This window comes from Hevea brasiliensis, chromosome 11, assembly GCF_030052815.1.
Source record: "Hevea brasiliensis isolate MT/VB/25A 57/8 chromosome 11, ASM3005281v1, whole genome shotgun sequence".
Taxonomy (NCBI): Eukaryota; Viridiplantae; Streptophyta; class Magnoliopsida; order Malpighiales; family Euphorbiaceae; genus Hevea; species Hevea brasiliensis.
The window spans coordinates 16394093-16457536 of NC_079503.1; the positions used below are offsets into that span (position 1 = coordinate 16394093).

Below are 63444 nucleotides of genomic sequence, written 5' to 3' on the forward strand. Positions count from 1 at the left end.
TTGTTTTAAATTAAAATATTTTTAACAATTTATTTTTGAATCAAAATTCAACTTGATCATATATTGTTTGCTATAAAAATAATTTGACTAACAAATAATTTGAATACGAGCATGCCAAATATTTAGTGTATCAACTATGAGATTTGTACTTTCTAACTTTTAAATCAAATAATTGTGAGAACCGGTTACACTGAATGTAGTTTTACATTACAAAGTTTTTGAAAACTAAAATGCAACAGTTTGAAAATTAAAAATTATTTGGAATTAAAACTAACAATAAATATAGATGACAAATCAACTGCTGAAGTCTTAGAATGATTGGACTGCTGGAGTCATTTGATTGTTATTAATTTGTTTGATTGATTAGACTAGTTGTTTGGCTTAGTTGTTAGGCTAAGTTGTTAGGGCTATAAATATTGCTGCTCATCTGATATTTATAACTCTTGCAAGTAGGGGTGGCCACGGTCTAGTTTTGAACCGGAACCGGTTCGGTCATAACCGGACCAAAACAGGTCAAAATCGAAACCAGCTTCGAACTGGACTGAAACCGTCATTCTGCGGTTTGGTTCAGGTTTATATTTTTTAAGAACCGTGAACCGGCGGTTCTGAACCGGATTGAACCGACGATTTCGAACAGGATTAAACCGGCAATTTAAATATAAAAAAATTCAATAAATATATTACCTCATTCCTAATTCATTTATATATATCATTAATTCTCTACACAATTATTCTCTGTATTTTCTTCAATTTTTAATATTTTTTCAATTTTTCTCAAATTCTCTAAATAATTATTTTCTACACTCATTTTAATTTCCAATACTCTCTTAATTTTCCTACTTTATTATTTTATATACTTAATGAAATTTTCAATACTATCTCAATTACTTTGTTATTACTTTAAATCCTCAATAAAATTTCCAATACCCTCTATTTTATTTTTTTTTCTCTTTTATACTTTTTAATTATCAATTATTATATAATTTTTTAAAAAAGGCAAGTAATAGAACTAAAAATTTTTATTCCTTTAAATCCTAAAAGGATATTTAGGCAAAATTAAGTTCATACACTTTTTGCTAATTTCTTTAAAAAAAATTAATTTCATCTCTAATTTTTTAATCAGGTTCAAGTCTTTGTTTATTAAATTTTTCTTAAAGATAAGTTATTTTCTTTCTTTTTCTTTTCTTATTTTATTTTAATTGAAAGATTTCTAAGAAAAATTAAAATATTTTTACAAATATAACTTAAATTTTGAATCAATAAAATTTTTCTCTAATTTTTTTTTGTCTAAGCTACCCTTAAACCATTCCTAAACCGCTTCCAAATCGTCTTCCAAATTATTTTGAACCGTTCTTTTTCGAACCACCTTTCAAACCGTTTTAAATCTGGGCTCAAACCGGAACCGACGGTTCAGAAACCGTCTTCCAAACCGTCTCCTGGCTGTTTGATTCAGGTTCATAATTTCATTGAACCTAAACCGACAGCTCCTAAACCGTGGTCACTCCTACTTGCAAGTACTTGAAACACTTGGAAGTATGTGGAAACCAGTTTTACATTATGGGAAGTTACCTACCCATTATCTGTAACCTCTCTTAACCTCTCACAACTTCTCCTAACTTTTTCTATCCATTATCTATTAACCATCCATAATTATCTAATAAATTATTTTCAAGTCTTTAATTAATTAAATCAATAAAATAAAATTAATTAAATTAATTTTATGAAAAATTAATTTAATTAATTTTAAACTTAAAAATAATTAAAAAACTCAAAATATTTATTTTAGTGCAACACATATTAATCAAAATATGTTAGTTTCTAAGTTAAGTCATATGAATCGTTGGGTTGACATTCAAATTTTTTACTCATATGAATTTGAATTATTTTGAAGTTTTATATGAATTGAATTGCATTACAGAACTTTTATATTAAATGGACTCAAATCGAATCAATAGATCATGTTAAAATTTATCACTTCTATTCATATATTATGTTTATTAGAATTCAAAGCATGCATTCCATTAGAATTTGCTGTAGCATTTTAATACTAAATGCATAATTAATAAAGTATATTTATTAAAATGACTTATAAGCTTATTAAAGCAAACCTTAAATTATGTATTAAACTTGACTTAAGTTATTTATTTTACCTATACAGGTAGTTATATATTCTACATTTCAAACACTAAACAACAAACTAAGAACAAAATTTTAAAAAGAGCTTAAAGTCAAAGAAAATGTGTTTCTTAAATAGTTTTTGGATTCAATTATTAGTGTAAAGTTGGTTTAAACTACACACTGAAATTGACGAATCGTTTTATTTTATAGGAGACAAGTTAATCAAAAAGATCTGTTATATTAATTTATGGGTTTTCCCTACTGTAAAGAACTTAAATCTCGTTAAAAAGAGTGAGATATCTAGATTCAATCTAATTAATCTTTCTTGATAAAGATATGGTTAAGATTATAGCTGTAAGAAACTCAACGTCAGATAATCAGGATGCTATTGCATGTTTCAAGAACCTCAGCTTTTAGCCACTTAGAACTAGTAGAAGAAAGTAAACACTGGTTTTATTTCATGGTTAATGAATCTAAGATTCAGCTGGATGATGCTTGTATGATCCATTTTTTCGAGCTGGCGACAAACAAGATTCTTGAGTCAAATTTAGATGACTTGGGAATTTATGTTCTGATTTCAAACTTCTTTTCCATAGCTAACAAGTAGGATGAAGCAATTGGGTTGAGGAAGTTCATGAAAAACACAAGAATGAGGAAAGTGCCTGGTTATAGTGTAGTGAAGGTAAATGGGAAGCATCAAGTTTTTCTAATAGAAGACGAGAGCCAGCATCAACATGAAGACATCTCGCAAATATTGGGTAGTCTAGATGAAGAGATGAGAACTATCAAAAGTGTCCCAAAAACTAAGTTGGTGTTTCATAACAGTGAAGAAGATAAAGGAGAAAAAAAAATTGATTGATGATGAGAAGATTGCATACAAGATGAAACAAATCCTAAGCAGAGATCCAATTGGGCATCTAAGTAGAATCAAATGGAATATGAAGCAAAACTTCTCTCTTGTGATTCTCTCCCCTTTCTCTCTAATTCTCTCTTCTTCCTATGTTTTCTTCCTCTTTCTTTTTGAATTCTAACACATTTCATGTAAAATATCCTACATATAATTAGTGATATACTATATAATTACTCTTTATTTAGGGATAACAATACCTCGGGATCGTTTTTCTCTTTTGTCTCTTTAGAGAATTAGGATTAAAGTAGAAGTTTCTACTTCAACCAGCCGATTTCTCTGCGGAAGCCTTTTTTTCTTAAATTTTTATTTTAATTTATTTATATAATATAAATTAAATATATAAATTTTAAACATATTATTAATACTTTAAATATATTTTTTAAATTATAATATTTAAATATTAAATACATAAAAATAAATTAATTTTTAATAATAAATAATAATATTATTGAGATGAATTTCAAGCATTCGAAACTAAACAATATCATGATTGAAATAAACTTAGAGAAAATTAATCAAATTTAAGATAGAATCGAATTATGAATTCCCATCGCTCTCAGAGAAATTATATAATCTCTCCCTCGATAGCTCTTTCCAGCGCCCCTCCCTCAAAACACCAACACCCTCCACCCCCTTCCTCCCCCCTTCTCTCTCTCTCTCTCTCTCTCTCTCTCTCTCTCTCTCTTTCCAGCCCTTGCTTCCCTGCTCTGCTTGTTATTGTCCTTATTCTTCTTCTTCTTCTCCTTCTTTTTCTTCTCCTTCATCATCTTCATCCTACAGTTATTTTGATGCTTGAAAAGGGTATCTCCATAGCCATGAATGCGAGAATCATCGGTTCTGGTAGTCAGGACTTAATTCTCGCACATGGGTATGGAGTAGACCAGTCTCTCTGGGACAAAATCGTCCCAGATTTGGCTGAGCATTTCAGGGTTGTCGTTTTTGACTGGATCTTCTCAGGTGCTGTTAAAGAAGAACATCAACACCTTTTTGATCCTGACAAGTATTCTTCCTACGATGCTTTTGCAGATGATTTGATTTGTCTTATAGACGACATGAACCTGAATTTACCACTAGTTTTTATTGGCCACTCCATGTCTGGTATGATTGGTTGCATTGCTTCCATTAAAAGACCTGAGCTTTTTAAGAGGATTGTACTTATTGGCTCTTCTCCCAGGTAATTAACCTAAATTATTATTATTATTATTAGATGAATCACGCATCTTTTATCTAGCTCTAGCTTTGCTAATCATTAGTATTACTTTTTTTTCTTCTTCTTCTGGTTAGTCATCTTCCTTGTTAATACATACCTAAACCGTAATTACTGTAAATATATTTTAATTTTTTTTACTATTTTCTTATTGACGCTCCGCCTCCTTCCATAATGAACTCTTTGGATGAAGCCAATCAGTATTGTCTATCTGCACTAGACTTTGCAGAGTTTTCGGTCACCTCCAACTAAATTAGAGAATTTAATCAAATCAAATCAAATTGAAATTAAAAAAAGAAAAACATTTTATAAATAAATAAAATCGAATTATATTATTATTTTGATTAATATTGAATTTTTGTTAAAATTATGAATAAAACAGTTATATAGATATATTTCGAGCAAAACGAAACTTTAAAGCTTGAGTTAAGTTCAATTTTTCATAACACAAATTATATAATTTTTTTTTTCAAGAATTGAACTTTAACTTAAATATAGAGTAACTAAACTAAAACTGAGTTAGAGATATTAAAAAAAATAAGTCAAACTGAAATGGAAATTTTTTTATTTAGTTCGGTTTCATTTCTTAGTAAGAATGAGAATCAAATCGGTTCTAAACACTCCTAATCTCCATTTTTATATTTCATATCACTATTTTTTTTTTCATAAAGCTTTGATAAATTTTTACTTAATAATACTAAAACATTACACAATTATAAATTTAAATTTTATCAAAATTTAAATAAAAAAATATCTAATCTTATTCTTTATTAAATAATAATTGATAACCATACTAACGTTATTTTTTTTTAACTTTTATAATAAAAAGAAAAATAAATAAATTTTAGACTCTATTTATTTTATAAAAAATTATATTTTAATAAAATTGTAAAAGTCATAAAAAATAATTTTATTTTAAAAAAAAATATTTTCTTTAAAAATATATTAATTTTTCTTTAATTAGAAAAATATTTCTTATTAATTTATTTTTTTAGTATTCCAAATAATAAAAATTATGAAAAATATTTTTTATAAAACAAATAAAACTTTAATTCACTAATATAAAGTCATTTTTGAGATATCCAGTATGAGATAAAATTAAAATTCAATAAAAAAGTTGTATAATAAAAATGAAAAATAGAAGAAAAGTATGGCCATTGACTCGAGGAATTTGCAGGTTCCAATCCAATCCCACAGTTCTAAGCTAATTTGCCCAAGTCCACAGGCTTGAAGCGAATGATTAATGGCCAGGGGTACCTTTTGTCTGTGGGGCAGAAGTGGCTGAAATGAAAAATTGGAAGGAATAAAAAAAAAAAAAACCGATTTATTTATGAATTATTTCATAATTCGATATTAATAATATTTTTAAAATTTAAATTTATTTTAAATTTAATTAAAATTTATTTTTAATTATTTAATTTTTTTAAATTTAATTATTATTACTTAAAAAATATTTAAATTCATTTAATTTTATATATTTTAATTAAATATTTATATAAAAAATTATTTTTATTAATAATTTATATTTTAAAAATTTAATAATTTTATAAAATATTTTAATTATATTTTATATAAAATAAAATTTATAAATATTATTATAAAAAATATATTTTATATATAATTAAATATTTATATATATGAGTTTGGATAATTGATTCTATCTAACTCTGGTAGGATGAGTAGACTTGTTGCCATCTATACATCTAACTATAAGAGCAAAGATTCAAAATTATAGTGTATTTTTAGTGTACATGAAAATAATATTTCATTTCTCGTAAAAATAAGGTTATAAAGAGAGTAAATCTCGCTAATTGTGATAGTACTGTGATATCATGTATACACAAAGTGTATTAATAATCTCGAGAATCTAAAAATCACGTCGAGCAATTATTTATGATTTTGTCTGAATTCAAGAGATAAAGCAACAGAGGTGATTCGATGTATTATCTACTATAAAAAGACAACATATATATCTTGTAGACGCCATGCCAAGGGTTGGCTGCGACGGTGCTGTCTTCCTGTTGTCTTCTTACCTTTGTGATCATCCGCTTGAATTTTGTGTCCAAAATTAAATCAATAAATTTGCACGATTGAGCACCAAGTTTCTGAGATTTCTGAATCAAAATCAACATTAATAAATGTCCCATGTGTCACAATGCACAAATAGGTACATAAATGCAGATGATTATGAAGGAGGGTTTAACAAGTCAGAGATTGACGATATAGTCTCAAACATAGAATCAGATTTCCAGAACTGGGTTCTAGGATTTCCTTCTCTTGTAGTGGATTCAGGAGATCCTCTCTCAGTAGAAAAGTTAAGAAAAAGCTTGGCAAACATGAGGCCTGAAGTTGCTCTCTCCGTTGCGAAAACAGTGTTCTTCAGCGATGAAAGGGAAACTCTTGACAAGGTTTCGACCCCGTGCACTATAGTCCAGACCACAAGTGACTTTGTAGTGCCAAACTCAGTTGCCTACTACATGCGGGAGAAGATTAAAGGGATGTCTACGGTGGAGATTATAGAGACTGATGGGCATTTCCCTCACCTAACTGCTCACCAGCAGCTACTTGATGTGCTAAGGGGAGTCCTGGGACTTTCTGGTACTTGAGTATATATGCACTTATAGCATATCTGTATTTAGCTTCTCTTTTGTTTTTGTGTTTTGTATCTTCTTCTGGTCCGTAGGAAGGTCCAAAAATAAATGTCCATTGGGACTTTGTATTGTGTATTCATAATTTCATAGATGGGGTAGAATAAGGTACATTTTGTACTTCATAATATGATTTAATATAATTAATAAAAATTTTAATTATATTACATTCATAGAATTAGAATTCAATTATACACACACACTCAAACGAGGGGCAAACTTTTGAACAAACGAATATATACTTAATATATTTATAGAATTACTATTTATAAACTATTAGTAATAAATAAATAAATAATAAAATTTTATATCCTAAAATATTAGAATTCTATACCATAAAAATTATAATTAAATTAAAATTCTTAATTACAAAAAAAAATTTCGAACTTTCCTATCTATTTTAAATTAATTAATTAATCAATTAATATAAAATTTATTAATCATAATTAATTTATTTGAGATGAAAATAATTTTATATAATTAATTATTGATGACAATAATAGTTTAGAATTTGAGATTCCACTTCATAATGGCAATATAATATAACTTTAACTTATTATTCTATTTCACATAAAACTTATTATATAACAACATGTTTTTTCTTGGATAATATTAAATTTGTATATTTGTTGATAAAATTAAAATATAACCAAAATTTATAATATTAAAAATTACATCGTCCTAATTTTTAATCATTATTTGTATATAAATTTACTCAAATAAAAAAATTATTTAATAATTTTATTGAGTAAAATAAAAAACAATTTTATATATATATATATATATATTATTTTTTAAATATATTACATACTGAAAATATAATTGTATTTATTTATAATTAAGATTATATATATTAATTATGAAATATATAAAAATCAATATTAAATTTCATTATTATATCTTTTCTTCATAATTTTAATTATAAATATATTAAATTACATTATAATTTTAACTATTATATATATATATATATATATATTATATTTTTTAAATATATTACATACTGAAAATATAATTGTATTTATTTATAATTAAGATTATATATATTAATTATGAAATATATAAAAATCAATATTAAATTTCATTATTATATCTTTTCTTCATAATTTTAATTATAAATATATTAAATTACATTATAATTTTAACTATTATATATATATATATATATATATATATATATATATATATATATATATATATATATAATAGTTAAAAGCATATTAAATGACATGTATGTATTAACAACTAACTTTAAAATTTAATCGTAATTCAGGTATAAATTTAATAATAACTAATGTTGTCGCGGATTTTCTAGATGTTAGATTTGACCAGATGGAGAGTCTACTGAGAATCAAAGAACATGTGAGGGTCGATGGTAATTGACAACCACTTCGACACTTAAGTCAGTAATCAGATTACGAATTGAGTATTTAATAGGATAGAAGTAAGAGTTTTATTTGCATACCTGTTTCTGAAATTTTACTTTGCTTATATAGTGTTTAATTAGGATGAAATCTTGGCAAGATTTTTACCAATTCCCTATTTAAGTTGTAACAGTAATCTTCTTCAAATTATGCTGGGAATTTAGGTGTGACTAGTGGCATGATCTTCGTTTGGTTTGAACTCAAAAAGTATCGATCTTTTTGGCTTGTCTGATCTCTAAAAATAGGTCAGAATGATCTCAGAGATCTTCTCAAAGCTAGGTTCTTTAGGTGCCAGGTTTTTGAGCTTGGTTGGGCGAGCTCTGTTTGGTTCTGAGTTTGGATGGGCGAGCTCTATCCGGTTCTAAGTTCGGATGGGTGAGCTTCAACTGGATCGATTTATTAGCCTTTTATATCATTAGTTCCCCCGCAAAATCTGAATCTTTAGGTTTAGAAGATTATGCCTTTTTGATACTCAATGAGCATTGATGGCTTCTATCTCGAAAGCTGCAAGAAATAAATATTTATTTTTGGCATTTAAGGCGACAGTTTTGACGACGTTTTGAATTTTTCATCATTTAATGCTCTAGCTATATATATGGGTGTGTCCTTGGTATCATTTTTGCTTTATCTGCTTCCCTAAATTTTTGAATTTCCTCCGGCAGGCAATTTTGCATTTCTTGGTATCACTCTGACAAAGTGATTTTTTCTAGTGAAAGGTAGTGCTTTCTTTTTCTGCATTCTTCTTTTCTATTACTCTTTTTTCCTTTTCCTAAAGATGAGTAGTATCGATAGTCAAAGGACAATGAGTACTCCATCCGTTCAATTTTCATGGAGCTCTAATGAGGAGGTGGGAATTAGTGGATGGGATGATATAGGTGAAGTGCAGACCAGACCAAACCCACATAACTCCACCGATCCTAGCAAAAAGAAAGCTCCAAAGCTGAGGAAAGAGTTGCTTTCAATTGATGAGGTTCTGTCAGTTCTGCTATCCTCTTATCTTACTCGCATAAGTGAAGAGTTCAACCTCTTAAGGGATTTGTTTGAGCTAATCAAGTGTCACGGGGACTTTCGTACTAATCATAGCTTTGAAGAAGGGAATCAGATAGTGGTGTATGAAGAGCAGTTGAAAGCCAATTTACGATTTCCCTTAGAGAAGTTTTATAAAGATGTGTTGAATTATCAACGTATTTGTGTGGCTCAGCTTCATTCGAACTTATGACAAACTTTGGTAGCTTTTCAAGGTCTGTGCCGAGCTAAAAATTTGACTCCTACTATAAAAACCTTTGCTAATCTGCACTGCCTCAAGAGGTAAAAAAAAGAAAGAGTACTAGTTTTTCTAGGTAAAGCTAAACTGAGGGTTCTTCATTGAACTCCCTTCTTCTTTAAAAAATTGAAAAGATAAATTCTTTATACTTTAGCTTTGAGGGTGATCCAAAAAGCTAGAAGTACCTGGCTGAGAGACCTCGAGGAGAGACCGTCTTGAATTAAGAAGAGGAAACGATGGTTTTGGAATTGAAAAGCTAAGCTAACACCTATCAATATTTAAATGCCAATGTTGTGAGTGTCGAGCTGAATTGGTGGTTGGCTAATGTGGTGGCTGGGGAGAGCGTCTCCTTATAACTTACTAATCTTGGATTTGAAAAGGGTAAAAACCTAAATTCTTGCTCTCCCAACTCAGTATGAACTTACTAACTACTTTTTATATGCAAATATGGTTAAAACCAACACTAAGAGAGCTACTAAGAAGAGAAAAAAGGAGCTTGCCAAATGAGTTCTTGAGAAGAAAAAGGTCGTTACTTAGGCTATTGCGAAGAAGGCAGCTTAACAATAGCCACAGAAAAGGGTTTGAGCTGAAGAGATGAGCTCACCAGCTCCTGCTCAGAATAAACCTAACAATCTCAGGTCCCCTCTAATTCAAGATCAGCCTTCAAGCCAACTACTGGTTTCTACCACTTTAGGGGCTGGTTCATTTAGGCAATCGATCTTCAGGGGGGCTTAATTGCTTTACTAGTCTCTGAAAAGAAATCAGTCTATGAAGGGCAACATAAATTTGGCTAGGGTTACTACCGCGATCCTATGCCTCCTTGAAGACCGAGCTCGAATGGGATTGGAGAGCATTAACAATCTCCTTAATCAATCTCTGAGCTTGAACCTAGAGGCGGTTGCCACTCAACACATGGTAAAGGAGAAGATAAACTACCTTAGGCAGGAGATGTCTAAGGCGGTCAGTGAGGCTATATTTTATAAGAATAATTTGACTATAGCAGCTGCCAGGGTGCATGACTTGGAAGAGTAAGTTTGATCTTCTAAAGAGTATGTAGCTCAACTGCATAAGGAGTTGGAGGATGCCAAGGTGAGCCAAGCTGTTGATCTATTTAAATTTTCAAAGGAACTCAAAGAAAAAGAGAATTAGATAATTTAAAAGGAGGCTAGCGCTTATGTGCAAGCTCATAGTGATCTTCTTATTGAGCTACTAAAGCACTATCCAAATGAAGACTTCACCTGGCTTGAAAAGCTCACCCCTAGTGCTGAAGCTAAAAGTGAGATAAAGGAAGCTAGGGGCTCTATGAGTATAAATGACAATGTGCAGGCGAGTGGGGATCCACCTACCGAATGATTGTACTTTCTTCTTTTTATTAATGAAATATGAGTTTTTTTCCAATCTTTCCAATCTTTCTTCTTTGATTAAGAATGTTTATACTAACCTGTTATCTTTTGTCTGGAAGATCATCCCTTTTGTACTTGATCAAAAAATCTTTAGAAACCCAAACCTTGAGTAGGGCAAATAATTTTTATTTATCAATAGTTCAAAATTGTTGAGTGGAATTTTGGTGAGAATTGTGCCTTCAGTAGGATCTATGCCTCGGATGAGGTCTTTATGCCTCGGATGAGGTTTGTGTGCCTTGGATGAGGTCTTTATGAGTCGGATGAGATCTATGTACCTCAGATGAGGTCTTTGTGCCTTGGATGAGGTCTTTGTGTTTTCGATCTTTGTAGAGATCGACGATTATGTGTGTGGATCAAATGTTTCTTCGGAGATCGGGTGACTCATTAAAAGCTGAATATGAACCTCTCATTCATTGATAATATTTTTTTAAGTTGCAAACATTCCATGCCCGTGGGAGTTTGCTCCCACCGGGTAAGCAATCTTATAAGCTCCTAGGCGAATAAATTTCAAAATTACATATGGTCCTTCCCAGTTGCTACCTAGCTTTCCTACTCTTGCTTTGCCTCTTGAAATATCTAGTCTTTTTATAATTAGATCGCCAATAGTAAAAGATCTATGTTTTACATTCTGGTTATACATGCTTGTTATTCTTTGACGATATTCTACCATCTTGATGAAAACTTAGTCTCTTAATGTCTCTACTAGATTAAGATTGAATATGAGGTCTTCATTATTCATTGCTACTTCTGGATTCTTTGTTTGGGAGCTTAAAATGTTGATCTCTGTGGGGATTACTGCCTCTAAGCTGTATGCCAAGGAGAAAGGAGTTTCACCGATTGGTGATTTGGGAGTAGTTCGAAACGCCCATAGTACAAATGAGAGCTCTTTTAGCCATCATCCTTTTGCTTTGTCTAGTGTTTTTTTTAGTCCACTTAGGATAGTTTGGTTAGTGACTTCTATCATACTGTTGGCTGGGGATGATACATTGAAGTAAATCTGAGGTCGATTCCCTATTTTGCACAAAATCCTCTGAATTTATGTCCTTCGAACCGAGTTTTATTATCTATGATGATGACTTTGGGGATACCACTATGACAAAAGATGTTTTTCTTAACAAAAGATATGGCTTTGTCAGCATTGATGAGTTGTGTTGCTTCTGCTTTGGGCCATTTGGTAAAGTGGTCTATGGCTAAGATGATGTACTGTTTGGATCCAGTGTCACACCTTACCTCTCTGTAAGGCATAACATGATCTCATAGAATACCTAATGAATTACCGAACTTCACCTATCGATAACTCATTAAGTACCCTACAAGGGATTTTAAAATAATTTTCTTATTTTTATAAGTGGTGAGCATTTTTTAATAGATATTAAAATCATTTATTCGAAGTTTTAAAACTAGTAAAATTTTTGTCCCATTTTATTTTTCCGCAAATTATATAGAAATTTCGGCAGAGTACCATCTGTATTTTGAGAAAACAATTCTTCAAATACCCGTAAAAAGCACTTCCAATACTTTATCTCAACAACTTCATCAATTTCCACAACCATTCCAACCAAATTCAACATCATTTCTCAATTTTCAAAATTCAACAATCATTAAAATACTATTAATCAATTTTATTCAAATTAAAACAAAATACTTCCATTCATATTTCATTAAAGATAAAACAATTTATATACATCATTACAAAAATTTACATTAAGAGAAATTCAAACCAAAATTTATTACAAGCTTTATACAACTCTATACAACTTTATACAACTGCTCATAACCAATTTTACATGTCCATACAGTTACATACATTTACATATATCAAAATAGTTTTACAATCAAGGTATAAAATATACTCGATAGGACTTCAGGGTAGGTCGCTTCACAATCCTTAGCAGCTCACTCTGTTGCTTCTCTAGTCTCTATATCTGCGACAGCAATAACAGCTATCGCTGAGTACTAAGACTTAGTGGTGTACAACATACTAAAATAATCTTTATGCGGAATTTAAACCATATTCAAAAATTAAACTGAACATGCGATATCAATACAAAACATGATTTACAAGATTTTAGTTCAAACAATTTTATTTCAAAAGTCTCAAAACCATTTACATAAAAACACACAGTTATATTATGCCATTCGAAACAAATATAATCTCAATAGCCAGAGGCTAAGGAGAAGTCACAACACAAGGCTAGCTAGCTCAAATATATGGGAACCCATTCTTTTTCTTCTTCTACTGGCACACACATCAACACTTCAGCCAGAGAAGGAATCAAAATTCGAAACTGATTTCTCCCACTAGTCATGCTAGTGAGGTGTTCAAATATATGGTCATGACACTGTGGTTTCAAAACTTATCTTAACAATTTACTAAACATTTATTGCCATTTCAAACATACACAAATAATTTTCAATAATTCAAAGCAAAAGCATAATACACATTTCATGCACTTTGTAAATGAATTTTAAAGCATATTGATGTTGTGCACAAACCTTAAGCGAGTCTCCTCTTAGCCTTAACTCAATCCCTCGGGTTCTTTCCTGGTATTTTCTTTCACTGAAATACACAGTTTCACAGTGTTTCAGTATCATAACTCATTATAAATCCAAAAATAAATTCAAATTCACTTATACCTAGCTTTAATATACTAAACTTGGCGTTCTTTAAATTTTGTATTTCAGGGTTACTATTTAGGATACTATTCAAGTCAATTTGTTGACTTTGTAAGGCTTAATAGGTATGGGAATTCCAACTATACTCACATACCACATTTTGGTCACCAATTTTGTTGGTTTTGGTTGTTTTCTCAAAACTTAAGTCTTTTAGGTAAATTTGCATATTTTTAGTTTTGGTGTCTTATGTTGCACTATTCCATTGGTCATTTTGCTGTTAGAATTTGATAAAATTTTCTTCATAGAAAATGTTTCCTATTGTCTTAACTTTATTCTCCTTTTTGAATCACTCCAATTGGAGTTTTTTAGCTCAAGTTATAGCCATTTAAATCATGGTTGCCGGATTGGACTTAACCCAGATTTATGGGCAAATTCTGGTTCTGGCAGTTTTAGGTCACCAACTTTGGGTGACTAAATGACTTAGTTAAGGCATAATTTGGTTTGTGTTCTTCATGAAAGTTTTAGGTCTATATCTCAGCTTTCCACTGGTAAAATTTCAGGTCATTTAGACCTACCTAGCCCAAGTTATGGCCAAATGAATAAATACTATTTATTTGGTCATTTTTGTATAGGTCAGATTGCCTAATCTGGATTTGGTCAATTTATTCACTAGGTTTTAGTCACTTTTTGAGCATGATTCCTAAATGAAAAATGTGTCATTTTATGTCTAGTTTCATTCTTAATTAGCCTCACACCAATTGGGCTTGTAAATTTTTAGTTTAGTCCCTATAAGGGACTTTGGTCATGCTGCCTGCGTACTGCTCACATCCAATCCGAATCTAAACCTAATTCTAATACTTCCAACATACATCAATTGGTCAAAAATGACCATTTCTTAACTCCAACAAGGTCAAACACATCATTTAATAAATTTTCACATTTTTGTCTTCCAAACCCTAGGTGCCAAAACCCTAACTACACTAATTATTACATTTAATTAATTCTAAGCATACTAACATCACTCCATCACTCAATTAAGCTTCCTCACATAATTAATTGAGCTAAAATACTTCAACATCTCCTAACCCCATGGCTGTCAAATTCTCACTCCCATTATTCAAGCATAGTTTTCTTTATTTCTAATGAAATTTCATCACATTTAAACTTAAATTCATGCATTTGATAAAAATCTAAGCTTGAAGTTACACTTACCTTAATTTGTGAATTCACTAGTTCTTTAAGTCTCCACTTTCCTCTTCCTTTTTGTTCACAAGATGCTTGTCAAGATCCAAGAATAAGATTTACTTAAAAGAGTTAGGGAATTTATAGAATAAAATCAAGCTTTTGAAAGCTTGAGATGGGTGTTAATGGTGGAAAGGAATGAGAGAATTGAGAGAGAAAGGGAGGGATGGCAAGGAGAAGATGAGAGGATAAATTTTTTTTTTTTTAATTTTAACTTTATTTATGTCACAATTATCTCTAATTTTCATAATTTACAAATTTAAAGTAATTAGGTTATGCATGATGTCATACTCCTATTTTATTTTCTTTTTCCTTTACTTTTCTATTAGTTCTTTAATTTAATTTCTAATTTCGAAATTTTCTTTTCTCCGATTTTATTTGACAGTTAGGTCAGGAGTCAGCTCTCGGGGTCAATTGAACAAATTGCCCCTCGCCAATTCGACCCAGTTTGCAAATAATTCAATATTTCTTTTGGATCCCTGACCTAATTATTTGACTGGCTTAACAATTCTTTTTCGTGATTTTCTCTTTTCCACTGTGTTCACAATAGTCCTAAGGATCGCAGCATCACATTTTACAGTTCGAAATTTGAGTTTAAATCGACTTCGCAATCCTTCCCGAGAAGGTCACCCATCGCTGTGACTCTCGGCTCGTTTAACTTCTTATGTTCTGTTTTTCTTATTTATACTTAACTAATTAACAATTACTAATTATTTGTTTTTAGCGCTTATCTAGTTGTCTTAAGTGTGGTTCTAATCCCCTAAATTGTCCGGACCGACACCGGTCACCGGAATAGTGAAATATACCAGGCTATGCAAATAAGGGTGTTACATCCAGTAGCTTTTAAGAACGGTTCGAGTACATCTATTCCCCACTGGTAGAATAGCCAAGGGCTTCCGATTGCTATTAATTTTTCTATTGGGGTTCGAGGGATGAAATCTTGCTCCTGACATTTTTTGCATCACTGAACTAGATTCTTAGCATTGTCTACTGTTGTAGGCAAAAAGTACCCTTGTTGGAATGCTTTTTTGGTGATTGTCTGATCTCCTTCTTGGCTTTCACACAGTCCCTCATGAATATGAATCAAGACTATTGCTCTTTCTTCGGGTGAGATATATTTTAGCCATGGCTATGTGAAAGAATTCCTGTAAAGTTAACCATTGAGAACACTATAACCTGATGACTTTTGTATTATCTTTTTCGCCTCTAAAGGCTCGTCAGGCAATGTCCCATGCTAGAGATAATTGAAGATCAGGGACATCCATGTTGAACCTATGTCAATTGGGAGGATCTCTTCTGGTTAATTATTGGTTGACTTATTTCCTCAAGGTGGATTGGCTGAGATAGGTGCTACTCCCTGCTATTGCCATTTTGGCTAGGGCATCAACGTCATAGTTCTCTCCTTTAGGGAATTGTATAATTGTGAAATCTCCAAGGTTAGATCGGATTTGGGCTATTATCTGTTGTATCCTAGCTTCGTACTTTCCCAGGTTTGGGTCCCACACTTGGAAATTACCCTGACACTGATTCATTACTAACTGAGAGTTAGAATATATAGTAACATTAAGGGGTTCTTACCTCCTTGATTATGTGTAGGCCAATCAAAAGAGCCTCATACTCAACTACATTATTTGTAGCCTAGAAGTTCAGTCATGCAGCGTACTTGAGTTTTATGCTTTGAGGGCCTTCCAGGATGATCCCAATTTTGGATCCGTTGGTGCCTGCTACTCTATTGACCCAAACGCTCTATGTTGCTTTCTGTTCTACTTTTGCTTCCGGCAATGGTGTGAGTTTGGTAATGAAATCAGTAAAGACCTATGCCTTTGGGGTAGTTCAAGGTACATACCCAATGTCATAGGCTCCTAATATTATTGACCAAGTGGATAAGTGACCTGATGTATCTAGCCTTTGTAAGATCTTTCTTAGGGGGATAGTTTTTGTGTACTTCGATAGTGTGGGACTTAAAATATGATCTTAATTTTATGACTACTAAGAGCACAAGGCTAACTTTTTTAAGGTTGGATAGTTGAGTTTGACTCCTTTCAGGACTTAGCTTGTATAGTAAATTAATCTTTGCTATCCATCTTCTTCTCTTACCAGAACTGAGCTGATAGTCTCCTTGGTCACTGCAAGATAAAGATATAGGATCTTGCCTTGTCTGGACGAGTCCAACAGAGGAGGATTTATTAAAAAAATTTTTAGTTCATCGAAAGTTACCTGACAGTTTTCTCCCCATTTGAAGCTCTTTCTTGCTTCGAGCTCCTTGTAAAATGCTAGACACTTCGTTGTTGAGCATGACATAAAACATCCAAAGGCGGTTATTCTCTCATTCAATCTTTGAATTTCTTTGATGCTTTTTAGTGCCTTCATCTCCATAATGACTCTAATTTTTTCAGGTTTGGCTTCTATTCCTTTTTCTGAGATTAAAAATCCTAAGAATTTTCCTACTTTGACTCTAAACAAACATTTTTTTTTGGTTTAGCTTCATTCCGACTTTGTCGAATATGTCGAATGCCTCTGTGATATCTTTTGGATGATCTTCTAGATTTTTGCTCTTTATGATCATGTCATTCACGTATACCTCTACCGTCTTGTCAATTAGCTTTTTGAACATTTTGGTGACCAGCCTTTGGTAAGTTGAACCTTCATTTTTAAAACCAAAAGGTATTACCTTGTAATAGAAAATGCCCATGTTTGTGATGAATGTTGTCTTCTCCTCATCTTTAGGATCCATCTTTATTTGATGGTATCCTGAGATGGCATCTACTAGAGAGCAGAATGTCTGACTATGGAGTCGACCAGCTTATCGATTGTTGGAAAGAGGTAATGGTCTTTTGGGTATGCTTTATTGAGGTCGGTAAAGTCAACGCACATCTTCCATTTTCCATTCGACTTTTTAATTATGACTACGTTTGCTAGCCATGTTAGGCATTTGACCTCCCTTATGAGACCTGTTTTTAATAGCTTTTGGACGTCCTCTCTAATGATTTGCTACCTATTCGCTATCATTTTCCTTTTCTTTTGTTGTACTGGCTTGGTGTTTGGGTCAACATTGTGGTTGTGAACTATGACTATCGGATATACTCCTGGCACTTCTTTCAAACTCCCAGCAAAGATGGATGATCTCTCGATAAGCATTCTAATGAGCTCGTCCCTGTTTGGACCTTATAGTGCAGTGTTGATCTTGATCTTTTTTCCCATATGGAGCTCGACTTCATCTATCTAATCTATCGACTCTGGAGAGATGTTACTTTCTAGTTTTTTCAGGAGATTGATTGGTAGCGTGACCTTGCCCGCTACTTTTTGTAGATTGGCTGTAGCATTCCTAGGCTGACTTTTGTTTCCCTCTTACTGCGGCTATTTCACCTGGTGCTAAAAGTTTCAAACACAAATAGTCCATATTAATTAAGATGTTATTACCATTTAAAATTGGTTGCCCCAAGATGGCATTGTAGAATAATGGGATGTCCACTACTACAAACTCTGCATATATTGTACGCTTGTGGACTTCGTCACCTAGGATTACTATTAAATTTGTGGTTCCAGCTACTGGCATTGTCTTATCTCCTAGTCCAACCAAGGGAAACATTACTTTGGTGAGATCTGCCTTTTTCAATCCTAGCTTCTCATAAACTTCTAGCATGATTAGTTTGACTGAATTGCTTGCATCAATGAGAACTCTTCATACCATGTACTTATTCAACAAAATGTTAACCACCAGAGGTCAGAATGAGGTCTTTTAATATTTTCATAGTCTTTTGGCTTGAAAATGATTGGATCCTTGGAAATGCATTCAGTGTTGATGAAAAATACATTTTCTAAGCTGAGAGCCTCAGCTAACCTTTTACTGCTACTTTTATGCCCTCTTAGTCCTCCTGCTATGACATTGATGATTCTAATGGGCTCTTATTTGTCGTATTTTTCTTAGCTCCTCTCTTTTAATTTTTTTTTTTGTGTTCCTTCTATCGTAGCAAACCTTTTGAGGTTTTCTTGTCAAATGAGCCTTTTTTATTTCATCCTTTAGCTGTCGACATTCATCTGTGGTATGTCTATGATCATTATGAAAATGACAGTACTTCTTTTTGTCTCTCTGATTTATGGTTTCTGGTTTCATTTTCTGTGGCCATTTGATTTCTTGGCCATTCTTCTGTATCTACATTAATACTTGGGCTCTGGATTCTGTCAACAGTGTGTAAAAGCTGTACCAATCTCGTCAAGAGGCTCTAGAGTCCAAAACATAAGCTCGCCGATCACTATGTCTTTTTCCATATCTCCTTTTGGAACTGTGGCATGCATACCTTTCCTCTTTTAAGGTTGTTCTTTCATCATCCAACCTAATGTATTTCTTGGCTCATTCTATCAGTTGCTCGTAGTCCAAAGCTAGATTTTTTATTAGGCAATCTATAAATCTATTGTTCTTGGATCCCTTTTTTATTGCTTCGCAAGCTATTTTGTGGTTAAAGTTTTCTATTTGGATGGCTTTTGCATTGAACCTGGATACAAACTCCTTAAGAGATTCTCCTTCTATTTGTCATATCTTCCTAAGGTCAGATGACAGTTTTTTGGTTAGGATGCTGCTTGCAAATTTCTTCTCAACTGAGCTTGCCAGTTGTTCTAAGTTTTCTATGGAGCCGTCTGGGAGCCTTTGATACCACTTTTAGGCCAGTCTTGTTAGCATTGTTGGAAAAAACCTACACAAAATAAAATTATTAACATTCTTTAAAATCATTATTGTATGAAAATTTGCCAAGTGGCTCTTAGGGTCAGAGGTTCCATCATATTTTTCTAGAGTTGATAATTTAATTTTTTGGTGGAAAAACTTCTTATAATATCTCTTCACTCAACAGTGAACCATCTCCCATTCTATAATCATCATCGTGAGAATTCTTCTGAAACTTCTTGATTGCATGTGCAGTTTTCTAGCTAAGAGCACTCTGTTCAAAATTTGATTCGTCATCATCTGAGTAAACTCTTTTTGCCTTGCCTTTACTAGTTCCAGATTTCACCTCTCTAACTAGCTTTCCATATGATATGGTGGTTATGGAAGGTGGAGGTGATGGTATTATCATTGGTGTATTAGGGGTGCTACCCTTAATATTTTGTTCATATTCTCTCTTCAAAGATTCCAGCATAGCTTTCATTTCCTTGATTTTTCTGGTCATAGAATTAGAATCAGAGAGACCTCCAAGCAGGGTTCCATGGGCTGCTGCATTTGCTTGTTGGTCTATTGCCATTGGCAGAATGTCCATGTCCCCCAAGATTTCTGAAAAGGTATTTTCAGAGTTTGAACCTACATCAGCTATGAAACTGTTATGAACGAAATAAAAAATTTTTCTAGAGAAAACCATGAACAAAGTTCTAATGAGAAAGTAAAGGAAAAAACAACCGGTGATTTTTTTCCATAGACGGCTCCAATTAATGTTGCCATAGATTTCCTAGATGTTAGATTTGTCCAGATGAAGAGTTTCCTGAGAATCAAAGAATAGGTGAGAACCAGTGGTGGTTGACAACCACTTTGACGCTCAAGTCAGTAATTAGATTACGAATTGAGTATTTAGTATAATAGAAGTAAGAGTTTTGTTTGCATACCTGTTTTTGAAGCTTTACCTTGCTTATATAGTGTTAAATTAGTATGAAATATTAGCTAGATCTTCACCAATTCCCTATTTAAGTTGTAATGGTAATCATTCTCAAATTATGTTGAGAATTTAGGCATGACCAGTGACGTGATTAGTGGCGTGATCTTCGTTTCGTCTGAACTCAAAAAGTACCAATCTTTTTGACTTGTCTGATCTCTAAAAACAGGTTGGAATGCTCTCAAAGATCTCCTCAAAGCTCGGTTCTTTAGGTGTTAGGTTTTTAAGCTTGGATGGGCGAGCTTTGTCCCGTTTCGAGTTCGAATGGGCGGGCTTTGTACGGTTCTAAGCTCGGATGGGTGAGCTCAAACTGGATCAGTTTATTAGCCTTTTTTATTAATAAAAATAGTATAAAATTGTTTCAAAAATCAAAATTTGAACTGAAACCTAACTGAATCAAACTATAATAGAAGTACTGAGAATAAAACTAAACTAAAATTGAAATATCGAAGAATCAAAGCAAAATAATATTAAAATTTTAATACGTTTTTTATTCTTGGATAGTCTCCGATATAAAATTAAAACTATACATTCTTATGGCTTATGGTCGCTTACAAATCTGAACTAGGCATGTTTATAATATGTTTAAAATTCAAAATCATATTAAAATTAGTCATTTTAATTTGAGATTTAAATGTCATTAGGATCAGTTGAAATTGAACATTTTTATTTTTCTTTATAAATGGAAATTGAATTATCCAATTTAAGATGAAATTGAATTTCTTAAAATGAAATGTTAAAATAATTTTCAAATGTTAAAAAACTAATTGAAATCGAGACTAAGAAATCTTATGATTTGATATCAAGTCTCTAATTTCATAAATGAAAACCAATGATTTTATATTGAAATAAAATCCACGACCACCCTAATTGAAATAAGTTTTTTTGTCCCCTTTAAAAGTATCATTTAAAATATTAAAAAGAATGAAGGAATAAAATCATGATATTTTGAAAAAAAAAATTGTATAAAACATTATACTAATATTAATAAGTAAAAAAATTATTGATAAAAAATTATTGATAACGAGAAAATAAATGAATAGTATAATTTTATTATCTTCTTTTTTTATATTTTAGAGAACCAAAATATTGGCTATAATAAATACTGACATAATATTTATTTTAAGACTTATATCATCAATAATGGTGCATATTGTTCAATTATTTGATGTTAAATATGTTAATATGAATGAAAATTTTGTGTTATTACTCTCACAAAATATAATTGTCAAAGATAATGACATTATCAAATTTCAAAAAATTTTATCTTATGCAAGAATTTGATAAGATTAATAAAATAATAAGTATGAAAAATTTTAAATATTTATATATTATATTACAATATTTAAATTCTAATATTAGTTATTATAAAATTTTAGTATTTTATTTAAATAATTAATTTTTATATTTAATTATTATATACAAATAAAATAATTATAAATTACAAATTATTGGATGCATGTACAAAATACGCGCTTCAAAGACTAGTGCGTGCGTGCGCGTGTGTGTGTGTATTTTGGATTCAGTGGTCATTAATATAGTATTTGTTTAAAATAAATTAAAATAATAATTGAATTATAAGGTTTGAGAATTCTGCCACTAGTAAATATAAGTAAAAGATATGGTAGCTTTTCAAGAGCTAATTAAAATAAATAAGCCATACGTGGTGTTTTTATTGAAATATTAGTTTATTTGCAAAAAGGTAGAAGAGATAACAGTGAGAGTGGATTTTGAGGGGTGTTTTGTGGTCAACAGGGTGGGTTGGTAGTATTATGGATGAAGAATAATGGCTTAATTTCACTCATTTTACTTCAATCAAAGGATTGTGGCTTAACTTCAATTTAATATCATCTAAAATCTCCTTAGTCAAATTACATAGGTTGGATATTCCGATTAGAAGTTGATTTGAACATTAGATACAATAAGATTTTTTTTTTCCATCACTTGGAGAAAACAATCTCTCTACCATCTGGGAAATGCATGTGATGAGAGAGAAAAAAAATTTTGAGAGATAAGTGATTTTATTTACCAGAGATAAAAGGAAAAAAAATATTTTTGTTGTGTCTAATGCTTGTACAAATCAACTTTTGGCTGGAGTACACAACAAAATTTGGTCAAAGTAACTTTGGGTATTATCAAATTGAAGTTTGAGTATTTTCGTGATACAAATTAAAGTTAAGGGATAATCATGAAACAACCCTCAAAGTTGAAAGATGGTGAGTGATTATTAAACTAAGATAGTTCAATACAAATTACTGGATTCTCCTAAAATCACATTGAAATACATGTAAAGAGCTCTAGTGATGTTCAATAGAGATAGACAGGTTTTTATGGTTTTCCAAAGAGAAGTCGAAGGTAGCTTTTTTGGAACTTGTTTACTCACTTAGCAAGGTTATCTAATATTCCTTGGACTTATTTTGAAGATTTTAATGATCTTTTGTCCGTTGAAGACAAAAGAGGCGGAGACAAGCATCACGTTAGTTTGTTCTCTAGGTTCAAGGAGAGTGTGGAGAACTACCACCTTCATGACTTAGCTTTGCATGGTTGGTCATTAGTTTGCATGGGAAAGAGGAAGGGGTATAGATAGGTAGGTCCAAGATAAACTAGATAGAGCTTTATTCAAACAAAGCTAGTTAGATATTTTCCCATATAGTAAACTGTATAATCAAGTAGCTTGTATTTCTGGCCATTCTCCATTTTTGCTGGAATTGGACTATAAGCGTTTTGTTAGTGGTAAAAAAACATTTAGATTCTAAAATGTATGGTTGTTACAACTAGCAGGTGATAGAAAGTAGTTAGCTGAAATCTTCAAAGAGACATTTAATTCGTAGAATTGAGCTTTGTGGGCAAGCTTTACAAATCTGGGGTAAAGGGCTCAGTACAAGAAAAACACTTATTACCGATAAAAAATACATTGGTAATATGAGTTATTGTTGGCTTATCAATGACTTACAGCAAAACTGGCAATTTGCTTGTCGGTAACTATTATTGATGATCATAGATAAGATAGTGATGACCAAAATCATAAGTAAATGGTAAAAATGTGGTCGATAATTGCGCGGATGGATGGTCAACTAGATGGACATACCAACAGGATAGTTGTCAGAAATGCCATTGATATTTTAATTAACTACTGATGACATTCATTGGCATCAATAAAGTTTTTGACATATTTTTAATTTTATTTTAATATATTAATGACGTGTTCATGTAACATTAGTATTTTTTGTTTAATATAATTACCGAGGGATTAACATACTGTCAACAATTTTAAAACAATCAAATTAATTTCTTAACAATTATTGACAAAATTTCATTGATAATATTTAATTGGGTTCTTTAAAAATTAATGTATTTTTTAAAAAAAATTATACTAAAAATTATATTAAACTATATAATTAAAATGATAACAATAAAAATATTAACAAATCAAAATAATTGTATGAGGCAAAATGAAATTAAAAAATAAAATTTGTAATTTACATATATGTTTAAAAATTATAATACATTAGCTTAATTTATATATAGAACATCAACCCTATGGAGGTGGATGAGATGATAGGGATCTGAGTAATCTAACCATCTCCTCCATCATAGAGATTCTAAGTTGATCCATTTGCAATCTTATCCGCTACTTTATTTGCTCCTTCTGCTACCTCTCATCCTCATTCTGCTTCTCCAAGTTGTGTACTCACTGTTGTAAAGTAGTATTTTGTGCATCAGACGATGAAGATGCCATTACTTAAGATGAACTAGCAAGATGGTAAATGGAAGATGCTTGGGATCCAAGACCATACACCCTCTGTTTCTTGTCATCTCTATCAACATCAAGATAAAGTTGGTTCTTGTTGATGTTGGCAAGTGAGGACTGTGAGATCTCCTCCCTTGTAGCCACAATAGCATCCTAGATGTAAAAAAAAAAAAAGAAAAAAAAAGGACTAGGGTGTAATTAAAATTAGTAACTATCATATAGTTGCAAACATTTTGTTGTTGCCCTTTAAAAACAAGATCAATAGGGAGAAGGAAAATTTGCTCTATGCTAAGGAACAAATGACGATGGATCAGTGTCTCGTGTGGTTGCCCTTAATAACAATCTCAACCAATTGCTAACTTAAGAGGATTTGTTTTGGAAGCAAAGATCTAAGACATTCTGGTTATAAAATAAGGATTCTAATACACATTTTTTTTAGGCCTAAGCATTCTCACATAAGGAGTTGAATCAAATTGTTGCTTTTCAAGATTCAAATAGTAATTGGCTCAATGATCAAGAAGGTACAAGTGACCCATTTTATTCCTATTTTGCTGACTTATTTTCAGAAGCGAAGGGCCAACAATAAGTAGTTTTAGACAATGTGTTGCCAAGGATTTCTCCTTTTGATAACAATCACTTACTAGCTCCATTCTTTGTTTAGGAATTTCACAAGGCAGTGTTCAAATGCATCCTAATAAGTCCCTAAGGCCTAATGGTGTAAATCCAACTTTTTACCAAAAATTATAGCACATTATTAGTGATGAAGTGGTTAAAAGTTGTGGGAGTTGGATTAAGCAAGGGGTCTTTCCTGACAATCCCAAAGATGTTATTATTGTTCTTATTACTAGAAAAGAAACTCCTTTAACATTGAAGGACCTCAATCTATTTCTCTCTATAAAGTTCTTTATAAGATTATTGCTAAGGTTCTAGTAATAAACTAAAACTATTGTTACCTGCTATTATCTCACATTCTTAGTCTACATTTATGCTAGGGAGGTTTGATTACTAACAATGTGATGGTGACATTTAAGATTATTTATTACATGAAGCACAAAATTAGAGGGAAGAAGGGTGAATGATAAAAACTGATATCAGCAAAGTTTATGATAGGTCATGAGACTTGTATTACGACTTCCTTTAGCTCAATCATTTGTCCTTCTTTAACTCGATAGACTTCTCTTCTTGCCTCATCTCTTACACATCTTCTTTCAGTGCTTATTGGCTATAAGAGACTTTTATCAACTTTGTTTACAGTTGTGCTGTGGGCTAATGATGCACTTCAAGGTCTTTCTCCTTTTTCTCTTTGCTTGAGGCAAAAATATTTCTTCGAAGTTGCATCTTCTTATGGAAAACCCAACAATGAACTTTGGTTTTTATTGTCTATCTTTATTAATAATTTGCTTATAGTTCATGAATAGGGTGAAGGAACAATTGCTTATGCCAGAGGAATGAATGATAATGGATTTATGTCTCATGTGGTTGCCTTTAATAACAATCTCAAGACATTTTGGTTACAACATGGGGACTCTAATACACACATTTTTCATGCCTAAGCTTTCTTACATAAGTGGTTGAATCATATTGTTGCTTTGCAAGACTCAAATGGTAATTGGCTCAATGATTAAGAGGGTGCGAATAACCTTTTCTATTTTTATTTTGCTAACTTGTTTTTAGAAGCGAGAGGCTAATATTAAGAAATTTTATACAATGTGTTGTGAAGAATTTCTCCTACTAAATAATCATTTACTGGTTGGGGTATGCGGTTCTAGTTCGGTTTAGGGTCTACCTAGGAACCGAAATTGAATCGAAATTTTAGTACTGTTACGGTTCAGTTCTTCATTGTTTTGGTTTCAGTTCGGTACGGCTCTCTATACTTCAGTTCCGGTTTGGGTTTCAGTTCTTAAAACAATTTTATGTAATTATTTCCTTAAAAAGTTATACTTGAATTGACATTTAGGTTTTGAATTGGGTTATTAATACATAATGTATAATATAATACATCTTTTAGCTATCTCTAAATTATATAATCTTTAACTATAAGATGCATATATAATTTATGATTAAATATATTATATAGTATAATAGTATAAGTATATCATATAATATACATTTAAACTATTTATTAATTACGTAATATTTAACTATAAGATACAAATATAATTACGAATTAAAATATATATAATATAATATTACATTAATAATTAAGAATTATAAGGTAATTTAATGTATTTATAACTAAAATTATTAAGAAAATATAAAGAAATAAAATATAGTATTAAGTTATATTTAATTCATATATATATATATATATATATATGTATGTATGTATGTATGTATGTATGTATTGAAAGTATATAATATATCTAAAAAAACATAGAAAAACGTATGTATAAATTCAGTTCTTACTTTGGTTCCAGTTCAGTTCTTAGTGAAGAACCAGAATCGAATCAAAGTATCAAAAAATTCTCAATTTAATACAATTCTTCTATTCGGTTTGGTTCCCCTAAGAACCATGCACAACCCTACTTACTGGCTTTGTTCTCTGCTAAGGAATTTTACAAGCTAGTGTTTCAAATGCATCCTAACAAGTCCCCAAAGGATTGATGATATAAATCCAACTATTTTCCAAAAATTATGGTGCATTATTTGTGATGAAATGGTTAAGAGTCGTAGGAGTTGGATTGAGCAAGGGGTCTTTCCTTGCAAACTCAACGATACTATTATCATTCTCATTCCTAGGAAAGAAGTTCTTTCAACATTAAAAGACCTTCGACCTATTTATCTTTGTAATGTTCTTTACAAGATTATTGCTAAGGTTCTAGCTAATAGGTTAAAATGATTGCTGCCTACTATTATCTCACATTCTCAAGTTGTGAGACTCGTATCATAACTTCCTTTCACTCAATCATTTGACCTCCTTTCATGTTTTATTGTTTTATTTGGTTATGCAATAAAACTTTAATATAATGGATTGATAATTGTAGAAAAAAAGGACTAGGGTGTAATTAAAATTAGTAACTATCATATAGTTGCAAACATTTTGTTGTTGCCCTTTAAAAACAAGATCAATAGGGAGAAGGAAAATTTGCTCTATGCTAAGGAACAAATGACGATGGATCGTTGTCTCGTGTGGTTGCCCTTAATAACAATCTCAACCAATTGCTAACTTAAGAGGATTTGTTTTGGAAGCAAAGATCTAAGACATTCTGGTTATAAAATAAGGATTCTAATACACATTTTTTTTAGGCCTAAGCATTCTCACATAAGGAGTTGAATCAAATTGTTGCTTTTCAAGATTCAAATAGTAATTGGCTCAATGATCAAGAAGGTACAAGTGACCCATTTTATTCCTATTTTGCTGACTTATTTTCAGAAGCGAAGGGCCAACAATAAGTAGTTTTAGACAATGTGTTGCCAAGGATTTCTCCTTTTGATAACAATCACTTACTAGCTCCATTCTTTGTTTAGGAATTTCACAAGGCAGTGTTCAAATGCATCCTAATAAGTCCCTAAGGCCTAATGGTGTAAATCCAACTTTTTACCAAAAATTATAGCACATTATTAGTGATGAAGTGGTTAAAAGTTGTGGGAGTTGGATTAAGCAAGGGGTCTTTCCTGACAATCCCAAAGATGTTATTATTGTTCTTATTACTAGAAAAGAAACTCCTTTAACATTGAAGGACCTCAATCTATTTCTCTCTATAAAGTTCTTTATAAGATTATTGCTAAGGTTCTAGTAATAAACTAAAACTATTGTTACCTGCTATTATCTCACATTCTTAGTCTACATTTATGCTAGGGAGGTTTGATTACTAACAATGTGATGGTGACATTTAAGATTATTTATTACATGAAGCACAAAATTAGAGGGAAGAAGGGTGAATGATAAAAACTGATATCAGCAAAGTTTATGATAGGTCATGAGACTTGTATTACGACTTCCTTTAGCTCAATCATTTGTCCTTCTTTAACTCGATAGACTTCTCTTCTTGCCTCATCTCTTACACATCTTCTTTCGGCTTATTGGCTATAAGAGACTTTTATCAACTTTGTTTCTGATTGTCTTTGTGGGCTAATGATGCACTTCAAGGTCTTTCTCCTTTTTCTCTTTGCTTGAGGCAAAAATATTTCTTCGAAGTTGCATCTTCTTATGGAAAACCCAACAATGAACTTTGGTTTTTATTGTCTATCTTTATTAATAATTTGCTTATAGTTCATGAATAGGGTGAAGGAACAATTGCTTATGCCAGAGGAATGAATGATAATGGATTTATGTCTCATGTGGTTGCCTTTAATAACAATCTCAAGACATTTTGGTTACAACATGGGGACTCTAATACACACATTTTTCATGCCTAAGCTTTCTTACATAAGTGGTTGAATCATATTGTTGCTTTGCAAGACTCAAATGGTAATTGGCTCAATGATTAAGAGGGTGCGAATAACCTTTTCTATTTTTATTTTGCTAACTTGTTTTTAGAAGCGAGAGGCTAATATTAAGAAATTTTATACAATGTGTTGTGAAGAATTTCTCCTACTAAATAATCATTTACTGGTTGGGGTATGCGGTTCTAGTTCGGTTTAGGGTCTACCTAGGAACCAAATTGAATCAAATTTTAGTAATCTTATTACGGTTCGATTCTTCATTGTTTTGGTTTCAGACGCTGCTCTCTATACTTGATTCGGTTTGGGTTTGATTTTTAAAACAATTTTATGTAATTATTTCCTTAAAAAGTTATACTTGAATTGACATTTAGGTTTTGAATTGGGTTATTAATACATAATGTATAATATAATACATCTTTTAGCTATCTCTAAATTATATAATCTTTAACTATAAGATGCATATATAATTTATGATTAAATATATTATATAGTATAATAGTATAAGTATATCATATAATATACATTTAAACTATTTATTAATTACGTAATATTTAACTATAAGATACAAATATAATTACGAATTAAAATATATATAATATAATATTACATTAATAATTAAGAATTATAAGGTAATTTAATGTATTTATAACTAAAATTATTAAGAAAATATAAAGAAATAAAATATAGTATTAAGTTATATTTAATTCATATATATATATATATATATATATGTATGTATGTATGTATGTATGTATGTATTGAAAGTATATAATATATCTAAAAAAACATAGAAAAACGTATGTATAAATTCAGTTCTTACTTCAGTTCCAGTTCAGTTCTTAGTGAAGAACCAGAATCGAATCAAAGTATCAAAAAATTCTCAATTTAATACAATTCTTCTATTCGGTTTGGTTCCCCTAAGAACCATGCACAACCCTACTTACTGGCTTTGTTCTCTGCTAAGGAATTTTACAAGCTAGTGTTTCAAATGCATCCTAACAAGTCCCCAAAGGATTGATGATATAAATCCAACTTTTTTCCAAAAATTATGGTGCATTATTTGTGATGAAATGGTTAAGAGTCGTAGGAGTTGGATTGAGCAAGGGGTCTTTCCTTGCAAACTCAACGATACTATTATCATTCTCATTCCTAGGAAAGAAGTTCTTTCAACATTAAAAGACCTTCGACCTATTTATCTTTGTAATGTTCTTTACAAGATTATTGCTAAGGTTCTAGCTAATAGGTTAAAATGATTGCTGCCTACTATTATCTCACATTCTCAAGTTGTGAGACTCGTATCATAACTTCCTTTCACTCAATCATTTGACCTCCTTTCATGTTTTATTGTTTTATTTGGTTATGCAATAAAACTTTAATATAATGGATTGATAATTGTATTATATAATAAATTATACCAGATAATAAATTATAGCTTAACTAATGTAATAATTATTACATATAAAAAAGATTGAATGCATAAATTAACCCTTCACCTTTGTCAAAAAAGTCCATAGTTACACCCTCAATTTTAAAAACTTCCATCTCACTCTTGAAATTTCATAATTTAATAAATTTAAAAATATAAAATATATAAATTAATTCCTGACCTTTACTAAAAAAGTTTATAGGCATTCTAAATTAGTCCAATTTTTTTTTTTTTCAATTTGGATGATGAATAGGATTGTAAGTTTCAATTAATTTTACTTTTTAAAAAATATATTTAATTTTTAAAGGCTAGGATGCCACTGCACTTTTCAAGTAACAGTCATAAAATTAAAATATGCTTTTAGTCCATATAAAAATATATATAACTATGATTATTTATTTTGAATTATTTTTTTCATTGTCACCACTACTACTATATTATCACTTGGCTACTTCCAACACCTAATGGGCACATCTACTATCATCTGATAATTATTTTCGCTATCACCATCACTTGACCACTACTATTACTATCATCCAACGATTACCACTTCACTAATGCCATTGCCACGACCACCAAAATATCATTCATCTCATTACATGATGTCTTACCAAATATAGGCTTAAATTATTTTGCTTTGTAGTATTCATGATATGTCTATGCAGAACCCAAGGTGAAATTCCCCAAGTATGGAAGAAGTTGATGAAAATGAAGTGGATTCTCTCTTCAAACCAGTGAGATCCAGAAGTTGAGTTTGAGTTGAGAGCATGTGAAATTATACAATGTCTTGCTTCACTTGAACGGCAAAAGCATTAGAAATACTGTAGGGATATACAGTGGCTGCAATTACCACTGTATAAGAATCTTTCATACTTCAATTTCAGCATGGTGTAATAACGTGGCTAATCTTGTGCTTGCCACACAAATGTCTAATTTTGGATGCCGCGATGAATGCGATCCCCCAAATTGTTTCTGATGGTTCTTGAAAGTATAACCCAAATTGATTTTTTTATTGTTTGACTATATAGTTACAGGCCTAACAAACCATGGACAGGCCTGGTCAAAGGCCGGTTTGAGCCCGAAATTAAATTAGAATCAGCAAAGTCAAATTTAGGACTGAAATTGGGAAGGCAGAGGCAGTTGCGGCGTCACCCTCAATGAATCAGAACTGGAACTAGCGGTTCAGCCCATCGATGCAATTCAAATGAGGATTTTCTATAAAAACATCGAAAATTGTTTCAATTGTTAGATTGCCTAGACTTAAAATTATATCCAAACTGTAACTAGAATTTCCCCTGAGCTAGCCTGAAATCACATCAGAACCCTTGGAAATTGGCCACCTTTTGTCTGGTTTAAATTCACTCTTGGCCACGAATTGGAATCCACCCATGGTAGGCCTACCCAAGGAGCTTCATGCAAAAATTGCCTGCTTTTTAGAAGAGTTGTGTCGCAACATGTGCTTGAAACTCTTCTTTTACCGTTTCATGAATGACGTGTTTAGTTTTGGCTTTAAAAGTTCTGTCAATTAAGCAAAATTACGTTCCACAAAGAGTAGGGCATTACTCTTGAGACATTGGGATGACGAAGGCTTTGAAACAAGAAAGAATATCAAACGTCTTCCTTGCTAATTACAAATGCTCAACCTACCCCAACGGCACTGGGTCATGAAGCACAATAGGCAAATAACAATCACGGAACCACCATAGCAAAAACTTTAAAGATTTGGTACACCATAACATAATGTAATTAACCTTTTTATTGAATCTCAATAGAAAATTTGATTACATCATATTGCACTACTGTCTACCAAATGTAGCAAGAAAAATATAAGGAAAGATGATCCCAGGCTTCTTCAGTAACAATTGGCTTGCATCTTCAATCCACTATATTCTTTGTAACATGTGGGATCCACTATATTCTTCGGTAAGAATTGGCTTGCATCTTTAATCCACTATCACGTGAGTACAGGCTTCACTCACCATTTTCAAAATGCAAAATTAGTAATTGCTTTGCTAGTAATACATAAGGTTCTGATAAGAACAAATTACAAGGAAAGAATGTCACTTGTCCAAGGGTAATTTCCACCCAAAAAATCTAGGAGCAATCTCCACTCCTCAAACTTTGCAATAGATCCAAGTATCCGAAGCATTCAGGACTGATATACCTGCAACCAATGCAGATGATTTAGAATTCTCAAAGCATAATCACCACGTTGTAAATATGTTTACTATTTTGTTTTTTAACTCTGTCCAAGTTCAGATCACTCAAGAGCTACAATGCAATAAACAAGCAATGACTAGACTAAAATAAGGCAAAGGATTAGAAAGTACACACTTGAGTTGTGCCTCTAGTAATTTTCTCCATACTTGAACAATGACAACCTTGTTAAACGGCTAACACAGCACTGGCGAAGGGCCACTAAAGATACATTTTGATCCCCTTCATGATTTCTATAGGTTTCAATGATCAGGAATATATATGTATTGATGATTTGTTCCCTCTTCGACCTTTCCATAACAAGATTGCTTAAGCCTATTCTATTCTCCCTGTACATGTTCCAGGATCAAAGCCTTGAGTCCAGGCTTGGGGCTTCATAAAAGGGAAGGAAGGCAGCAAAATCCTACATGCAGAGTCAGAGAGGCTCGCTGACTTCTTTACTGGCTGGGAAGGCCTTTAGATATGAAAGGCAGAATCTAAAAAGTTAATTATGCGTTAAGTATCTGGCTGTAACATGTGCTAGAAGTAGGTCAGAGACGCACACAAGTGAAGGAAAGAGGATGGAGCTGACGACCTCATAGATAATTTGGGACTAATCAATAGATGGATATTACTATCGATAATATAGATAAGAGTTCTGTCTTTTAAGTTAAATGACTAGGCATAGGTTTGAAAATGATTAAATGACAAATCAAAAGGGTCAAAACAAATAGCAGAAACAATAGAGAAGAAATACCCATGCCGAAACAGGAAATCAATAATGACAAGGGAGCAGTTTGGCTTGAAAAAATGTGTCCTCCGAATAATATTTGCAACATTTTTCACAGGGATCAACTTGAAACTCTCCACTTCTCCATCTGCCACAGTATAAGGGCATCATAAAGGATTAGATAAAATTGCAGAGAAATATATGGTTCAAGGATGTAATATTCAAATTTAGAAGCAAATTTAAAATGTCCAAGGATATCAACTTTTAACTACAACTAAACTGAATGCAAGAAGAAGCTCGATGACTTTACCTTGATTATTAGGTAGAAAACTATCAGGAAGTTTCAAATCATAACAAAATAGAAAATCTCTCTTGTATCTATAACCTTCAATGTCCGCATAAGAAACAGCACCAATTGGTACAGCTCTGTGAGAGGAACAATTATGAAAACATCATCAGAAAGAGAGTGGCTGCAACAGTATCAAGGTCAATTGAGGATGTGAATCTGCCATCCCAAGGATTGACTTCCTGGCCAATACAATACAATACAATGCATGCTGGATGTACTGAATAATTCAGTGGCTATAGAAAACTTACTTGTGTGAAATGGATTGAGGTATTCCTGCCTCCTCTTCACATTCCTTCATAACATTCTCTCCACAAGAGATCCCATAAGGCTGCCATTGCCACAATGGAAATATATAAGAGTTTGCATAGAAATAAAAAAAGCATCCTAGGGCAGTCTTATTAAAAGATCATCCTTCTATTACAATGCAAGAGAAGCTCTAAATCAAACAATTCCATCCAGTTTCCACCTGTCAAATAGTTGGAACTCTAAAAAGAACTTCCAACTTCCCACCTTCCTCAGGTTAACATCAACATTTCATGCTCAAAGCTCAATTCAACTTTACACTCTCATGGTTTCACCAAAAAACTGTCTTCATAACATTTAGCCTTCTAAAATTGAAGTATTGATTAATATGATATGAAACCCCCTTCTACATCATTATCTCACAAAATACACAAGCATGTTTCATTGCTTGATTAAAGCTCCATTTGGCACTGAGGTTCAGTGGCTAAAAAAGCGCTTTTTAGAAAAGCACCATCTTAGATGCTGTTAAGAAAAAAGCATATTGAAAAATGTTGTTTTATTATTTTGGAGTTCTTATGACAAATATATCAAATTTAACTTCTCTAAATTTTTAATACTCTCTAACTAATATATTTAAGAAAATACATCTTCTAAATGAAAGATGAAAAGATTTTAGACATAAAAAAAAAAAATAACATTTAAAAAAAATTCAAGAAGAGGATAAGAGAAGATCTTGTCCAAGAAGCCAAACGAGTTAACTAAGCATTTTATGCTAAACATTATTCCATTGAATTGGACATAAGCAAGATTGAGAATTACCAACACATGAAAATAAATTTATAGGCAGTTACAAACCAGTCCTCCAGCAACAAGGTGATCAAGCATCCCTGGAAACGTGGGTTTCACTTCGCTTCTCTTTCCAATCCATAGAAATTTCTCCCCATCTTTTTCAACAAATCCATTCATGTGAACTCCATAGGCCTATTCTCAGAAGAAAAACAAACATCAATACTAGAAAAGAATTAAGAAATGCAAAAGCTATGCTATTCAGCAGAAACAATACCAACAACAGAAACACACCTTTATTCCAAAATAAGGAGCTGCAGCACGTTCCAACGAAAAGTAGACAGGAGAACCAAACGATGATACCACAGGATACAGCTGATTAAAACAAGTGAAATCAATAATAATCCAAATCACAAAAATTTTAAATTTCAACTCTCTAATCAAAATTGATCAAATTCAGGTAAATCTCCAGAGATGTCCAACTACCCATCACATAATCATAACCACATTTTGGTTGCATACAACTATGATGACAATCAATATAGTGATCCTCAGTACTATACCTCATTTCGTATACCTGGAATCAGTTCTTCTTCTCCTAAACATTTGATAACTTCTCCAACAACTCTAGTTCTATCCTCCGGCGTCTTTAGCATTTCATGTAACGTTACATAGCTCTGAAAGCGACCTCCATCGGAATTACTTCGAGGGAAAACAAAAACATCCTTGAACGTCCTCAACCGATCAACAAAACTGCACACAAAATTTTCAAAACGACAATTCTAAACAATACTCAATTAGCATTAGAAAACATAAAACAGGGAAATGAAAAAGATGTTACCCGTTATGTATATAACCAACAATTTGATCTTCGATAATGAATCGAATAAACTCAGATTGCCTTTCCTACAAACATTACAATCACAGAATAAGAACAGTGTACCGATTTTTCTTTCATTCTTGCCCCTTTTGCACTTTCTAAGCAACCAAACAGATGAGTAAGAGAGAGAGAAGGTACAGAGCCGCGATTGCAGACTTCGATCTTTTCGAAAAAGCCAGAGAGATCTGAGGAATCGTGAGGAACATGATCAGGTTGAGAGACTCGGACGACGTCGTCCCAAGTGAAGCTACTGGTACTGGCACTACTGCTTCTAGTATTAGAAATAAGGGCGCGAAGTGGAAATGTCCGCGCCGTTGAGGGCCTCTTAGGAGGAGCAATAAAGGATTTTGATGCGCAGAGAGAAGAAAATGAGAAACAGAGTTTGGTTGAAAAATGGTGGTGACGGTGAGGAATGCAACATTCCATCGGAGCTGAAAACTGGACGGAGAAGATTATAATACTACCGCTGGAGTGCTTCAAGGCGGCTGAGCCACGGGGGATGAAGATTTTAGCGTTGAAGCCTGAAGCCCTCGCTTTCAGTGACAAATTAAATTAGGTAAATTACAGACTAGTCCCTAAAAATATAAAATCACATATCAATTTTTATTAAAAATAATTTAATTTTATTCCATTTAAATTATAAATTTAAAATAATTTTACATTTTATTAACAAAGTCATACTTTAATTAAAGTTTTAATACAATATTTTGGAATCATTATAATTAAATAATACATATTTATATAATTAAAATAAAAATTTAAAACATTATAATATAAATTAATATATTTTAAATAATTTAAAATAGTTAATAATATATTTTTCTAAATTAAAAAAAAATTTAAAAAGACAATTCGGTGCCTGTCAGGGCGGGCTACTCAGTGGGCGGACTGCTGAGGCAATAAGAGAACCTCCTGCAACAAGTTTAGTGCAAATTTTCGTGGAAACATAAAGAGGGAAAGTTATGCTGTTTCTTTTCCTTTCTGATTCACTCTGAAGCTGTATCCAATGCCACTCCTTTATAAAAGCCAAGGTCACAGCCAATTATTCTACACTCTCGCTTCTTCTCCATGTCCGTCACCGTCCAATCGAATTTCTTCCCACCGGATTACGTGCCAGATGATGTCTTGCTCGCCTAAAACGGCTTTCCCCATCCTAAGGACTGTTACCATATCGTACTCCGACCTCAAGGTGAGTCTTATCCGTCTTCTTATCTCTGTTTGGTTGCCCAGAAAATCAAGAAAAGCAATTGATTAATGATACTGTTGTCTCTCCCGCTTCTTCCGAGACAACTCAACGTAGCTGATGCACGTTAGACTCTATAGTTGAGTTGACTCTTTACGGTCAACGTGAATTGGGGTTTAAGTCGTGTGTTACTCAAGCAGAATTACCTTTGCTATGCATGTTCATTTATTTATTTGTTTAAAATACTTGATCGTCGAAATTCATGAAACAGGATAGGAATGTAGACTTGTCGATGAAGATTGAAGAAGGTTTTGGACCGAATGGACTGGGGATTCTATCAGTTACAGATGTATGAAATGTATTGCTTATGATTTTTTTTTTTAAGCTATATAATGCCATTTAATATCTTGTTTATCTTTTTTTCATCCATTATGATGAAATACTATTTTCTCCTTGCAAAGTAGGGAGCTTATGCTTTTTTATACCTTTTCACCTCAATTGAAGTGCACCAAAATAGACTTCCTTTGGGAGAAAAGAATTCAACTCGCAATCATGCTTGGTCTCTATTTCTTTTGAAATGAATTTTATGTTAATTCTTTCACTCCAAACATGAAAATTGACCAAAAAGAAATCAATTGAATTGAATTGAATTGAATTGAATTCAATTGAATTGAAGTTAAAATTCTAGTTTTCAAACCGTATAGATGCCACTGCATGAAAACCATATTCCCTGTATAAAAAAAAAGAAGAGGTTTTTTACTCCTTTGGAACCTCATTCCCTTGTTAATGGCATGATGATTAAAGTGGAGATGTGTTGTACTTGGTGAAGCCTCAATCTTGTAATGTAATGATGATTGCCATAAATGCACAAGTGCTCTATTGGTTGTTTGAGTTTGACCTTGTATCACTATAGGTGCCTGGTTTTTCTTCACTGCGTCAAAATCTTCTACATCTTTCACCCAGGTATAAGCTTCAGAAATAGTTTCAATATCCATTTCGAGTTCTGTTAGTAAGAGAACCAAATTAGTTTGTTATTGCATAGCTTACTGTTTTGTCCTTCTCTTTTCTCAAGTTAGCTAGCCTTCCTGAAGAGAAGAAGAAGGAGCTTGAAGATCACAATAGTAGGTAATTTTTCTGCCTTTCAGTTCTTCTAACTCCATTTCATCACCCTAAAAAAAATCACTAATGAAAAAAAAATCATTGCCTCCATCTATTATTCTCTGGCCTATTTTAAGTATTTTCTTGACACCATGTTGTGATTTCAATTGGTCCATTTTGAAATTAAGGTACACAGCTGCACACACCCATTACAATGCAATTTTGATATATATCTATAAATGACCAATATTTTGTACATCAAAGCAATCCTTTAACCCTTTTTCTGTATCAAAGTCACCTTTTTTTTAAATAAATTTATTTTTTATATGATGTCTGTTGACATAGAGCCTTATTCCACTAAGAATGGTTGTCAAGATGCAAAACTGTACACGCACTCTGCTCTTTTATCCTATAGATCATATTTTGGGCAAACATTGTATTTTTGCATTTGGATTGCAATATAATCTCTTACATCTGGAGTCAGTGGTAGGTAGTTGGAAATGACTCTGCTTTTTGTTTCTCTTACCTACCATTTATATGTAGGTATAACTTTGGATGGAGTCGTGGAAAAGAAACACTTGAATCGGGGAAGCCTGGTAAACTATTTCACTGTAGATTTTATGAGTTCCATAAATACTCATTTGGAGATGTGCTTGTGTGAAACTCAGGCACAGAGAGCTAGTATCTTGTTCTCATGCTTGTTTTTACTCAAGTCAATATTTGAACAGTGTGCAGGTCATTACAAGATGGTGATTAGAATTTGCCTAACTTAAAAATGTGATATATTAAGTGATTGCTGCTGTGTTTGTGCTTTAATAATTGTTTTCCCAATGAAAATTCTTTGCAGCAATATTTGCAAGTAAAAAGAATTATTATTAGCATCATAAATTGAGTTTTTCCCTATTTATTATGGTGCCTATTCTGCTATGGTTGCGGCAGTATTATAGCTTCTCACTGGCTTCATTCTGTTCAGAAAAAAAAAAAAAAAAAAATCTAGCTTCATTCTGACATGGCCCACACATGAGAAGTAAGACAACCTTGAGCAAGATACTGCTTACCAGCCTTTTGTGCAGTGGTCAATTGGGGGATTGCCACTGAGAAGAGGGCATCCTAGTACCTTTTCACTTTAATGGCATACTGAGGATAGTACACGAGTAGCATAACTTGATAAACATACCTATACAGCAGATATGAATCTAATATGAAATCCCTCATTGAACTTCAAATTAGCTTGTGTGCAAATCAAACATTATAAAACTATTTGTAACTTGCTTGTTACAGCTCTTGGTTTGACATTGAATGTGGTGTTCTCGCCACTGAAGGGCCTCCTGTGACCTTTTCATGTTGGCAGCACACTGACAGAAGCTTACAACTTAATAAACAGAAATGTGACAGCTGACATAACCATAATCCCTCACCGAACTTGGAAGTAACATGTGTGAATATGAAAGATCCTAGAACCATTTATTACAAACCTGTGTTTTCCTTTCTTCCCTGCTGAAGATGTCCGTGCATCTAATTTGTTCTCCACATATTATTGCTCATGCTGTTTGTTGTTTGTCATCAAGCCAGAGCTGCACTCATTTAGGCACTGCAAAAATTGATCTTACTCAAAGGGAGGGATTCTCAATATTTTATTGATACCACATCACTTTGATTTATGATATATCCTTTTCATTATGCATAACATTACCACTATGAGATACATGGTCAACAAATCCGGCTTCATTTCCAAATTTTCATGTACACTTTCAGATTACAGTGTGCTAGGTTTGGTATAACATTTATTAAATTTATCATTATTAGATCCAATATTTTATTGCCCTTTTGTGCAGTCATTTATCTATTTCTCGTCCTTTATTCTTTTGAGGCCTTATATTTACTAGTCGTAGTTGATTCACAAGAATGAAGTCTTTCTACCAATGTAGAGTTATTTGGGGTGCAGTGGTATTTGTCATTGAAACTGATACTTAAAAACGTGTCAAAAACTGCAATTGAACATTTATGTCATTGAAGCTCACACTTCTTTTTCCCAGAAGGGAGACCTTTTTTTTTTTTTTTTTGCTCGTCTTAATTTTTTTTTGGACAGTAATTAGAGGTGCACAGTTGTTCACTGTCATCAACTGTAATTTGGTGAACATTAGCAACTTAACAATGGTTAAATGGAAAATATAGGGAGATCAAGTTATCTGTGCTGGATGTTGTATTTTAATGTGTCTTTTCCTATGTTGTGCAGATCTGTTTAAAGGCTCCTTCTATGCAAATCCAGTACTAGATGTGCCTACAACTGATGTCTATTTAATACAGCGGTAAAATTAGGCAAATGATTTGTGTTTTAAATGCCTTTTATTTTCTTGCTTTCAGTCATGTGTGAGGGCAGGCATTGTTGTAAATTTTATGTTGATGAACCTAACTCTAGTAATGTTTGGCTGAAGTAGATTATAAATGTAACTGATTTTTAAATTTATGTATTCTATTTTTGACAGAAGAGTATTTGCTTGGCTGGGGAAACTTTTTCCTGATGTTGTAAAGGACATCTTTTATCAAATACAGATTGTATTTACAAAAATGTAATTGTGCTTATTTGCATAACTTGACATTGACATCTTGTAGGTATCCTCATTATTGTGGATCAAACATATGGCCTGTTAATAGTTTGCCAGAACTGGAAGTTGGTATGTTTGAATTTATATATATCTTATTTATTCTAGTGTTAATTTCTTCTGCAAAGCACTGATCCTCTGCTTTCTTCTAGGATTCTTTCACTAGTTATTTTAATTTTTTTTCTTTTCTATATAACTGATGGAAATATTCTTTATTGATCTTTTAGATCGCTTTGAGATATTGAAAATGTATTTCTAGCTGTGTGAAACTTTATTTGCTTCTTTGGAAAAAAAAAAAAAAAAACCTTTACATTTTTTCTCTTATTTAGTTGCTGAACCTAAGTTCTTTACATGTAGCTTTCAAAGCACTTGGAAAACTGATCCTTGAAGTTGGATTGATGGTAGCTTATCACTGCGATCAATATGGTAATATCTCCATGCTTGAATTTTTGGTTTTTGCATGAAGTCAACTTTAAGTTGATCTCTTATGTTTTCTAGTTCCATGGAATTTATTGGAAAACTCAATGCAAGGACAAAGATTTTAAACCAAAGAGAAATAAAATTCACCATTTGAGGGGTCACTTAAATGTTTCTTAGGAAATGAAATTGAAGTGGTAATATCTATGAAATACCATTGGTTTGGAGGTAACAATTTGGTACCAGAGGTTGTTCTTGTTCGTGGGGCTATGCATCCAGAGTTTGTCAAATCCCTTGAGAAGGGGGTCATGAATTTCTTATGTTATATATAAATATTTGTATATAAATAAATATTGCCGTTGTATTTGGTAAAGTTTTTTCATTGATGATTTCCTGTTGGATGAGATTTGCAGAATTGCTTGCACATGCTAGAAATTGATAAAGACTTCACGTCACCTGTTGAAAATTTTCAACGTGTTTACACATGAATGACTGCTTATCCTATGCTGGTGGAGCTTTAATTGTGTCCTGAAAGTCTATCCATGGGCTTGTGGCTAACTAGTTCTTTGAAGAAGAATTTCTCTCACCTTAGTCCTGAACACCCTTAATGAACATTTAAGATCCAGGCACTTAGCCATTGTTGAACGGATTGTCAACTGTAGCTTTTGCTTTTTCTTTTTTTTTCACTTTTTTGGATACTTTTTCTCTTCACTATGAAACATGGTTTTCTTATGCCTACTTTTTTTTTTTTTTTTTTTTTTTTAACTCTTTCCTATTCAAACTCTAACATGCAGTATGCAAGGGAATGAAAACAAATGAAAATGAAGGCCTTGAACAGATACTTCTTCGTTTTCGGTGTCATAAAGGGCGGTTGCTTTATTATTTTCCGGTTCAACAGAGGCAACTTGTTTCCTTCCCATCAATAATGTCTCATTAAATTTTCCCATTGCTGAACGATTCTATTGCTCGTAAAATATCCAATTCTCTTTTCAGTCATCATGGTCCTTCTTGCTTGTTAATATCTCACTCTGCTATGCTGCTGTATTTAAATAAAGGACTTAAATATAAACACAGTTCGGCTTATTATGCTAATTTCCTCAATGCTTGATTTCATCACATGCTATGTTAAAATTCATGAAAAAAGAAGGTGCACAAATTTTGAAAGAAACGTTGGGTGAAGTACAAAAATCTCAGGTACTATGAACTAATTATCTTGAGATTGCAGAATGACACTGGAGCATAAAATGATGCACATAACCATTTAGATGAGATTAAATTAGATGTCACATGTCAGATTCTTAATGAACAAGTGTTTATGCTAAATTTCTAGAAATTTTTATAAGAGCAATATAGCATATTTCTTGATTACTTCTGGGGAAGGATTGTGGTTTAAATTAAGCTTGAACTTGGAGATATCATGGTTGACTCTACCAGTGACAGAGTCAGGAATTCAACTAAGAGGGGTCCAAATTAAAATATATAATTTATAAAAATAATATACATAAATGAATATAAATTGACAAGAAGATTACTTAGAAAATATTAATAAATTGTGACAATTAAATTACAATAATCCTCACCTATTTTTCATTAACTGAAATCTATTCATAATAACTTCATTGTCAATACTTGCAAATACATCTCTTTCAATGTAACTCACCAAACAATCATTTAGTAGTTCATCTTCCATTCTATTACGAAGTGAACTTTTAATGATATTTATTGCAAAAAAAGCTCTTTCCACGGTGGTTGTAGCAACAAGTAAGATTAATGATAATTTCACTAACAAATAAACCAAAGGAAAAACAATATACTTTCATGTAGCAACCATCTTCTCAGCAAGACCTCCAATTCTACTCACTTCAGAAAATTTCTTATCCATACTCATATCAAAGACAAAGTTCTCAAGTTGAGATTCAAGTTCAATTAGAGCAACTAGAGAAAATTCACATGGATAAAATTTTGCGAGTTGAATCAATTTGCCCGTATCAAATGCAAAAAATGAGCCCTTAGGATCAAGACATGCTGTACATAAAAGCAAATTTGTATTCACTTCAACAAATCGATTACTAAGTTCTTGAAACTGCATATCAATCACAGAATAAAATAACTCAACACGATAGTGATGAAGCTTTATCATTTCTTCACTTCTACGCCTTGATCTTCCTCTAGTCACATAGACATCCTCCATATCTAATACAGTTAAATCATATTTACCACAAAATTCCAATACCTCAAGTAACAAAGAATCCCAACCATTTTATCTTATCACTTGTAAATGACATTTTAAGACTTTAACCAGATTCATAGCATTTACAATATCTTGATCCCTTCTCTGTAAAACTTGTGATAACTCATATGTGATTCTCAAAATCTTTTTCATAAGATGCAACATAGAGACAAATTCAAATCGATTCATAATATCTAGCAAATCAATTGCTTCAGCCCTTTGTGGATCCTCACTACCATTTTCTCCAATATACTTAAGAACATCAATGACAAAAGGAAATAAATGCATCAAGTTAATAAGCGTACCATAATGAGAACTCCAACGAGTATCTCTTGGTCTGTTCAATGCCATTTCTTGATTTAGATGTTGTCCGTTTTTTATTTTACCTTTTGCAATTCCTTCAAACACTTTCTCGTTTTGCTTTTCTCGAAGCATATCCCTGTGTTTACAAGAACAATAATAGTATTGAAAAAAGAACTTATACTTGAATGGTTTTTAGCAATAGCAACAAGTGTGAGTTGGAGTTGATGAGCAAAATAATGGATATAATAAGCACTATAATTCTCCTTCAAAATCAAACTTTTAAGGCCATTAAATTCACCTAGCATATTACCAGCTCCATCATAGCCATGACTTCTCAAACTAGATATACTCAAGCCATAAGTAGAGAGCAAAGACTCAAATACCTTTTTTAAGAGATGCTGCACTCAGTGTTATCAAAGGCGAGAGAGGCGCCCAGGCGAGGCGCTAGGCGAGGCGAGGCGCCCCTCTGTCGCCTCGACTGGAACCCCTGGCTCGACTTGGAGGAGGCAACGCCTCCAGCCGGAGAGGGGAGAGGCGACGCAGGCGAGAGGCGACGCCTCTTCACAGCAACGGTAAGTGGTTTTTTTTTTTTTTTTTTTTTAATTAAAAAGTCAATAAACCTATCTGCTTACCTGATGCAGAGCAGAGACACTTTTCTCCTCAACCTCACGAACGCTTTTCTCCTCAACGGCTCAACCTCGACTTCACGACGACAACAGGTACGCTCTCTCTCTCTCTCTCTCTCTCTCTCTCTCTCTCTCTCTCTTCTTCTTCTTCTTCTTCTTCTTCTCCCGCTTCGATCTCTCTCTCTGTTATGTCCCTTTTTTTTTTTTTTTTTTCTCCCTCTCCAGTCTCCACCTCTGTTCGATCTCTCTCTCAGATCCTTTTTTTTTTCTTTCCTGCTGCGCTGCTTCGATCTCTCTCACGTCCCTTTTTTCTTTTTCTTTTTTTTTTTTTCTCTCCCTCTCCACTTTTCTTCTACTGCTCTCCTCTGTTGATCTCACGTCCTTTTCCTGTCCCTTTCCTGCTGCTCTGTTTTTTATTTTTTTTTTCTCTCCTCTCCTTCTTCTTTCAGCAGTCCCTTTTTATTTTTATTTTTATTTTTTCCTTCTCCTCCTTTTAATTAATTAGTTATTATTAATTATTTATTTATTTGTTAATTTAATTATTTTATTTTTATTAATTAATTATTTAAATTTTATGGGTATTGGTAAATTGATTATTTTAATTTGTATTCTTGTTTAATTAGTTGATTAATTAATATGGGTATTGTTGATTTGTTGGTATTTAGTTTAATTTTTATTTGTTATTCTTGTTAATTTGATTAGTTTTACTTTTTACCTTGTTAATTAAACATTATTTATTAATTAATTATTTATTTTATATAGGTATTATTAATTTATTGTTAATTTAATTTTTTATCTTCTTATTATTGTTAATTAATTGTTTAATTTATATGGGTATTGTTAATTTATTATTAATTAGTTTACCTTTTACTTGTTATTATTGTTAATTAGTTTTAATTTGATTAATTTTACTTTTTTCTTGTTAATTAGATATTAGATGTTTATTTTATATGGGTATTATTAATTTATTGTTAATTTGATTATTTTTCTTTTTGTTCTTAGTAAGTAATTGTGTAATTTATATGGACATTATTACTTTGTTGTTAATTAGTTTACTTTTTACTTATTATTATTATTAATTAGTTGTTAGATTAATTAGTTTTACTTTTGTCTTGTTAATTAGACATTAGTTGTTTATTTTATATGGTATTATTAATTTATTATTAATTTGATGATTTTACTTTTTGTTCTTATTAATTAATTGTTTAATTTATATAGGCATTGTTAATTTATGATTTTACTTTTTGTTCTTATTAATTAATTGTTTAATTTATATGGGCATTGTTAATTTGTTGTTAGTTAGTTTACTGTTTTACTGTTTTACTTTTTACTTATTATTCTTGTTAATTACTTATTTAATTTATATTGGATATTGTTAATTTGTTGTTAATTAATTTATTTTTTATTCTTGTTAATTTTTTTGTTAGATTATAAATGGGTGATAAGAATAATACATCTGGATCTTCTGCTAGTAGTAGAAGAACGGACCCAGGATGGGCACATGTAATTCAAGTTAGTGAAAACAATACCAATGATCTTCAATGCATGTATTGTATGAAAGTTTACAAAGGAGGAATTAATAGAATCAAGCAACATCTTGCTGGAGGCTACAAAAATGTAATTCGGTGTCCAAAATGTCCAGAAGATGTAAGGAATCAAATGCAGGAATTCATTGCTAAAAAAAGAGAGCAAAAATCAATTATGAATATGGAAAGACCACCTGAATTTGATGATGTTGAAGTACTGGGATTAGATGAAAATGAGGAAGAGGAAGAGTTGATGCAAGAAATTGGCAGTGAAAGAAGAAGGCAAGTACTGGAAGTTACAGGTACTAGTGCTTTTAAAAAACCAAAAGTTTTACCACCACAAAGTAGTAGAGGGCCTATTGGTATTATTTTCCCCTAGACCTGCTGTTTTGGGAAAAAATATGAGGCAAACTACCATTGATGAAAATAGTCCAGCTAAAAAGGAGTTAAGGGAGCGTGCTTGTGTTGCCATAGCACGATGGATGTATGATGTGGGAATAGCTTTTAATGCTGTGAATTATGATAGCTTTGGGGAAATGATTCGAGCAATTGGAAATTATGGGAAAGAAATGAAACCTCCAAGTTTTCATGAGGTTAGAGTTCGGTTACTTAACAAAGAAGTGCAAATCATAAATGATCTTCTCGAGTCTCATAAAGAAGAATGGGAAAATTATGGATGTACATTGATGTGTGATGGATGGACGGATAGAAAAGGGAGAACCTTGATTAATTTCTTGGCTAATAGTCCAAAGGGAAGTGTATTTATTAAATCAGTTGATGCAAGTGATGAATCAAAGACAGCGGCATTGTTGGCTAGTTTGATTGAGAAAGAATTGATGGAAATTGGTCCTGAAAAAGTAGTTCAAGTTGTTACAGATAATGCATCAAATAATGTTGCAGCAGGTAAAATTTTTATTTAATTTTTTATATTACTAAAAAAAATATCATTTTATTTTTATTATTAATGGAATGAATTTTTCTACTTGTTTATGACAGGGAGAATATTGGAAGCAAATTTTTCTCATCTATACTGGACTCCATGTGCAGCTCATTGTATAGATTTGATGTTGGAGGATATCTTTAAGATCCGTGTTTTCAAAGAAACATTCCGCAAAGCTGTTGAGCTTACTGGTTTCACATATGGCTCTTCAGGAGTTCTAAATATGTTGCGGAAATTTACTAATGGAGTAGAATTGCTAAGGCCAGGGCAAACTAGATTTGCTACTGCTTTTATTACACTGGGAAGGATTCATCTTCAGAAAGCCAACATTAGAAAAATGTTTACTTCGGAAAGTTGGACAACTAGTAAATGGGCTAAAGAGGTGAAAGGCAAAAAGTGTGAAAGGACGGTTTTGAGTCCTGCCTTCTGGAATCATGTTGTTTATGCTCTTAAGGTTTCCGGTCCTCTTGTTCGTGTGCTTCGACTTGTTGATAATGAAAAAAAACCAGCTATGGAATATATTTATGAAGCCATGGATAGGGCTAAAGAAGCCATTGCCAACTCACTCAATGGCAATGAAGAGAAATACAAGAGCATTTTTGAGATTATTGATGCGAGATGGTCACTTCAATTGCATCGTCCTTTGCATCTTCTTGGATACTTTTGAATCCTGAATTTTTATCCAAATAAGATGAGAATTAAATCGATGAAGAGGTCAATACAGGATTGCTTTCATGCATTCATAAAATGGAAAAAATTCAGCAAAAGTTGATATGATTCTTGATGAAATTGAGAAATACAAGGCATTGAGGACCTTTGGTTTTCCTTCAGATATTAGAGGAAGAACAACCAAATCTCCAGGTTATTAATGTAATTTTTATTAATTTTTCATTTTGCTCATTTATTAATTTATATCATGAATTTAACAATCATTGGTTCTATATTTTAATAGCTGCTTGGTGGAAAACATATGGTTCTTCAACTCCAAACCTACAAAAGTTTGCTGTAAAGGTTCTGAGTCTCACATGTAGTGCAAGTGGTTGCGAAAGAAATTGGAGTGTATTTGAGCATGTAAGTAATATATATATATATATAGATTTCTTAATTTGTTATTTTATCTTGAGCCTTTTGAGTTTGAAGTTTAACTTATTTGTTACTGTAAAATAAATGTGACTTCATAGTAAGAAAAGAAATCGGCTATTTCAAGAACGCTTGGACAATTTGGTATATGTGAAGTACAATAGAGCGTTGCTACGCCGACACACTTTTGGGGATATCACAACACCTATTGATTTGGCAAATATTGATGAGAGTACTGAATGGTTGCTTGGTGAATTAGAAAAAGATGATGGGGATGATGATGATGATTCTCTTGTTTTCATGAATGACGTATTGACCTGGGGTGATGTTGGTAGAGCAGCTGGAGTTTCTGAATCTCGTTATGAATCGAGAACGGCTGCAAGATCAACACCACCAGTTGAAACTCCATCATTTCGAAGGCCTCGTGCAATGACAGGTGCATCCTCTTCGCAAGTTAATGATGATGAAGAGGAGGAAGAATTTGTGATGGCCGTTGTTGAAAATGAAGATGATTTTGGAAATCTTGATGATGAGTAGTTTTAGTTATAAGTTTTTTATGTACTTATTGCATTCTGTTTATTATGACTTACAACTTATTTTTATGTATTAATGTCTGAATTTCTATAATTTATATTTTCTATTATGTGACTTATGACTTATTTCTAATTTTTTATTTGTTATGTATAATTTTATAGCGTCACTTTTATCATATACATCTGCTGAAAATTCAAGTATGAACTATTTCTTTTTTTAACATCTCTTATTATTATGTGTGTTTTTACTTATGCTATATATTTTAATTTTACAGTCTCATACTTTCACTTGTATCTTATACTTAAGCTGGAAATACAGGTATGCACTATTTTCAATTTCTCTTATTTTAGATATAAACATAGTGTAAATCATATTTTTTTTCTTTTTAATATGTTTTTTTACTTATCAACTATTTAAAAGTATATATATATATATAATTTAAACAATTAAGGTTATGGCGCCTCGCTTCAAAAAGACCCTCGCCTCGCCTCTCGCCTCTCGCCTAAGGCAATAGAATACTCTATCGCCTTAGTGTCGCCTTTCGCCTTGATAACACTGGCTGCACTTTTTTTTTGGACATGCACAAAACCAATAAATCTTTCAATGACACATCCAAATCCATTGACATATCGTATGACAACTCCCATTTGCTCTTTAATTGATACATCTCGACATTCATCAACTAAAATAGAGAATAAATCATCTCCCAAATCTGTAATGATAGCCTTTGTTTTCTCAGTTGCAGCTGCATTAATGATATCTCTTTGAATATCAGGAGATGTGAGTTTGAGATTGTCATTAGCATTCTTCAACACAACATTATTGATTCCTTCATTACATGAAGCCAAAACTTTTAACAGTTCAAGAAAATTTCTTTGATTTAATAAATTTCTGGCTCATCATTCAACGATACTCAATTTTTGACTGTTCTGATTGTTTTGAAAAAGAAACTTCAATGTGTTGGGCTTGGTTCATTAAATCTTCACAAGCTAACCGACATTTATTATGATAACTATTGTGGTCTCCTACATGTTCTCTCAATCTTTCTTTCTTTCGCCAATTAGTAAAACCTTCAGATACAAAAGCATTATGACCTCTAACTACGCGTAGTTGCAAAAAGATAATAATATAAACAATATGCAGCATCTTTTCAATACTATATTCCAACCAACTACCAAATTCATCAAACCAAGATGCAATAAATCTCTATTTTTGAGTTCCATCTACCTTTTGAGGAAATTTATAATGGCGTGGTTGACATGGACCTTTAATTAAGTAAGCTCTACGTACTTGATTCCTAATATCAGGTGGATAGCTCATTATATTAGGTCGCAGTCCTGGATCAGAAGGAATGTTTTCTATATCGACCTCAACTTTCTCAATAATCCCCTGCTTAGGTGCTGCTAGTTGAACAAGTTGATTGATTAATGATGTTGATTCTGCAGTGTTTGATTTTCTTTTAAAAAATCGCTCCATATCTATAAAAATAAAAAACAGTTAATATTTATATAAAATTGAGATAACAATATCAATGCAATTATGAAATAAATTTTATCAAATAAGATACATAAAAAATTTTTAAATATCTCAGCTCAGTCCTTTAAGTAGGTGGGGGATGTGAGGAGGATGTTAATCATAGGATTAAAGCCGGATGGATGAAGTGGAGACGTGCCACGGGAGTTTTATGTGATCGCAAGATTCCCAATAAGTTGAAAGGAAAATTTTACCGTACAGCCATACAATCGGCCATGTTATATGGTAGTGAGTGTTAGGCAGTGAAAGAGTTGTATGTGTCTAAGATAAGAGTTGCGGAGATGAGAATGTTAAGGTGAATGAGTGGCCATACTAGACTAGATAAAGTCCATAACGAGAGTATTAGAGAAAAGGTAGGAGTGGTGCCAATTGAAGATAAGTTGAGAGAACGAAAATTGAGGTGGTTTGGTCATGTGAAGCGTAGACATACGGAGGCTCCAGTTATACAAGTAAAGCAAATTAGGTTAGAGGATAGAAAGAAAAGAAGGGCTCAACCTAAACTGACTTGGAGAAGAGTAGTACAACATGACCTAGAAGCATTACACATTTCTGAGAATTTAACCTAAAATTGTTTAGAGTGGAGAAAGAGAATTCATATAGTCAACCCCAAATTTTTGGGATAAATGCTTTGTTGAATTGACTTGAGTAGAATAGAAGATACATAAAAGATTTTTATAGAAAAGAGATAATAATATCAATGAATAGAATGAGTAATTTTTATTATTAAACTAAAGGACAATAATATTTTACAATTTTTGCATTTCTTTTATAGTAAAGATTTCAAGATTGGACATACATTATAATTTATAAATAATTAATGAAATATCTAGTTAAGTCTTATAATTTCTTTGATATATTCATTTTAAATGTATACTTTTTTTGTTAATTAAATTTTGATTGCAATTTAAAACTTCAAATTCATACTCCATTTAATATTTTCTATAAAATAATAGCAAATAGTATTAATACATCAATTTATCTATACGTGTCTATTTTTTAGTATCAACTCACAACAAAATAATGAATGAAATGATAGATTTTCTAATGCATTATTATCAATTTTTTTTAATTGCAAAATTGCTTGAAAAAAAGGGAATTGCCCAACTGAATTTCATTGGATGGATTTAATTGCCTAACTAGAATTGTCAAACAATAATTAACCAAGAGATAGAAAAATTAATAATAATAATAATAATAATCAAATCCATTTTCAGATTTGTTATCTATTATTCTATGGCCTCCTTCTTTGATTGATTATACACAAAAAAAAATTATATAAAGTAGAAAAGAAAAAAAAACAGATTTTATTAAAAAAAAAAGACAAAAATTAAACTAATAAAAATAAAAATTATAGTGTTAAAAGTGAATTTAAGAGTGAGTACTTACATAGAGAGCTAGCCAAATGATCCAAGAAATTGAAGAGTTGAAAGAAGGAAGGGATGAGGTGAGGTAAATGAGTGAAATTGCAAGAAAAAAAATGGCTTCTCTGTGTCGGCAGTGTTGTGAAAGTGGGAAAATGAGAGAGATGCAGCTGGTTTAAAAAGATTTTAAGTTTAGAAAGTGAAATTACCATTACACCCTCAAAATTTTTCAAAATTTCAAGGAGCCCAGTGCCCCCCTTGGCCCTACACTGGCTCCTTCAGTGAGACTCTATTGAAGTCTTTTCTTTATCCCAATTTTCTGAATTATGTTTAGGCTATTTGAATTGGCATATACAGCTATACTCTAAGGCACTTGCTTTTTGGTTGCAATCTTTTTTAATCATAACTTCTAGTCACATTTCTAGAATGTATTTTGAATTGTGTTTAGGCTATTTGAATTGGCATATACAGCTATACTCTAAGGCACTTGCTTTTTGGATGCAATATTTTTTAATCATAACTTCTAGTCACATTTCTATAATGTATTTTCAATCTTTGGGCTCTTGCTAAAACTTTTGTGTCTATACTAGAGCGTATTTCATAAAATTGTTACCAATCATAAATAACTTTGTAATAAATTTGCTGGGAATAGCAAACACATATCAATTGATGTATTTGGAATGATAGAATGATTTGTCCAGGCTTCTAGAAGTGATTAATGAACAAGTTAAATCATTTGCAGCACCAGCAATTGTATCCAAGATGGTGAATCTCCATTGTCTTGGTGTGGATGGCATACAGATTATGGTTCACTAAAAGGATGTAAATTTTTTCAAATCATATGATTTTATATCACCAGGGCAAATGAGCCCATTGATATGTGCATTATGCATTTTGCAGACAATTGTTTATTTTTGTCTACATTATACACGCAATGCATTTGTTGCCAAAAATATTCTTCCACATTTTTCTCTTGCTGATTTACATTTTCTTCAACAGAGAACTTGAATATGATCACATGTCCTTTTACTCATTCTAGTGATGGATAAACCTGTAGATTATAAAATCTCTTTTTCTTGAATATGTAGATTATGGTTCTCAATCTATATTTTTTTCCCTTGATTTCTGTTTCAATTGAATTGTAGGTCTGACCTGTGCCATGTTTAAGAGAGAAGGTGTAGAAATACCTTGCCCTGATATTGCTGCTGGTCTTTATATTAAAACACGAACTGATCAAATTGTGAAAGTATACTTTTTGTCATTAAAATCTCACTAATGCAAAATGCTGCTTATGATGATAAAATTGGTTGATTGCTTGTTTCAAAATGTTCATAGCTTGTTACTTATCTTTTAGGATATCTTTACTTAGGTATATGTATCAATTACACTGTATATGTCACCTTTTGAAATGGCACAATTTGTGGGATGAATTCTATTTTTCTTCGATACAGAATTTAGGGAGAGAGTGTTGAGTGTTGATTGATTGTTCCTTGACATATCACTAAAAGTTCCAAGTAGAAGACCAGATAGAAAGCAAGCTTATATTCTGAATAAACATGGTGAAGAGGACCATGAAAGAATTGAATTTAACTTTAAATTCTTGAGGAGATATTTTTTCTGAGTTATGGCATATGTTGCAACAAAAATGTTTTGGTGCAAGGAAATGGTAAACTAGGTGAGAGCTGCAAATCTAAGATTAATTGTCATCTTATATTTCTATGCTAATACTATTTTGACATAATCTCTGTGAGAATATTCTGTATGTGTGAGTAAATAACATACATTACAAGCATATGAAATTAGTTTAAAAATTTGTCCCTAGCACCAGGGGTTAGAGTCTTAGTCTCAAGGCATATGTGTTAGATGATGTGGATGCCTTTGTTCAGCAAATGTCCTATTTTCAGAACAACATTCAGTTTCTTTTTGAAAGTTTAGTGAAAACCATTGCACTACCTTGATCTGTTTCCATGGCTTTTGTTGAACTTTGTGAAAACTTGAACAAGTTTCTAGGTCTTTTGTGCTTGCAAATTGGTGTTATACTCAACTCAACTCAACTAAGTCTTTATTCAAAAAATTTGGGGTCGGCTATATGGATTTTCTTTCTCCACTCTAAACGATTTTTGCAAATTGGTGTTATAAAAAGAGGAAAACAGAATCTTATGCCATATGAAAGAACGCCATCAAGACTGTGTTAACTGTTTTATTAACCATGGAAAATGTCAAATCTTTTAGTAATGGCATTAATAGTGTTTATCTTGCGTCTGTGTAGAATTTCTTGGTCTCAGGAAAAATGAAAAGAGTGATGATGGACAAATCAAGCACTATGAGTAAATCATTTTTTTATTATGAATAATTGCTACAAATGTAGGATTGGTGATTGCTGTTTTGTTTGTTGACTTAGGTCTGAAATCAATTAGGTCTCTGTTAGGGTTTTAGAAACCCTTACAGTAGAAATAAGAAGAAAGATAGAGAATTCAGAGAATAGAGTGAGAATTGATTGAGAGGAGAGTGTATTATTTCTTGATAATTCTGGAATGAATTACAAGATTACACATTCAGAGTTATATAGCAGCTTTGGTAACTGCTTGTAACTAACTCCTAGCTGCTGTTAGTAGCTCTATAACAGCCTAACTGGCAATAACAACCAGCTATCTGACTCTTCTAATTCAGTGACACTTGCTAACTAACTCAGCTGCAATTATCATCTACACTTGTCCTCATTATATATACTACCAATCTACTCTCTATTTCTTCTATATTTCCTTCTTGGGTATGTAACAATGCCCCCTCAATTAACGCTTTCTTGTCCCCAAGAATGTGCAAATTGTGGAAATTGAGCCAGCATGAAGGTCTTCCCACGTGGCATCCTCAACTAGCAAGTTGACCCACTTAATAAGTCTCTGCAAGACATGCTGCTGATTCCTGGGGATGACCCTGGTCTGTAGAGCCTTCTCAGGAGCAACTACCATGAGGTCTTCTTGCATCAGAAGGAAATCCACCACATGAGTGATATTATCTCCCACATCTTCTTCAGCATTGAGATGTGAAAGATGGGGTGAATGGCAGAGGATGGTCGCAACTCCTGTTTGTAAGCCACCTTCCCCATCCCTGCTATGATCTGATATGGACCATAGTACCTAGTAGAGAGTTTCAGTGTTTGTATCAAAGCCAAAGAAGTTTGCCTATATGGCTGAAGCTTCAAGTAAACCAAGTCTCCCACTGAAAATTCCCTTTCTGTTATTTTCTTGTCTGCTTGTTGCTTCATCCTATTTTGGGCCACTTGTAAACTGTCTTTTAGGATGTAACTGAGGTACTGCCTTTCCCTTAGAAAATCTCCAACATTGCCCACAACTGGTGACTCAGGTTGGATAACAGGTAGACAAGGGAGGAGAATAACCGTGGAGAGCCTCAAATAGGTGCATGTTTATGTCACTATGATATAACTTGCTGCTGCTCGTATAGCTTCTGTTTGAATTTTCCTGAAGAACCCATTGTCCTGTTGATTGTGGAACTGTGGCCAAGTGGATACTGCAAAATAGTGCTGAATCTGAAAATATGAACTGGATATTGGCTAATTTCAAGCCTACATGCTCAAAGAGAATGAGTTTGAAATTAGGAGAAGACAGATGAAGAAAATGTGTTACTTGTAAATAGAGAAGCTTCAACACTCTCAGCAATAGCCTTAATAAAGTCCAATTTCAATATACATGATATTATTTTTTATTATTAAATCTCATTCCAGGTCCTAGTAGTACGGTCTTTGTATCTAACTGCATATGAATTTGTTGATTGCTGTTCCTTTATTCTTTCTTGAGGACAAGAATGATTTCAGGGAGTGGGGAATGTTATGACTAAGGAGTAGAGCAGTTAGTGAGTGTATTAGTTAGTTAGATAACAGAAAATAGGAGATGAGATCATTGAGGTTAGAATTGTATAAATAGCCTTTGATTTGTTATTGATACAGCAATTCAGTAAAATACGATAATTACTTTTCTATCTATTCTCTCTCTCTCTCTCTCTCTCTCTCTTTCTCTCTCTCCCCTTCTCCCTCTTTTCTTCCTCTCGTTCTTCCCCTTCCCTGCTCTGTTTCTTCCCTCTGCTTCTCTTCCTTTCCTCCTCCTTCTTCAGGTTCTGGAGCTTTGGAATCACTGAGAACCCTGCTACATGACAGTCTCCTCAAAGGAAACTTGAGAAAATTTTCCATTGCAGATAATAAACGCAATTTTAAATCAAGCTTCTTCATTTGATCTTGAGAGCTGTGAATTATTAGAGCATACAAAAATGTAACAGGATTTGTGTAGCTTGACAGGGTGCCTTCTGTCAGATGGGAAATTATAAAATACTCCGGATGCCACTGCACCATCATTCACGAGAATGTATGATCCAACTTTCATTATTTGTTAAAGGTCCCACATATATGTGAATGGTCGGTGCACTATTTTTTTAGTGCACCAAAAGCACCCAATAAACTTCCCACTGTGAGACTGAGGAATGAGATACATTTGCTTCTGAAAAAGCATCACTGTCTTGCTTTTCCTCTATTTGGAACTAAATGTTTTTAATTGAACACCGACCTTATACCAACCCCTTGCCAGTGTGTGAGAATTCTGATGAAAAATTAAAATTGAATGGGCGCTTCACATGATGCATCTGCAAAGTTCAGGCCATTTAGTCAGCTTGAATGATGATCGTTATTTATGCTTAAGACTGTCTTTTTGCAAAAATGTAAATTTTGGATGGTCTATGAACCTGTTTGTTTCTTATGCATTAGGTTGTCTTTGGAGAAGATGAGATAACATACCAAATTGGAGAAACTGCTGAAATACTGTCAAGAGGTTATCTTTGTGCAACACCCTCACTGTGTCCGGGTATTTCCTAGAATTTGATCTCATAGAATTTTTGGGTTATCTTGTATTGTAGTATGTTATGTGCAGTACACCAGTCCTACAGAGCCCAACAATGTTACTTTGATCTCAACTATAACTAGATGACCTTCAATTTGTGGTTCTACGAGACAATAGCAATGTTTTCCTTTGTATGCAATTTTAGTTAAAAACTGTCTCTACCTCATGCAATCAATGAAGTTCCAAATGTAAGACATGTTTTAAATTAGTGATTTTTCAAATATGAAGAGAAATTGTGAGAGATTTTACATAATTAACTTAATAAGTAGAGCACAAATTCTTCTGTCTGATATCAGCAAATAAACTCAGATATTAGTACCTACATCAAGGCAAGTTGCATTGCGCCTAACTGGTGGAAATAAGCATCTTTTTTACGATCTTTTTCTTTGCTCTGCTGGTTTGTCGTTAGCCTGGTATGGAGTACTAATATTGAAAAGTATGGTGTTTGTTTCTCAGGCATCTAAAGGAGAGGAGGCTTCTGGTGTTGACTGATCAACATTTGCATTATTCATGCAACCTGATTGGTATGTTATTTAATAAAAAAGATGGATCAGAAGATTTGTTTGTCAATGTGAATTTTTCTGTATTTATGTGATAGCACAGTATAAATGACCTTTGCTTAACAGTGACTACCAGTCAGTTTCATTTATACTTTGAGACTTCTGTTGATTGCTAGCTACCCATAAAGGTTGTGGCCTTGGCTCCTCAATAGTGTCATCATCATTTAACCATGACAAAATTGGCATTAATTTACCAAAATTTGCATGAAATGAACTTTTTATTTTCATTTGCAGGGATGAAAAGCTCAATCTCCCTGGGGAGATGCATATTCACAAAGAGGTCTGTAATTTAAGCCACCAAAAGTTTTTTGCTTACTTGTGAGAACTTTAAGAATTTAAGTTGAGAAAACGATGGGAATATATGCTTGGTGTTTCCTTTTGAACACAAGTTAGAAGACACCATGCGCTAGTATACCAAAAACCAGGGCAACCTCATTAAACCAACAGGCAATATCAAATTAGTCAAACTATGAACGTTAATAATGATATGAACCTAGTGTTTAACAGAGCTGAATGGCAAAAAATTATTCATAAAGTTTCATGTAGTCAACTCTAACTAATTTAAAAATAAGGTTTAGTTGTATGAATGCTAACAAAGCTAGGTACTGCCCATCTCTTTCTTGAGCTCATTGCAGTAGAAGTCTTATTCCTCTACGGCATATGCTTCTTTTCTTTCTCAGTTGTTAAACTAAAATCTTGGCAATAATTTTTTTTTTTCCTTAAGTGTTAAGTTTCTAATAGCGTACTTGTTGAAGCATAATGGGTATGAAAAAGACTTGTTGAACTTGTTCACGTGTTGTTTTCAGCTGATGCTAGCCAATCGTTCTCTCACATTTGGAGAATGTTCTGACAAGTTGTTCGACAAGTATTACACCTTGAAAACTTAAAGGTTATGCATTTCATCTTAATAGGTGACCCATTATGATTAAATCCCCTCCATCAGAATCTGATGCCATGGAATAAATAACAACAATTCATCTGCTTTTTATTCCTTCTCATAATCTAGTGTAAATATAAATTGCTTTATGCTTCCTTTGGTTAACTTGTAATTTGTCCACTTAAATATTTATTATAAATAAATATAGTTCTACTTGATTTTTGATTTTGTTATATACTTAAATTATCATTTTTTATAAGATTAAAACACTTAGTACATAATTTGCGCTTCCTTTATTTCACTATTTTTCTTTTTTTTTTTTTTTTGCTTCTATTTTATGTTTATTCCAAAATGAGTTAAAAATTTAAATTAAAATATTTAAAAAGTGGTTTTTTTGGATAAAAAAAAAGTGGCTATATTTTGAAAAATATAAGTTTATGCGTTATATATATATATATATATATATATATATATATATATATATATATATATATATATATATATATATATATATATATGATGTAAAGCGACCAAATCTTTTTAAAAAATTAGGGAAATAAAAATGCTAATGCTTACTAGGTGTGTAAGAACTTCCTTGTAGAATTATTCTCTAGTCTAGACATGACACAGTTTGGATTAGATTGAAATCGATTCAATTTGAATTTGATTAGAATCATTTTAAATTAAATTAAATTAAGTAGATTTTGATCAATTCATTTCGATTTAGAGTTAGAAATTAACCTTCACTTTTAAAAAAATTATTAAATTTAATTAAATCAAATTGAATTAAATCAAACTTGAATCGAAATCGAATAAAACCAACCAAAGCTTTCTCTATTTGGGCTTTTGGACTAGATGATAAGGTAGCCTTGATTTTTTTTTTCTAATTTTTTAAATAGATATAGCCTTAAATTCTAAACCTTATTTTGTTGGGCATTTGCCCTAAGTTGATTACTCGATATTTTCAATGTTTCTTTCTTTCAACAAACTCTATTACGATATTGTCTCAAATATAATCCATTTTAAATAGCTAGCTATTACAAGTAAAAGATTTTAAGCTCATACTTGATATAATTATAATGTAATTATATTATATATTTAATTATATTATTTAATAATATAAAAGAATTTAATGTAATGAAATAATAATTATATAATATAATTAATCAATCATATCTAAAAGTAACATAATAATTATTACATATAAAAATGAATATAATCATAATTATTTGTTTTTATTTTTTTTTCATTTACTGTCAATACTACCATCACTACTGCAATCTTGTCACTACTATTGCTATTGCCACTATCACCACCGTTAGCACATGATCACTGCTGCTATTCCTTAGCCATTGCCACTATCACCACCACTTGGCCACTGTCACCACCACTTGGCCACTATCACCACCCCTACCACTACCATTACCAATATCATTTAACTACCGCTAACACTTGATCACCCATTATTATAATTATTACTACTTATTATTAACATCATAAATAAATTAAATATGTGAACAAAAATTATCATTACATTACTTGTATTTTTATTTTACAATCAAACATAACATAATAATGTAATAACAATTATATTACATTACAATTTGTGTTACGACTCAAATTCTGGGCCGGACCGATACTAGAACTTGGGTTAGCACAAGGCCTCTAAAACCCGTAGTAAGCTTAACTATTCTCTAGCCCAACCTTAAAGCCCATATACAAAGCCCATTTTCAAGAAATTAACCAGACAAAGTCCGGTCATAAACTGGACTATCCAATGGGAAGTTTTTAGCTCACCTGACTTGTAAATACCAAATATCAAGTTGGGGAGCTCAACTCACCGTCACAATCCTCAATCAGTCACATAATCAAATGGGAGCTCAGCTCCCTCATCCTTAGAACAATACATCCTATATATCTACACACATTCATATAATTAATGTTACATCCTCAGAATTTAATTATTACAAACCAAATAATTATTACAGTACTGGTACATGCGGAGTTCTAGATTGAAAATAAGAAAAAACAAAAATGTAATTAAACTTCTTTAACTAAACTTGCGAGAAAGGAGGCAGGTTACTCAAAAATAAAATCCTCCTATGGTTTGGAAAAATAAGGTGAACAAGAGTGAGCGTTCGACTTATAGAATAAGATATTGATTTTACAAATAATTTCTATAAATATCTAAGTCTAGTGCATCTTTGAGAATGAAATGTAACATCTTCACACAATTCAAACAAGTCAAGTCATAATTACGCCAAAGGTAATCTGGAGCACTCACACACCCGTGTGTCAAATTCATACTCACACATATATATATGGGAGCTGATCTCCTATACACTCTCTTAGTTCTAACCTCTGCCAGCGAGATCAACTCAAAACTGGACTTTCTCTTAATATCTAAATGTGAGGGCCAACGAGATCAACTCGATTCGTTACTATCCCGACTCATCCATAATAAGCATCGGGTCCTAGCGAGTCAAGCTCCAGCCTCGTTTACCCATCTTACCCATATCCATGTATACACCACATGCACACTAACTCACACATGTGACTCCATATCTCCATAAAGCAACAACCACAGCAATGTCATCAAATACAAATGCAATACAAGGCATGCCTAGCAAATAACTATGTATATATATCTATAAGTGATGCATGAACATACTTTGAATATATAATAATATTGAAATTATAAGTAAAATCAATATATACTCACAGTACTTCACAAGTCACTGCGGCTAGGCGGAGGAGGAAGGCTGGCCTGGCTCACATAAACAATTACATTACAAATTGATCAATATTTACTTAAAATAAAATTTTGAAAGAGTCAAAGATAGCCTAGGTTTTGCCAAAAATTTGATAAAATTTTCCCTATACCTAGGACCTACCCAACTTGCAAAGTAGCTTAAATCACACTTCTAAAATTATAAGTCTCAAATTCACATCTCAACAACATCATCTGGCCCCTCCTGGGCCCTCAAACTAGTTAAAACTCACATACTACATATAAAATAATTATTTAAAAATTCAGGGTGTTACATTCTTCCCCCTTTATAAAAAATTCGTGCTCGAATTTTATACAAGGCAGAACAATAACACAGAGTAACATATCAAATAAATATGGATACTTGCTACGGATATCCTGCTCTGACTCCCAAGTGCATTCCTCCATAGATTGACTCCTCCACAGGACTTTAATAATAGGATTCTGCCTTGACCGAAGTTGTCTCATCTGATAGTCTACTATGGCTACCAATTGCTCCTCAAAGGTCAAATTCTCATTTAACTCCACTGTGTCTGGTTGCAGCATATGAGAAGGATCGGGAATATACTTCCTAAGTATAGAAATGTGGAATACTGGGTGGACATGAGAAAAGTTTAGTGAAAACTCTAACCGATAAGCAACTGCTCCCCCTCTATCCGTGATCTCAAAAGGTCTTATGTAACGGGGTGTCAATTTGCCTTTCTTTTCAAATCTCATAACCCCTTTCATAGGAGAGACCTTTAAGAACATATAATCACCCACTGTAAATTCTATATCTTTCTTCCTTGGATCTGCATAACTCTTCTGCCTACTCAAAGTTGTCTTTAAACGTTCCTTGATCAAAGGAACCATATCTGAAGTGTACTGCACCAAATCTAAACCATGTACTCTCGCCTTTCCAACTTCTGTCTAACATAGAGGGGACCTACACTTCCTGCCATATAATGCCTCATAGGGTGTTATTTCAATACTGGAATGATAGCTGTTATTATAAGTAAACTCCATTAATGGTAGCTGATCATTCCATTGACCTCCAAAATCCATGACACACATGTGAAGCATTCACCCGACTACAGTGTAACCGAGCAAGGCATGTCACACTCGGTGCCTGAACATCCTATTTTTATCTTACTTTAAAAGGAATAAAGTAAGATAAAAATAGGGTGTTCCAGCACCGAGTGTGACATATCTTGCTCGGCTACACTGTAGTCGGGTGAGGGGTGTTACATTTATTGCTCTCTAAGACTGCTTATTTGTTTAAGGGTGAAAGGCTGTACTAAAGTTCAACTATGTGCCAACTGCCTTCTGGAGTTTCCTCCAAAATCGAGAGGTGAACTAGGCCCCTTTGTCAGATATTATGGAAGCAGAAACTCAATGCAATCTGACTATTTCACGAATATACACCCTTGCATACTGGGCTATTGAATAAGTGGTCCGTACCAATAAGAAGTGAGCTGACTTGGTTAGACGATCCATTATCACCCAAATAGAATCATATCCCCATGTGGTATGAGGAAACCTAGTCAAGAAGTCCATAGTAATCATTTCTCACTTTCACTCTGGAATGGGAATCTCCTTAAACTTCCCTGATGGCCTCTGATGTTCAAAATTTACCTTCTGATAAGTGAAGCACTTTGACACAAAATTTACTATGTCTCTCTTCATGCCATTTCACCAATACCTATCTTTCACATCATGGTATATCTTGGTGGAGCTTGGGTGGACATTATAGGGTGCATGGTATGCCTCCTGCATAATCTCATATCTAAGGTTGTCCACATCTGGTACACATATCTTGGAGCCTTACATAAGAGCACCATCTATATCAAACCCAAATTCACATTTTTCTCCCCGCTGCACCCTTTCTACAATTCTCATTAATTGTGGATCTCTATATTGAGCAACTCTAATCCTGTTCTGCAGGTCTGGCCTTACTCTAAAAGGCGCCAACAGTGCACCCTCATCTAATATATCCAAGATTAGACCCTGATCCATCAACTCATGAATCTCCTGAACCAACGATCTCCTTTCTGCTGATATATGCGTTAAGCTGTCAGAAGATTTCCTGCTCAATGCATCTGCCACCACATTCACCTTACCTGAGTGGTATTGAATGGTGCAGTCATAATCTTTTAGAAGTTCCATCCATCTCCTCTGTCTTAGGTTTAAATCTCTTTGCTGAAAGATGTACTTTAAACTTTTATGGTTGGTGTATATCTTGTATACCTCACTATACAGATAGTGCCTCCAGATCTTTAATGCAAAGGCTACAACCACTATCTCTAGATCATGAGTGAGGTAGTTCTGTTCGTGTCTCTTTAACTGCCTTGAAGCATAAACCACCATTTTAATGCTACATTAAGACACACCCCAACCTAACTCTAGAAGCATCACAATACGCTGTATATCCTTCTCCACTTACAGGCAATATCAACACAGGGACTGTAGTTAAGCATTCCTTAAGCTTTTGGAAGCTTTCCTCACACTCGTCTGACCAGAAGAATAGGACATTCTTTTGAGTCAATCTGGTCAGAGGAGCTGCTATTCTGAAGAAATTCTACACAAAGTGCTTGTAGTAGCCTACTAGGCTTAGAAAACTCTGCACTTCAGTGACTATTATAGGCCTAAGCCAATCAGTTACTGCTTCATTTTTCTTGGGATCCACTTGAATACCTTCATTAGAGACCACATGTCCCAAGAATGAGATACTCTTCAGCCAGAACTCACATTTTGAAAATTTTGTATACAGCTGATGCTTCCTTAAGGTCTGCAGTACCATCCTTAGGTGCCAAACATGCTCTTCCTCAATGTAGGAATATACCAAAATGTCATCTATGATTACAATGACAAAGCGATCGAGGAGTGGCCTAAATACCCTATTCATCAAATCCATAAAGGCTATTGGTGCATTAGTAAGTCTAAAAGATATCAACAGGAACTCATAATGACCATACCTTGTCTTGAATGTTGTTTTCGATAAATCCTTATTTCAGATCCTCAGCTAGTGATAACCCGACCTTAGGTCTATTTTTGAGAAAAATCTAGCTCCTTACTGATCAAACAGGTCATCAATTCGAGAAAGTGGACATTTATTCTTAACAGTCACCTTATTCAGCTGTCTATAATCAATATACAACCTCAAAGTGAAGGAGTGGAAGCATGAAAATTGGTGCATTGAAGCATTAAATTTCAAAAATTTTCTTCTAGGGTTTCATATATCATGCCACATCTCTTATGTGTCTAATTAATTTCAATGCTTAATTGCATATTAAAACACTTTTAATATGTATTAGGATCTTTATTTGCCATTTAAGATTGTGAATTAACAAATTAATTCAATTAAACCCTAATTTGAAAGAGGAATTTGGGCACTAACCTCTTTATGCACTATGGATGCAATTGGCATCTTTAGGAAGCTCCTAGGACTCTAAGTGTTGTCCCTCTAGCTTGTCCACACTAAGATCACCAATGGCCCAATTTTGCTTCTCAAGCCTTGCCAACTAATTATAATTTGGGGTTTTGCTTTTAGAGAGGTTATATGTGTGTATAAGACACTAGAAACAATTTCTAGCAATTTTAATTCAAAGGGAATGAATGATTTCTCTTTGAATTGATGAAGAAAGCAAGAAGAGGAGATGGGAGAGAGGTGCCGCCACCTTTGAGAGACAAAGAGAGTTATTTGTT

General features: G+C 32.5%; 3 protein-coding genes and 1 long non-coding RNA gene across 14 annotated transcripts; 3 read left to right on the forward strand and 1 right to left on the reverse strand.

Annotated features, from left to right (window-relative positions):
• Positions 1-3567: 3567 nt before the first annotated feature.
• Positions 3568-7045, forward strand: LOC110654427 (strigolactone esterase D14). Its single transcript, XM_021810415.2, has 2 exons — positions 3568-4202; positions 6403-7045. Exons 1-2 carry the CDS (start codon positions 3568-3570, stop codon positions 6839-6841), a joined length of 1074 nt encoding a protein of 357 aa, XP_021666107.2. The 3' UTR covers positions 6842-7045.
• A 24724-nt stretch (positions 7046-31769) lies between these two features.
• On the reverse strand, positions 31770-35742 carry LOC110654428 (nudix hydrolase 20, chloroplastic). The gene is made up of 9 exons (XM_021810416.2): positions 35354-35742; positions 35177-35241; positions 34899-35088; positions 34630-34710; positions 34405-34530; positions 33555-33634; positions 33268-33383; positions 32985-33105; positions 31770-32195 (listed from the first exon to the last, which is right to left on the reverse strand). Exons 1-9 carry the CDS (start codon positions 35639-35641, stop codon positions 32126-32128), a joined length of 1137 nt encoding a protein of 378 aa, XP_021666108.2. The 5' UTR covers positions 35642-35742; the 3' UTR covers positions 31770-32125.
• A 348-nt stretch (positions 35743-36090) lies between these two features.
• On the forward strand, positions 36091-57006 carry LOC110654430 (uncharacterized). Of its 11 annotated transcripts, XR_002494717.2 has the most exons (12): positions 36091-36404; positions 36670-36747; positions 37312-37361; positions 37470-37523; positions 38040-38092; positions 39733-39805; positions 40110-40171; positions 40457-40525; positions 51795-51895; positions 56010-56077; positions 56348-56393; positions 56920-57006. XR_002494717.2 is itself a non-coding variant. In XM_021810418.2 (11 exons), exons 1-11 carry the CDS (start codon positions 36222-36224, stop codon positions 56921-56923), a joined length of 759 nt encoding a protein of 252 aa, XP_021666110.2. In that variant the 5' UTR covers positions 36091-36221; the 3' UTR covers positions 56924-57006. The 11 variants fall into 11 exon arrangements, 8 of the variants coding, with proteins under 8 accessions (XP_021666110.2, XP_057985966.1, XP_021666111.2 ...); XR_009141382.1 differs by lacking the exon at positions 51795-51895 and having other exon boundaries at positions 56920-56936; XR_009141381.1 differs by lacking the exons at positions 51795-51895; positions 56920-57006 and adding an exon at positions 55437-55517.
• Positions 46957-47833, forward strand: LOC110656689 (uncharacterized). The gene is made up of 3 exons (XR_009141383.1): positions 46957-47002; positions 47094-47212; positions 47323-47833. It is a non-coding gene; the product is annotated as an uncharacterized LOC110656689 (long non-coding RNA).
• Positions 57007-63444: the final 6438 nt, after the last annotated feature.

Bases quoted from the DNA above. Each gene is read 5' to 3' on its own strand.
- LOC110654427 (XM_021810415.2), top strand. From the start codon at position 3,568: ATGAATTCCCATCGCTCTCAGAGAAATTATATAATCTCTCCCTCGATA. The intron at 4,203-6,402 runs GTAATTAACCTA...ATGCACAAATAG, and splicing joins CTTATTGGCTCTTCTCCCAG to GTACATAAATGCAGATGATT.
- LOC110654428 (XM_021810416.2), bottom strand. From the start codon at position 35,641: ATGGAATGTTGCATTCCTCACCGTCACCACCATTTTTCAACCAAACTC. The intron at 33,384-33,554 runs GTAAGTTTTCTA...TTCCTCTCACAG, and splicing joins CCTCAATCCATTTCACACAA to AGCTGTACCAATTGGTGCTG. The intron at 33,106-33,267 runs GTAAAGTCATCG...ATACTGTGGCAG, and splicing joins TTTTCTACCTAATAATCAAG to ATGGAGAAGTGGAGAGTTTC.
- LOC110654430 (XM_021810417.2), top strand. From the start codon at position 36,222: ATGCCACTCCTTTATAAAAGCCAAGGTCACAGCCAATTATTCTACACT. The intron at 37,362-37,469 runs GTATAAGCTTCA...CTCTTTTCTCAA, and splicing joins CTTCTACATCTTTCACCCAG to GTTAGCTAGCCTTCCTGAAG. The intron at 39,806-40,109 runs GTAAAATTAGGC...GACATCTTGTAG, and splicing joins GATGTCTATTTAATACAGCG to GTATCCTCATTATTGTGGAT.